At 37.9% G+C, this 72,089-nt stretch overlaps 1 protein-coding gene across 1 annotated transcript; it reads left to right on the forward strand.

The window, feature by feature from the left end:
• Positions 1-6,788: 6,788 nt before the first annotated feature.
• On the forward strand, positions 6,789-21,044 carry LOC149829746 (BTB/POZ domain-containing protein At5g48800-like). Its single transcript, XM_090015616.1, has 4 exons — positions 6,789-7,440; positions 16,829-16,895; positions 17,649-18,824; positions 20,359-21,044. The coding sequence occupies exons 1-4, from the start codon at positions 7,367-7,369 to the stop codon at positions 20,842-20,844; spliced, it is 1,803 nt and encodes a 600-aa protein (XP_089871742.1). The 5' UTR covers positions 6,789-7,366; the 3' UTR covers positions 20,845-21,044.
• The last annotated feature ends 51,045 nt before the right edge of the window (positions 21,045-72,089 follow it).

A 72,089-nucleotide genomic window follows, 5' to 3' on the forward strand; every position in this document is an offset into this window, starting at 1 on the left:
TAAATGATTGTTTAATATTGGCATTAAGAATAGTTAGATGACTTAGTGTATTCACGTCACCAAAGTGACTGAATACACATATGTCGTCAAAGAATTTCAACACTATCATATAGTTTAAGCCAATATTAACATTGTACTTAGATTCATGAAATGACAAATGATCCAAAGATAGTTTTATCATGTTCAGAATTTAAGTAGGGTGAAATAAGGTAAATGTGTCGAGATACATCACACATGTGTATACAAAGGTACCTTATATTAATGGTCTAACTTCACAAGAACCTTAGTTTTACCAAATATGGTAGGTAGGCGAAGTTGTTTCGCATGTCAGAGCTCTTACCAAAGTAGGACTCTGATCACCACCTTCACTCGTCTGGAAATAAGCATATTAAGGGTCTTTATTCTTTTGCTTTTTTTCATTAAAGTTTTAGTCTCGTATGAATGCTTCTTAATACATGTCTTTTGTTGTATAGTTTCTAGTCCTGTAATTTTAGATGGCTCTAGCTGTATACCTTTTTTAGATGAATCAAATTTTAGTGATTGAAAAGAGACTGTACTTTTTACATTAGGGTATATGGATCTGGATCTGACTCTAAGGATAGAAGAACATGTTGATCTAACTGATCAAAGCACTATTGATCAAAAGACTGCTTTTGAGAAGTGGGAGCACTCGAATAGACTTAGCACGTTGCTTTTGCAATCTAAGGTGGCTAAGAATATTCGTAGTGTTATACCACAATGCAGGACAGTTAGAGAGTTTTTAAATGCTATTGAAGCACAATTTGTGAGTTCAAACAAGGCTAGAGTCAGTACCCTGATGTCTAAGCTCATATTTGTGAAATATACTGAAAAGGAAAACATTCGCCAGTACATTTTAGAAATGAAGAACATAGTGTCTCAGCTAAATGACATGAAACTCACTATCTCTGATTCTTTCCTAATGCATTTAGTTCTAGTGTCCCTACCCTTGGAGTTCAGACCTTTCAAAATCTCTTACAACACACATAATGATGAATGGACGTTCAATGAACTTATGTCCAAGTGTGTTGAAGAAGAAGAGAGGTTAAAAGGGGAGAAGATGCAGAGTGCACATATGACTTCTCATGCACCAAAGGTAGGATCAAGGAAGAATGCATTTAAAAGAAATACTAGGAAGAAGCCAACAGGGGATAAAACATCCTAATGTAAGCAATCCGACTCTGATCCCATAAAGTGTTTTTTTTGCAAGAAAAGGGGACATAAGATGATAGATTGCATAAAGTACAAAAAGTAGTTAGAAAAGATAGGTAATTTGTCATTTGTTTCTCATGAATGTAATTTATTATAAATTTCTGAAAATAGCTGGTGGATTGATTCTGGTGCTACTGTTCATATTTCTAACTGTCTATAGTTGTTTCTGAGCAGAAGGGAACCAACAATGCATGAGAAGAACATCTATTCAAGAAACAAGATGCGTTCACATGTGAAGGGTGTTGAAACCTGCATGATTACTCTAGATACATGCGTAGTTTTGGATCTTCGTGATGTTTTTTATATTCCATCATATAGTAGAAACTTAATTTCAATTTCAAAATTGGATAAATTTGGATATTGTTTTAAGTTTGAAAATTCTAAATTATTCATTCATAGAAATTCAATTAAAATTGGTTCTGCATCAGTTTATGATGGTTTGTATAGATTGAACGTGAAGATTCAAACTCAGGAGTCTCTGACTTCTAAATACGTATTGGTTGAAAATAAACATAGCTTGATAAATTAATGATAAATCTTACATGCTTTGGCATCGAAGGTTGGGTCATATCTCTGAAAAGAGAATAAAGAGACTCATAAATGAAGGGATCTTGAAATCTCTAGATTTTACCGAGAATGACCCATGTGTTGATTTCATAAAGGCTAAGCATACAAACACATATAAAGAGGGTGTCAAACGCAGTAGTGAGATATTAGATATAGTTCACACAGATGTATGTGGACCATTTTCTCCCTGTTACACAGGCAAAAAATATTTTGTCACATTTATTGATGATTATTCTCAATATATGTATCTCTACTTGATCTTTGAAAAATATGATATTTTTCAGATGTTCAAGAAATTTAAGAAAGAAGTAGAGAAACAAACCGATAAAGTTATTAAAATAGTCAGGTTTGATAGAGGTGGCAAATATTATGGTAGGTTTACTGAGATGGGGCAAAGGGAAGGTCTATTAGCACGATTTCTCAAAGAAAAAGGCATTGTGCCTCAATATACTATGCCTGGTAGTGCCTATCAGAATGGTGTAGCTGGAAAGAGAAATTGAATGCTTAAAGAAATGGTTAGTGCTATGTTGAATTATTCAACACTTCCCATTAAGTTATGGGGTAAAGCCTTAAGGACAACTGTGCATATTTTAAATAAGGTACCTACAAAATTTGTCCCTAAAACTTCTTACGAGTTATGGATAGGTAGGAAATCATCTTTGTCTTATATGCACATATGAAGATATCATGCATAGGCTAAGTTGTATAACCTCCACATTAAAGCCTTTGATCCAAGAACAACCAGTAGATATTTTATTAGTTATCCAGAAAGATCAAAAGGGTACATATTTTATTGTCCATCTCACTCACCACAGATTGTTGAAACAAATAAGGCAAATTTCTTAGAAGATGGTTTAGTAGAATTAAGTGCACTTCAAAACCTTGGTTTTGAGGAAGTATAGGATCCAATTTCATCACATGTTAAGGAAAACACTGAAAGATACCGCATTTTTATTTCTAATGATGATGTGGTTGATCATTCGGTTGTTGATGCATAAATCCAAAGTGAACCTATTGTGGACAATGCGAAAGAGCACGAACAGAATGATCAGGTTCAATCTGAACTTGAAGAACGACCTGTTTAGAGATCCACAAAGATTAGGAGATCTGTCATACATCCAGATTATATGGTGTACCTTCAAGCGCCTGGTGATTTCATATATATGGATGATGACCCGTTAACTTTTATGAAAGCTGTGGAAAGTAAATAATCTACACACTGGATAGAAGTCATGAAAAAAGAGTTAGACTCTATGGCTAAAAATCAAGTGTGAGATCTTTTCGAGTTACCTAAGGGAGTAAATCTCGTAGGGTATTAATGGGTCTTTAAGACCAAGAAGGACTCCAAAGGTAACATAGAGAGACATAAAACAAGATTGGTTGCTAAAGAATTCATCCAGATGGAGGGCATTGACTACAATGGGACATTTTCTCCTATCTCAACTAAAGAGTCAATGAGGATAATTTTGGTCCTTGTAACTCATTATGACTTTAAGCTACACTAGATGGATGTAAAAACAATATTTCTCAACGGGGATCTGAATGAAAAGGTATATATGGATCAACCTTTTGGTTTCTTTGAAAATGGTCGTCTGGTTTGTAAGCTCAATAAATCAATATATGGACTTAAACAGGCCTCCCAACAGTGGTATATTAAATTTTTCCAAGTCATTGTGACTTTCGAGTTTACAGAAAACATTATTGATCAATGTATATACCTTAAGAAAAGTGGAAGTAAGTTCATTATATTGATGTTGTATGTGGATGACATTTTACTTGCAACCAACGATATAAAGTTGCTTTCAGAGACAAAACAGTTTTTTGCATCACATTTTGATATGAAAGATATGGGTGAGGTTGCTTATGTTCTTGGCATTGAGATCTGTCAAGACAGAGCAAAAGATTTTCTAGGCCTCTCTCAAAGATTCTATATAGATAGGGTGTTAAAGCGATATGGGATGGAGAATTGTTCTCCTATTTCAACACCCATATCAAAATGTGACAAGTTGAGCCAAAGGATTGTTCACAGGATGATATTGACAAAGCACAGATGAATGCTTATCCATATGCATCAGTTGTTGGTAGCTTTTTAATCAGATATTTCTTTTGCAGTAGGGGTGCTTGGCAGATTTCAGTCTAACCCAGGTTTACCCCATTCGAAGGCTGCCAAGAAAGTCTTTTGGTACTTGCAAGGGACAAAAGACTATATGTTGACGTATCATAAAGTTGATCACCTCGAGGTCATTGACTACTCAGATGTGGACTTAGGAGGATGCCTTGATAGTAGAAAGTCTACTACTGGGTACGTCTTCTTACTTGCTGGGGGGCGCGATCTCTTGGAGGAGTGAAAAACAGACGACCACTGTTGCCTACACCATGGAGGCAGAATTCATAGCATTATACGAGACTGCCTCGTAGGCTATATGGTTAAAGAACTTCATATCATAGTTAAAGGTAGTTGATTCCATTGGAAAGTCATTGAAGGTCTGCTGTGATAATGAAGATGAGGTGTCCTTTTCGAACAACAATAAAAGTAATACGTCATATAAGCATATAAAATTGAAGTATTGTGTTGTTAAAGAAATGACGGAGAATTATTTAGTGCATATTGTTAATATTGGTGCCAAAGAGATGATCACTGATCGCTGATCCTCTTACTAAAGGGCTAGCACCAGGATTATATTTCGAACATGTAATGAGGATGGGCTTGTTAAACTCTTTTTTATGTATGCATATAAATAAAGTGATCACTTTCAGTTCTTGATTCTCATTATTTTTGTTGTTAATCTCATAAGGATTAGAGATTCAACTAAGGACCTATAAACTAGAATAAAAAGGCCATTCTATTCATCAATTTATTCCCATAAGGTTTTCTGGTTAAAGGGTTTATTGTCGGATCAAGTGGGAGAATGTTGGATTAACCACCACGATTTACGTGGTGGTTATCTACAATGTGGATTCATTCCTACATCTAAGATGATCTCTTCCGATAAACTAGCATAAGATCAAGGGCGAACGGTTACGCAAACTGTTTCCACCCTATGCACTATATAAGGGTGTCATGAGCAACCCTTTCATAAAAGCATCATCTATCAAAAAAATGTGTGTGTGCAAACTAAAGCGAGAAGAGGTTGACTCACCGGTAGTATTCGAAAGCCTGCGCTTGTGGTGGCTGCAACTCGGTTGAGCAGACAAATCTCCTTGGCTTGATCGATCATCAGAATCCAATTCGTCTTCCTCTACTCCAGCGACCTTCGATTCCCAGCAACAGCAGCCTATCAATGGCTGCCTCAGGTACGCAGCACTTCTCCTATGCTTTTGTTGTTTATATAACTGCCTTTGTGTTTGCCGTGTGTCATTATTTTTTTTGTCACAGTACAGGGTCACCGGCATTAACAAGGGAGACGATCCCGGACGACCCCAACCCAAGAGGAGGTTGATTAGGAGCAGCAGCACGCTAAAAGTGTACAATGGCATTGCACTTGATCCTACCTGAGAGGGACGTGTACGTGTTTGCCTATCCACCTTTCTCTCATTCATTTGTAGTATTCACTAGTACAATTCATGACAGCTAATTAATCAAAATTATTAGATCAAATAATTGTTATAAATCTATGAAAGATACTGACCACTTTCAAATATATTCTCACAAGGATACTGCTGACAACTCCAGCTTCCTCTCACCAACGGAGGCTGGGCTTGTCTGGTAGGATTAGCTTAGTGCAGGTCACCTTGTGTTGGGACGTTGCAGGTTCAAAACCCAATGGTATATTTGTACAACTGGTAGGATCTGCCTAACCACAGTTTGCTTTTCAAAAAAAAAAACTCCAACCACATCTCCGTTATCATCTCTTCTCCCATCACCCCTCTCATCTCCTACCAACACCGGCTCCCAAGCATAGCCTTATTAATTAACACTTGCACTGTGTTGACCGCGCTCACTTCCCAACATGAATAGTGTGTTACTCTACTAGTTTATACCACAAATGTTGCTGATGTTTTTAAAGTATCATGTTTTTTCTTTATATTAATGTGATAAAAGCAATTTCTGTAATTTTTATATTATAATTTGTGATGAGTTTAATCACATTTAATATCCTATAAGATTCAATTTCAAAAACCATAAAAAATTTGATGGTTCACACAATTCATGAAAGCAAAGATGGCTTTAAAATTAGCTGAAAAATGATGTCGGAGTCAACTTTAACACATGAAAATAGTAAATAGGATATGATAGCCATGATGCAAAACAACGAAAATTACTTTTTGCTTTTAGACATAATTTATGTTAATCAAGAGTTTACAACTAGGGGTGTCAACGGGCCTAGTTTACCCGAACCCGACTCAAGTCAAACCCTATAAGGTCCTAGTATGGTGATAAATAAGAAGACCCGATTAACACTTGGGTCCAAACTCGAAGGTCCGATTAATACATGGACCCAGATATAGTTTGTGAAATCTTATACTAGACCCAGACCTGACCCGAGTTTCGATTAAGACCCGCAATTTTTCAATGTAAAAATGATAAAAGATATGGTTTGGGCGGGTTTGGTTGATGTAGTTCTTATTGGGTTCGAATACGGTTTTTCTTATAGTAGATCCAATTAAACCTGCTTCCGAGATACCATATCCAAAAATCTGGTGCAAGTATGGTTCCACCTCAAACCAAACCCGACCCCTTGACACCCCTAGTTACCACCCCCACAGTTTTTTTTTTTAGAGAAACATACAATGACTGTATTGATACAGATTGAAAAAACGAGGCAGCAGATTTGGTGTGATGAGCAATCACACTTAAAAGCAAAAAACACAACTAAAAACAGAGGAAAAAAGACCAGAAAAACAGAGTACCACAGAATTTTCAATGTAATAATAAGATTTTTTTTATTCGTCAAGATTTGGTAGGTTGTTGATTTATTATGTCCTTAAATAACATGCTTAAATATCACCATCGAATGATTCAAAATCCTTTTTCCATTAAGCAAACCATTGTACTATAACTAAACAAAAAAAAGAATTATGAAAAAGGTGACTTCCACTCAATATTTATGTACCTTAGTGTTACCTCCATCAAAATATCAGGAAAAAACTAGTAGTTGTAACCAGATGCCAAAATCCTACTTTTACTAGAAAATATCATTCTTGTCTATGACTAAGAAACTAAGGCCACTTTGTGGTAATTCCTCCCAAAATCAACTGCCCCCACTTACCATCCCATACTCTTCCTTTTTTTTATTTCATCCCAACCGTTAATGTAGTGGTCCAGTGAACTCCCGGGAATTTCTGAGGCTTGTCTTTTTGGTGGGCATTTGAAGTTCCACTATTCTCCTGCTTTTGCTAGTGATTCCTTGTAACTCATCATCATCTGCTGCTGCCTTCTTTTGTGCTCGACCCCCACAGACATGACCCACTATTTCCATCACTTGACACCACCGCCACCCTCTTCCTTGATCTCCTCCCTTGGCCTGCACACCAACCATTCGACCATTTGCCTCAACCAACTCTTGGTTCAGCACCCCAACTCTGTTTGGCTTTTGAGAGATCTGGGTCTCTCTGTTTATCACCCCAAATGGATTACGACTGGTCTCTGTCGAAATTCCTCACTCAGCAAGCCCTTTCCAGCCAGTCTGGAGGAAATAAATGGTATCATACTGAATTTTGATCCTTGTTTGTGGGTTTGATGGTTGATTGTATGATTTTTGAGATTTGTAAAAAGTTTATGAAAGTTGGTCTCTGATAGTTGGTATCACTATTTGCCAGAATAACTTGTAGGAAAAACCAATTGCTGACTTGCAAGAGTTCTTTATTTTATGTCAGAGTGGTGATGCTCTCGAAGATGGCTTTTCTTAGTACATCTTCTGTCTGCTTTTCTGGTTGAAAATTTAATTGTGATGTAGCTTAGCTTGCTTATACAGCTTCCTCTACTTAGGCTTCTTGCATCCTCACTTCATGAATGAGTTCTGAGGTGAGGAGAGATTATTAAAGAATTTCCAGCTGATAATTAAAAGATAAAAATAATATCTAATGTGATAATAATTTTGAAGGAGGCGGTTACTGAATGTAATGCAGAAGACCTGTTGTTTTTTGAGAAATTTTTTGGGCATTTTGAAATGCTTATCTGTGCCGTACTGAAAATTTTGAGGGGATTCTTTTAGATGTGATCCTTATTAAAGCACCACACCTAAGTAATCATTCATATTTCACAGTATTTGACTTATATCTTGTGAGATCCGCTTCATTTTTTCATTACCAGAAAAATCCTTCCTACTTCTTTAGGAATTTCTGATGTCTTCTGAATAATCACTCTGATTGCTTTAGCCTATCCCATGTGTTGACCTCTAGACACTATCCATCCAAATTTGAGTCTTAGATGTGGTTGTCGCATATAGGGGAACCTCTAGACACTATCCATCCATTTGTTACTCTTTTTTTTTTTGGATTTAAATCATGGACGTAGCTTTTTTCCCATGATAATACCAACTTCTATGTGGTCATTGGAATTCCTATGACAGTCTTGAACATTGGATTCTTTTGTTTAAAAGGGAGTCAATTTTTGTTATATGAATTGAAAATTTAGCATATCAATGATTTTGGGCAATGGGATAGTGGTATCAAGTTCAGAAAACTCAGTCTAAGGGTGCTTTTCACACTGAAGACTAAAGCAATGCTTAAAGTGTTCACTATAGAAGATTTGGGGCATTTTCTTGAGATCATTGTGATATTTCATCGAAGAATATGTGATTGATTTTGTAATGAGGACTTGAATGTTAGTGCATCAGCTTATTGATACACCTATGTAGCAATACTGTAAACTTTGTGAAGACAAAGAAAGATATGAAAAATCTTATATCAAAACCATTAAGCCTATGTTATGAATGTCTTAAGACAACACTTGCATGCTCCAACTATCGTTCATATGAAAGCCATGTTTACTTGAGGAGAAGTCAAGTAAAGGAAGTTCAAGTTTTAAACTTGCATTGTTGCAGATTGGGAATACCCATTTCAATGATCGAAGACCTATTGTGGATTTATTAGAGGAAATCTAGTTTTTTAAATAAGGCAAAAATGTAGTATTGAGTTCAAGTTTCAAAAACGGAGCATAGATCAATGGCACTTGAGGCTTATGAAGAGCTATAGCTTTCAATGAATTAGGTGTTAAAGTATCACTAACAGTTGCTCTTTATTATGATAATCATGCAAGCCATATATGCTGTCGCTAGTATTGAATTTATGAGCACATATAACACATTCATATTGACTGCCATTTTGTTCATGAGAAAGTTGACAAGGGTATATTCAAGCCGTCATGTTCAGACTTGAATTTAATTTTCTAATATTCTTAAAAAAACAGTTAATAGATCGTAGTATATGGATCTCTTGAGAATGATGGAGGTGATGCCATCTTTTTCCCACAATGATATTTTGTCCTTTTTCAGTTGGCAGCTGTATAGTGGGGTTGATGTGCATATTTTACTTTTTAAGGGTGTTACAAAAGGTTAAAAACCAAAGGTCAGAGAGCAAATTTTGTTGCAAGAGAACACAAAGTGAATATACTTCTACTAAATCTTTGCACATACATGCTCAGGTTTAAATATAAAGTATGGCTTTATTATAGCATTAGAGCATTTTAGTGAATTTCTACAATGTGTTTAGGGATGGCAATGGACCGGGGAAGGGCGGGGGAAAAGGTCTCCATCCCCCCCCATCTCAAAATCTGAACCTCCATCCCCGCACGGGGATAGATTTTAACCTCCACCCCCGCCTCCATCCCTGTTTCATGTCCTCTATCCCCCTTCCAAAAGGGGGCGAGGCGGGGCCCCATTTCCCCTCGGTTTAGTGTCATCCCTTAGAAGGATTGGGGATGGGGCAGGGCAAGGCGGGGATCAAGACGGGGATGGGGCGGGGCGGGGGAAAGCATAAGTCCATCCCCGCACGGGGATGGATTTTAACCTTCATCCCCGCCTCCATCCCCGTTTCATGCCCTTCATCCCTGGTCCAAACAGGGCGAGGCGGGGCTCCGCTTTCCCCCGGTCCACTGCCATCCCTAGATGTGTTCATTGATGAAGAGGGGTGGCCATCGGGCCAGCCTGGCCTAGCCCGTTTAGGGCCCAATAAGAGCCCGATAGGCCCGATCCACATCTTGTCATGAGCCTGGCCTGACCCGATTATAATTGGGCTCGGACTGAACTCAGAATGGGATTGTTGGGCCCCATGTATTTTACACATGGGACCAGCCTGAATGGAGCCCGATTATTTAACCGGGCTAGGCCCACTCCGAGTTCATTCGGGCCTGGACTGCATTTTGCAACCTAAGCCCAACCCGTTACGGACCAGGTACCCGACAGCCCGTTGGGTAGCCAGCCCGATGATCACCCTTGCTGATGAATGGTCATCCTTTATATAATGATATGGATTGACCTTTCTGTCCAAAGCTTACTGCTTCTCTTCTTCAATATTCTTTATTCTTTGGTTAATCATTGTTCCATTCAGATAGTCACATTTGCAAAATGCAAATCAAGATTTTCTAATTTCTTTTATTTGGATATGGATCCTTAGTGTTTCTTCTCAAAAGGGTGTATAATTGGCTTTGTGATTGGTCAAAGATGAATTTCAAGAAAATGCAAATACATCCTTAAATGAATGCCTTTTTTTTCTACCATGTGTGCCCTTTTAGAGACATTCTTTTGTTGAATAGACCTGCCATTCAAATCAAAGGGAAACAGGTTCTTTGTGACATGTTTACCATCTGCTATGTCTATTATTGATTTTAAATTTGGTCTTCTTTCTGCTCGTTTGTCTCTTTTGGCAAAGCCCTAAATTTGGAGTGTTTGGTAAATTTTCCTCTTGTTACTACTACCAGGTTTTTTTGTTGGATTTTTTTTTTCTAATGTGAGCGCCTGATCAAGGTTGCTATTTACAAGCCAATTTCCTTGACAACCATGGCTTAGATTTTCCATCTTGTTTTTCTAAATCATATCGTAGATGCCTTTTTTCTAATTTTCTAACTTTTTTTCTGAGCGACTGTTGATTCAAACTGGGACAAGGTTCATCTAATTGGAAGTTGACAAAATTAATCTGTATCTTCCTATGTCTTTCCTTGATGAAGTCCTAATGGTAATCTTATATCATATACATGTAGGCATTGTGGTCACTTTCAATTGTATATGTGGGAGATTTGCTCTCAGAGCGGAGATTCTTTTCTCTTATAAATTGTGTTCATGTTATCATCTAGTGGATGCAAAAATCAATGTATAGTTAGAAAAGAAAGATACAAATGGTGGACAAAACCCATATCAGTTAATCTTGTGATAGTTGTGTATTCAATAATAATTGCTCACTCCTTATAACAAGGTTTTCCATCCTTAGCAAGTGCTCCAAAATTGTTACAGTTTTGTCTTCACATATCTTTTAAGTCATGATTTACTGTTTTCTATTCATGGAACAACCCTCTAAGATTTGTGATCATGCAGAAGTTACTCAGCTTAGCAATAAAACAAATGCTATGTCAAGTCTTGCTCAATAGCAGTATAATTGCAGAAAGCCTAGTAAGCCTATGGATTAGGACCTGTTCCACTTCTAATCTTATGATGAATAATTTCATCTTCTTTTCATTTTCTCTTTTCTCTTTGGTGATGTCATGTATATGTATGAATGTCACACACAACTATAACTAAATAAAATCAACAAAGGGAAAAGTGCAGAAACACTCAATTCGATTACTGGGGAGTGAGGTTCAGATTGCTGAGAAAAAAATCCTACAGCCAAAATCTAGTTCTACTGTCCTATTAAACATTAAGAGACTGAATGGTGTGTGATTTTCCAGGAAACTGCATTCTTTAATCTCAACTCTGTCCCCTACGTAAAAACCAAAATCAAGTGACTACAAATGCCTTAACAGATAGACATAATGTGAAAGACCACCTTTTACAATTTAGTTATGGTAGAAGTGTTTGTGAAGATAATATTCTCTTATTGAGGGTTATAAATTAACACTATTCCATGTGGATCATATATGATGTCATTCTCAGAGTAATGACCGTCCCTTTGGGATGACAATCAGTCTCTTGCATCTTAGACCCATAATTCAGTAGCAGTTCTTTCAGTACATTTCCTTAAGATATCGTGATGTTAAATTATGCTCCCACTGAAACATGACCATGTCCTCAGCTCAATTCTACCCTCAGTGCTCACTTATTTCATGCATTCTTGATGTACAAAGCCCCAAGAATCTTGTCTTAGTTCACTAATACTAAAGCTCCTCATGATGCATGTACGTGTGAGCATTTTGTGCAAATGGGAACTTTATATGTGTGTGTGTTGCTAATGTAACGACCCCAACTCATACCTCTTAAAAATGCAGATTTTTTTTTAAACCAATTACGAAAATATTTTCAGAGACCCGGAGCCTTTACAGTTCCACTCACAGTTGGATAACCAAACAAACCACCAAGAATCTTACATTTATCATTTACACCATAACGATCCAAATTTTATTAAGAAATAATGGTCTCGAGACAATTACATAAGTCAGAGTGCATGAACAATTTAATGTAAAGCAAAAGTAAAGGAAAGTTGAGCTACGTTGTCCATCTATGAAACTGTCTAGCAAACGTGTAGCACTTGTAGCTCTCACAAAAACAAGTCACTTCACTGATCCCCTACGGTTGCGAAAAACTATAAAACTAGGGGTGTCAGAACTTCGAGAAATTCTATGTATATATTTTAGAGGAAACAGATAAGATTCATGCAATATTTTAGAAGAATTGCATTTATAACAAATTCATATTTTAAGCAAACATTTATGTAACAGGGAACAAGTGTTAAACAAGAGGAGAATAAGTATTCATGCAATAAAGAGCATACATCATGCAATCACACATATATCGTAACTAAGAGAAAAGTAAATATACATGATCTAATGTTTAGCAGAAATATGCATGATTTCTATGCATATGCATGAATAAATTATTATCTTTTATTAGGGTATTCTTTCATATGCATGTCCCTATTAAATGCACACAATTTAAGTTTCTCTTTTTAATTATTGTTGCTCGCGGATATACCAAACAAGTAGAATTTTCAGAGGTCAAGTAGGGTTCTCATGGTAACTTAGCACACAAGTTGTATTTTATTACTAGGTTCCAAACTTAGTCCTTGACCGAATCACCCTCGGAACATTAGACCTTCACATTTAATGTCGGGACACTAAGGACCTCCATATCTAATAGTGTCACTTTCTTGCTATACCAAAACAACAGTTGTGTCTACGCACCACCCCCAAGTAAAGTGACGGACTCTCCCTAAAACCGTGGTCAGGAGAAAGAATCTCAATATCGTGTTCAAGGATAATCAAATAGTGCACACGAAGTTTTTGTATCCTTATGGTCACCCAAAACCAAAACTCTAAGATTCTCATTCTTCTGATGGGAGATCTCAGAACGTATATTACATTGTTCTTATATTTTTATTTTATTATTATTAATCCATTTCTTTAATTTGCAATTCAGCATGCAAAAAAAGGCAAAAGCCCGCATATTCCCTTGCAAGAACCATCACAAGACCACCGCTCGCGGAAAAGCATAGAACAGTGCAATACAATGCAAACTATTTATATGATTTTTGTGATGCATTTACAATAAATAAAGATGAGCAAAATTAAAGCTGGAGGCCCACGATAATTCATTCCGATCATCGATGCATCATATGCAAAAATTATAACGATATGCAATATATACAATGATGTTAACATGTTTCCAAATGCACAATCATTCATACCAATTTGATAATGTGCATGAGCCACCATAATCATATGCATGTGTTCACCATCCATGTGCAAGTGTTTAAGTGTGGTCATTTTTGCATATGCTTTTATGCAATTCATATACTTATGACAAGTGCACGCATTCACTTAATGCACATATTCATGTCAATGCATTCTTCTACCTGTGGACATTCATGCAACTATATACATGTAAACCCACATAATTTCATGTATACTCAAACATTGGAAACCAACTTCATAATAACATTATACTTATATCATATCCCATCAAGGCAAGTGAAAAATCACATTCACAATATAAATGAGATTCAAAGTGCATATTTACGACATAAGTTGAAAGTCTTATGACGATGCCAAACCCATTCACTCTAGGTTTGCACATGCATTGATAACAACCTGGAAGTAACATAATACTAAACCATGTCATGTCAAGCTAGAACATGTGAATAAGGCATTTCCATTTTCGGCATGTGCTCAACTCAAAATGCACACACTCAGTTAAAATCTAAAAAAAATTAGATACATCACAAGGTATATATATATATATATATATATATAAACATATATATATATATATACTCTTCCTTTTTTTTTCTAGGAAATAAGTTGCATCCCCAGCCGTGCCCCACTCGGTTGGGACCTGTAGGCCCAAGGCAGGGAGCGGGTGGCCAACAGGATCCGGCCTGCTCCAGTGATATAATTTTTTTTTTTTTAACATACCCAGGCCATCACCCAGTCGGCTGGGCCTGACAGGGTACTGAAAGGCCCAGGATGAGACTGTGCACCTCATTCATTCATCATGATGAAATCAGTATAAAGGTACAGGTGACAAAGGATATAAAAATATCCAAGAAATAGAATAGATTGTAATACATGTTTTAAAAGCATGTCCAGGAAATTTTCTACATAGATCATCACCATGAAAAGAACATTTGATCTTAATAACATAAAATCCTTTTTCTTTCCAGCATGAAGTCCATTGTAAAAGCAAAAATACTTTCATGTTAACAACTATGCCAGCATCTCATAATTGGAGTCCAGATGAATGAGACCAGTGATCCAAATTTGTTTGGTAATTCCATTCCCTTGAGCTTGCCCAGGATGAGGGCATAAGCAGTCAGTAACAAAATAATGTGCAAAGAAACAGTCATGTAAGGTTTTCACACATACTTGGTGTAGCACTACTATGGGAACAACCACCATGAAATTATGTATGTTCTTCGAGATCAACAATAAAAGCAAGAATTTGTTCAACAGTTAAGATGATCCACCATCATACTGTAAGGTGATGAAAAGTGTCATATGTCCACCTAACATAGCAACTTTATTATGAGATGAACAACCATAAAATGTCAGATACCAAAATTAGCCAGGTCATTGTTCACAATATTTTTTTTTGGGGATAATCCAAAGGAAAGCCCCTTGTTTTTTTTTTTGAAACACCCAGCCCAACCTACCCAGCTGACAGGGCTGATTGCCCAGCCAGCAGTAGAGGGGCTGGGCTTTTAGAAAACCCAGATTTTTAGAAAACCCTGTACACTTATAAATATAGATTCAAATCAGGCATTAATATGCACTCAAGCAAGACTGCATTATAAATGTAGCAGACAGATTATTTTTTTTCTATTTCACATAACCATTAGTGTAAACAGGAATTTTCTTTTAACGAAACAGATTGCATTGCTTTTCGTTTCTTTTCAAAACTACACACCCAAGATATGGACCAGATCTGCTCACGTTAAACACATGGCAGATCGGTCCAACTCCATGTATCAATAGCACATTAAGGTATTTAGATATGTATATATATACATATATGTAAAAACGCATTTGTGAATACACGCATATGCAGTTTTATTTTTGAAATAGATTTTGAAAAAGGGAAAAACTTTAGCGTCAACTATGGATCTTAGAGTGAATATCAATATTTACTCTTTTCTCACTAGATTTCACTAAAATATTCCATGAAAAACGAATTTGTACTCTTTTTCTCATTCGAAATCAAAAGAGGAACCTGTACCTTTGTGTGAATCGAGAAGAATTAAAATCAACGGTAAAAAATATCAGACGGTTGGAGAAGAGGGCTCCTCTTTATTCTTCTTCCTCCTTCCTCTCTTTTCCTCTATTTTCGTCCCTTCCTCTCTTTCTCTCTCTTCTCCCTCTCTTCTCTTTTCTTTCTTTCCTTTCCCTTCTTTTTTTTATATAAAAAGAGTGAGAGGGGGTGACGTCCCCCCCCCCCCCCCCCCCCCCTCTTCTCCAGCCCTCTCTAAAAGGGCTGGAGGAGAGTTTTCTAAATGTGAAACTCTCTCTCTCTAGTTTCCAAAAATTTAGAAATTTCCATGACTTTTTTAAAACTTTCCAATTCTTTTAAAACTCTCTCTTAATACTTCTTAGGTAAGTAGGAGGACTCTTTTAAGAAGTCTTACTCAGCCCTAAACCAAATTTTTGGAATTAATAAATTTTAATTTAATAATTAATTATTTAATAATTAATTAAATAAAATTCGATAATGTGATTTTCGGGCCAACTGGAACTCGAATTCAAGAAAGTAAAATATCATTACACTCAGAATTTTGAGACGCATCCAACGACATATTACACAAATATCAAATTCCAAATTTCACCTAAAAATAACCCGAATTTCGCTCAAATTTTGCTTGAATTTAAAATTCAAAAATAAAACTCTTTATCGCGCTTCGATGGGCTCGTCATGACCTTATCGATGGAACCTGGGCCAAGCCCTGACCCAAAGACATAGTTTAAAAATCGAGCCTCAAACGTTTTCTCTCCCAGACAGCCAAATTTTTGACAAAATTTAAAAATGACTAAGTATAGAAATGTGTGATATTACAGCTAGGACCAAGACAATCAGGAAACATAAGTCCATTTTAGCTTTCAGGGAAGAATTTTCACGTATGCATGAAAATTGAACATTGTGGATTATGATGTAAGAAGTGCATATAAACCTCCAAAATGTTGCAACTGTGTACATGGTTTATACGCTGCATACATGGATAGACTCTTTCTAACTGTTTGATTTATCTTTTGTTTCCTTTTATGGATGAGTGTCTTAACCACACTAGATTTGCTATTTCTTGGTTGTTTACTTTTAGTGGAATTAAACTTCTGAAACCATTTTTTCACTTTAATGTGATCCTTTTTCTAGCTGAGTCTGCATATGTGGCACATAAAATGATTATAAAACTCCATTTTATTTGGTTAACATTATTATCCGGACATTTTTTACAGGATATTTCCTGATATGCCAAGTGATATCACTGTTGAAGTGAATGGAGGAAGCTTTGCCTTGCACAAGGTAAATGTCTTGATTTTTAAATTTTGTTATTTGTACTGATTTGTATGGTGTATATTGGTGTATGTTTTTTCCTTTGAGTGAAGTATGTATTACCACTTGACTGCATTTCTGCCAAATCCCAATCATTCGAAGTATATAAATAATTTAATTCACAAAGCATACAATTCAGGATAGTGACACCACTAATAAACAAATGTTAAAAACATTCTAATTACCACTACCTCAGTTAACCATTAAGCGGATACAGTTAACAGTGAAAAAACATGTATATGGTTGAACACAAATTTTTCAAGCATTATGTATGCCAGGGAAAAAAATGATAAATCAAGTTTACAAAAATTTATGAGAACTCTTTGGCATCAAATTTGATTGAGAAGTTGTCATTTCAAACTAATATGCTTTAACTTGATGAAGACATATTGCATTAAGTTGCCTTAGTTTATAATTTTAAAATATGTATAAAGTGATTATGATGATTTGAGTGTAAATCTGCTCCATCTCAGCCATAGTCCAGCATGTTCCTGTGTTCTAGCTTTAATAGCGTGTTATGCACTTACTATCATATCTAAAGATATCCATTTACGCTATAACTTCTGGATCCTAATTTTCACCATATCCAATATCATTATGCACTCATAATCTGTTACATCCACCAATCCCTTTTTCTTCTTTATTTCTTTTTTTGTTCTGTTTCCCTTTTGGTTTCTGTTGAATTTTTCAGTTTATCTGATGATGCTTCTTTGGAAATTGGAGTTCCCTCTTGTCTCTCGAAGTGGCAGATTCAGAAAGTTAGCTGCAGAGCTCAAGGATTCTGATATTTTGAGGCTGGAGTTGCTTAATTTACCAGGAGGAACTGAATCTTTTGAGTTGGCAGCAAAATTTTGCTACAGTATTAACTTTGAGATCACACCATCCAATGTAGCACAACTATGTTGTGTGTCTGAGTACCTTGAAATGACTGAAGAGTACGCTATGGAAAATCTTGCATCTCGTGCAGAAGCTTACATGGATGGAGTGGTTTGCAAAAGCCTCGAGAAGTCTGTTGAAGTTTTACGACAATGTGATTACCTGCTTCCACTAGCTGAGGAGTTGAGAATTGTCAGCAAATGCACTGATGCAATAGCATCCATAGCATGCACAGAACAGATAGCTTCTAGCTTCTCCAGATTAGAGTATAGCAGCTCTGGGCGGCTGCATACTAATAAACAGGCTAAAAATGGTTCCAGAGATTGGTGGATTGAAGATCTTTCTGTACTATGTCTTGACATGTATCAGAAAGTTATATTGGCAATGCGGTATCGAGGTCTTCATCCTGACAGTATTGGTGCATCTCTTGTGAACTATGCTCAGAAAGTGTTGACTAAAAAGACTAACTTTTGGAATGCATGCAACCAACCAAAGATTGATTTTATGGGTTCAATTGAATCTAAACAGATAATATTAGTGGAGACAATCACAAGTCTGCTACCTGTGGAGAAACAAGCTGTTCCAATAAGCTTTCTTTTTGGGCTTCTGCGAACTGCAGTCATGTTAGAATGCTCAATCGCTTGCAGGCTCGACCTTGAGAGGAGGATTGCATCACAACTGGATATGGTCACTCTAGATGATCTCCTTATCCCATTGTTTAGGCATGCTGGAGATACAATGTTTGATGTTGACACTGTGCATAGGATTGTGGTGAATTTTTTGCAGCAAGATAACAGTGATGATGATTTGGATGATGGCGCTTTTTGTGGATCTGATGGGCCACATTCTCCCTCTCAAACTGCAGTTTTCAAAGTATCAAAGCTAGTGGACAGTTACCTTGCAGAGATTGCTCCAGATGCAAACCTCAAGCTTCTCAAATTCATGGCAATTGCCGAGGCTTTACCATCACATACACGTTTAGTAGATGATGGACTGTATCGAGCCATTGATATCTACCTTAAAGTAAAATCTGTTTGTTACCCTTTCCCTTTTCTTCATGAAATGAATTAAAAACTGTCTTATAATAGTTTATAAGTTTTCCATCTTAGTTATGTCTAGTGATATATATTAAGCATGGTACTTGTCTATGAAGCCATATTTAAGAAATCTGAACATGTAAAAATTACCATTTGTGTTGTAACACGAGTGCTCTGCAAAAACAACAATGGCCATGTTTTTTGTCTTATAAGTGGTCGGAAACACAACAATGACCATGTTTCTTCTGTTTTATTCATGCATGCATATTGGTTACGCCTTGGTATCTTGCCATGAAAAAATATACTAGTCCACATTCCCACTTCCAACTATGAAAAACTTCTATTATATTTTTAAATGACTGATGAATATGAAAAAATATAAATAGTCCACATGCATGCATATTGGTTATGCCTTATTTGTATGCCATGCGATACAAAAAATGATTTTTGCCTTAATGGGTAGTGTTATTGCTTTTTATCAAAAAGTGATTAAAGTTGTTCTGACAATGTAGCTTTGCACTTAACATGTTTACCTTTATTTCTGTTCTTTGTATCAGAAAAGGATGGCCTACCTTTTATACTTTTTTCAGTCCTTTTTATTAGAAAAAGATGACCTAACCTAATGGGGAGGCCTTGTACCCTCCTTGTATGAGGTGGTGGGTTCAAGTTCTGCCCCTTAAAAATTTAAATTTTTTTTTTTAATATAGTCAAGCTCGGCTCGAGCTCGGAATCGAGCCGAGCCTGGACAGTGTTGTTCAAGCTCGACTCTAAGCTTGAGCCGAGTTCGAGCATATGTATTTCTGGCCCAAGCTCGGCTCAAGCTCGGCTCGAGCTCGGCTCAAGCTCGGCTCATGTGCAACCCCCTATGTCCAACTCTTCAGACATAGCCTTCTGCCACTCAGGCTGCAACATAGCTTCAACATAGGATTTTGGCTCATGATAGGACTAAATCATAGCTAAGAAAAACTATACTAGACCACATTCCCACTTCCAACTATGAAAAACTTCTATTATACTTTTAAATGACTGGCGAATATGCTTGTTTACCTTATAGTTTTTTTATCATCCCACTGTTTTGGAAGGTGATCTTTCTTCCTAAGTTGGTTTTCAATCTATGTAACATGGACACTTCTAAAAGGGCAACACACCAGTGTCACACTCATGTCGGTGTGAGCACGACACTTAGACATGGCTTCTGCAGTGTCAGGTGTGGTCAACTACACAGGGGTACATTTCTGTCCCTGGACTCCGTTGTCCCTAACCAAGTCCAGTTTTATTATCTATATTATACACACACACACACACACACACACATATATATATATATATATATATATATATATATATATATATATATATATATATCCACACCCCCGCATATATATCCACACCCCCGCACCCATTTTTTTTGAAACTGGCGTATCACACCCTTCACGCCCATACCCACACATGCACTTTTGTGACAGTTTTCAATCTGCAGTACTATCTATACAGTAGCAAACTCATGTTTCCTGCTGCAGGTTCACCCAGCATTGTCTGACTTGGAGCGGAAAAAACTCTGTAAACTGATTGATTTCAAGAAGTTATCACCTGAAGCAGGTGCACATGCAGCACAGAATGAGCGCCTTCCTGTGCAATCAGTTGTTCAAGTCCTTTACTTTGAGCAGTTAAAGTTCCACAATGCCTTATATGCTGCTCACCCAGATGAAGACCAGAGTATGTTGTATCAGTCTCGACAAATTAGTGGCAGTTTCTTTGGTGTTGCAATGTCTCCTCGTGATAACTATGCATCATTAAGACGAGAAAACCAGGAGCTAAAACTAGAGCTTGCACGTATGAGAATGAGACTAAATGACTTAGAAAGGGAACATGCTTGCATGAGACAAGACCTCGCGAGATCAAGCCCTAACAAGTTTTTAAGCTCTTTATCGTGGAAGTTTGGCAAATTAAGCCCATTTGGAAACAGTAGCTCGACTAGATCAACATCACCTTCGAAGCACTCATAACAAACTGAACTTATTCCCTCTTGTAGAATAGGAAGAAACTCCTCTTAATTCTAGTAAGTTTTATTTTTTCTTTCTTACCTGTGGTTGAAACACCATGTACCAGTCTTTTTCCGCTTTTACAGGAGCGTTATGGACTTCATCTGGCATCTCATCTAATGTACGTAGTCTTGTATATATACATGAAAATCTTTTTCCAGCAATATGCAGACTTTGTTTTGCTCTGAATGATGTTGCTACAAACGATTGCAACTTTGTTTTTCACCATTTTCAGCTCACAAATTTTTAAACACTTTGCAGTTCCTTTTACTGATTTGAATCATCAAAAGTATTTCGATTAATTTTCAAAAGATGATTTTTCCAGCTAGTGCTTTCAACTGAAAATTCAAGTTATATGAATTTTCTTATATATTGCATTTCATGATAAAGCATCATCATGGTATTTTAGAGTTTTTAGTGTTAGGTGTAAGAAAGAAGGGAGAGAAATTCAAAGAAGAAATGGGTTGTTTAGAGATAGAGGTCTTGATGAGGTGGAATAGTCCCATATTGCTTTTGCTTGAGTTTTCTGAGGGCTTTATAAGCAACTAGTGAACTCATACACTTGTTCCTGAGAACAAGGGAGTGGGATGACCACCACACACACACGCGCGCGCGCGCGCCCGCCCGCCGTGTCGTGTCGTGCTGTGCCAAGCCGGGTCGGGTCAGTTCGGGTAATTGGCACTTTAGGGCCATATCCAATCAAGACAAGTATCTTTTTACCCAAAGTTTCTTTGAATTCGGTAACGGGTTATGGGAATGGATAACGGGTCACGACTCCTCGTATTTCGTGCCCGTTATGACGCTTCGGATTCCGTAACGGGTCTCGATCTTTCGAAGACCGTTAACGGATCACGTCTCCTCAGAATCCGTAACGGGTCCTTCCACGTTTCATAACCGTTCGTGGGTTATAAAAGCGTGGTGAGGGCTGGGGTTAGGAAGAGACTGATAGATCGAATTTCTGGAGCTCTGCGATTTCCCATTTTCCCTGTCTCTCTCTTTCCTGTGAGTTATCTCGAAAGGGGTTGTTCTGCAACCTTGGTTCGAAGAGGCTGTTTTCGAAGGACGATCCGTCGAAGTGCACCGTTCGGTTCGTCGTGGCTATTGTATCCTGGGGGATGGACGCCAGACCCTGATTTGCACAGTATGTGGGGGCGAATCTTCTCTAAGGGGAGTACTTTCGTACGCCTTAGCCTAATACATAAACTAAACATGTTCCTGTTGTTTTCTTTATGTTCTATGCATCTGTTTAATCTTATGCTGTCGTCTGGATTTTGGTCTGATGCGGAAAATGCCATGCTTGCTCCCTGTTACTGTTTCGGTCGCCTGTTAATCATGTTATTTACACTGTTCTATTTCTTGTTTTATATCATGATGACGATTGTGAAACTGTGTGATCTGAAAAATGATCCAACATTCTTAGAGAAGATTCTAAGCATGTCGTCGTCTTCTGCGTTTGTACCAAAAGTGGACATGTCCGGTATGCCAGAAAAGTTTGCCGGACAGAACTTCAAGCGTTGGCAGCAACGCATGAAGATCTGGTTCACTACGATAGGGCTGTTGAATGTTCTGGAAGTCGACTGCCCTTCGGTGTCTGATACGAACCCTGACCCTGCTGCAGTCACTGCGGCTGTAGAGTGGAAAGAAAAGGACAGTATATGCCGTGGTTGCATACTGTTGGCTCTGTCCAACACATTGTTCGATGTGTACTGTTCTTCGTCTACCACTGCTAAGGGTTTATGGGATCAACTTGACAAGAAGTACAATACCGAAGACCAAGGTCTTGAAAAGTACTCCATTGCCAAGTTTCTGAAATATCAGATGGTAGAAGGCAAGTCGGTCACTGAGCAGGCACACGAGTTTCTGCTACTGCTCCATAGTTTGGCTGAGTCTGAAATGAAACTTCCTGAGAAGTTTCAGGTTATGACCATCATAGAGAAATTTTCTAAGTCTTGGGTAGACTTCGGTATGTCTCTCAAGCACCGTAGAGGGAAAATTTCTCTAGATGATCTTATGGTAGCCATTGCCATTGAAGAGGAGCATAGGAGCCAGAAACAGATCGTAATGTCAACTGAACCGCCTAAGGTGAACATGATGACCGGAGCTTTTAAGGGCAAAGGACAAAAATCGAAATCTGCAATGAAAAACCAGTTTAAACCTAAGGCCAAAATCCAGAAAAAGGCAAAGAACAAACCTTGCTGGAACTGTGGGCAGGTTGGGCACTGGGCTAAGGAATGTCCTTCCAAGAAAGTCAAAGCTCATGGGACCACAGAAGGAATGCCTCAAGTCAACATGGTGACTGAGGTCGTTGGGACCAGTACTGGGTATGTTTCTGTTAACCCACAAATCTATCACGTTTATGAGCCAACTGAGTGGTTGGTTGACACTGGGGCTAATGTGCACGTCTGTGCTGATAAGTCTGTCTTTGTATCATACCAGGCTGCTGCAGGCAGATCCGTGACTATGGGCAATTCAACGGCTGCAAAGGTGTCAGGGCTTGGATGCGTGGATCTGAAGTTTCCTTCAGGACATGTTCTATCTTTACACAGAGTGCACCATGTGCCTGTAGTTAGAAGGAACATTCTAAGTGGTTCATGTCTTGTTAGAGAGGGTTATGAATTTAACTTTAAATGTAATAAAGTTGTTATTTTACATTCTGAAACTTTTATTGGCAAGGGGTATTTAGATGATGGTTTATTCAAACTTCGTGTTGAACATGTTTGCAGTGATAAATTAGAAAATGATGTTTCTTTTGACTCATTGTCCAATGTTGCTTATAACATAGAATCATCTGACTTATGGCATAATAGATTAGGTCATGTGAATTTCAACTCTGTGAAACGCATGATGAACTTGAAAATGATTCCTGAACATTCCATTGATAAAACTAAAAAATGTGAAATTTGTGTGCAAGCAAAACAATGTAGGAAATCATTCCATACGATTGTTAGAGATTCTGAAATATTGGATCTGGTGCATACAGATATCTGTGAGTTTAATGGAGTGTTAACTAGAAATCATAAAAAGTATTTTATCACTTTTATAGATGATAGCACTAAATACTGTTATGTGTATCTGCTAAAATCAAAAGATGAAGCTTTTGATAAGTTTCTTAACTTTAAGAATGAAGCAGAAACACAAACTGGTAGAAAACTTAAAAGATTGAGGTCTGATAGAGGAGGAGAATATACCTCTAATAAACTCGATGAATATTGCAAATCTGTTGGAATAGTTCATGAGTTTACTGCTCCATATTCTCCTCAATCCAATGGGATTGCAGAAAGAAAGAATAGAACCCTAACTGACATGATAAATACTCTACTTGGGAGTTCTGGATTACCTAACTATATGTGGGGGGATGCTCTGAATACGGCTTGTCATATTCTGAATAGAGTACCTCAGAAGCATAAGGATAGTAGCCCTTTCGAACTCTGGAGAAATAGGAAAGCTAGCTTAAAATACCTTAAAGTGTGGGGGTGTCTTGCTAAGGTACTTGTCCCAGAGCACAATAGGAAGAAGCGGTCCTAAAACAGTAGATGCTGTCTTTTTGGGTTATGTAGAGAACAACTATGCCTACAAGTTCTTAGTAATTAAGTCTGAGATATCTGGCATAGATGTTAACTCTATTGTAGAGCTTCGAGAAGCTACATTCTTTGAGGATGTATTTCCCATGAAAGTTGGTGTACCTCAGAATCTGTCTTCTTTAGATATACCTTCAACTTCTGGTTCCATTCCCGAACATGTGGAAAGGATGACAGATGTGGGGGTAGAACCATCTCGTTCCCATCCTAGACCCAATGAGTCTGAGGAAGTGGTTGAACCTAGAAGGAGCAAGAGACCAAGGATTACCAAGGATTTGGGAAGTGACTTTATCACTTACCTTATCGAAGATGATCCTCCCACTTTTCGAGATGCAATGGCTTCACCTGAAGCAAAGCATTGGAAAGATGCCATCAAGAGTGAAATGGACTCCATTATCTCTAATGGTACTTGGGAACTGGTTGACCTCCCTCGTGGTAGTTCCACAATTGGGTGCAAATGGATCTTTAAGAAGAAGTTGAAACCAGATGGATCCATTGACAAGTACAAGGCAAGACTGGTTGCCAAGGGGTTCAAACAAAAGGAGGGAATAGACTATTTCGATACCTATTCTCCGATTACCCGGATGACCACTATTAGAGTGCTTATTGCACTGGCTTCCATTTATGATCTCTCGGTCCATCAAATGGACGTGAAGACCGCTTTCTTGCATGGCGATCTTGAAGAAGAGATCTATATGGATCAACCTGAGGGTTATGTGGCTCCTGGTAATGAAGATAAAGTTTGTAGACTTGTTAAATCATTATATGGACTAAAACAAGCCCCTAAACAATGGCATGAGAAGTTTGATAATATTATATTATCATTTGGCTTTGTTGTCAATGAATCTGATAAGTGTGTTTATTGTAAAGTTAAAAGTGATGGTTGTATTATTTTATGCCTATATGTAGATGATATTCTACTGTTTGGTTCCAATATGGGAATTGTTAATGAGACAAAGTCGTTTCTTAGTAGTAAGTTTGATATGAAGAATATGGGTGTTGCAAGCGTGATCTTAGGCTTAAAGCTGACTCGTTCAGCTGAAGGGTTAACCATTTCTCAATCTCACTTTGTCGAGAAAGTACTTGTGAAATTTGGTTATAACCAAGGGAGATCTGTAGCAACTCCATATGACCCTTCTATCCCTCTTCATAAGAATACGACTGGTGTTCCTGTGTCTCAATTGAGGTATTCTCAGATTATTGGAAGTTTGATGTATCTTGCAAATTGCACGAGACCGGATATTTCGTTCTCCGTGAAAAAATTAAGTAGATACACAAGTTGTCCAAATCGCACTCATTGGAAGGCATTGGACAGGGTACTTAGATACCTGAAAGGAACTATTTCCTTGAGTTTGCATTACAAGAGATTCCCTGCGGCTCTTGAGGGATATAGTGATGCAAGCTGGATAGCCATGAACTCTGGCAGTTATGGCGTGACAGGGTATGTATTTACCTTGGGTGGCGGCGCAGTCGCCTGGAGATCAGTAAAGCAGACCATCTTGTCTCGGTCTACTTTTGAGGCTGAACTTTGTGCTTTAGATGTTACAGGATTGGAAGCTGAATGGTTAAAGGGACTTCTTGAGGAACTTCCTTTAATGTGCAAGCCAATTCCTGCGATATCTGTGCATTGTGACAATATGGCCACAATTGCAAAGATTAAAAGCACAAAATATAACCAAAAGCAGAGGAGACACATCCAAGTCAGAATAAAATTTGTAAGGGAACTGGTGTCTCAGTTAGTGGTTGCTGTGGACTATGTTGGATCCAAAGAGAACACAGCTGATTCATTAACGAAAGGACTAGATAAGTCTTTAGTCCTAAAATCCAGAGAGGGGATGGGACTGAAACCCATCAATAGTTCATCTGCAGTAGCAACCCAACCTATCTGAGTGGAGATCCCACAAAGTAGGTTCAATGTGGTAATAACAAGCTGTAGGGTGAACTGGATAGCACCTTATTAAATATGATACATTGTATCTGTGTCTGTTCCCCTGTTTACTCTGGAAAGGTGTTGTAGCTGCAAGTTAAGGAAGAGTTAAAACTCTGAATGGGTTCAAAGCCTTCTAGGCGAGATGTTAGCAGTGCATCTTTGGAGAAGCCCACCTATGTGAGTGTGACTGTGTGGCCGCAGTTCAAGGAATTGGGTTATTCCTGAAGTCACTCATGAAACAGGATTCGGGCGCATGGCCATTAACGCGCCGCCTCTAAAGATTACAACCAGAACCTTTATCGTGTTGTTGCTAATGGACACTCCTACACCAAAGGTTCAAGTTCAAGACTTCAGTTCACTTCGTTCCTGTGGGGGTAAAGTTAGTCAACTAAGGTAGTGGTTCAAACCGGAAGGTACCATTGCTGAAAGCATGATATATCTTGTTGCAGAATGTCTCTTTTTGCACCTTGGTTTCCTCCCGTTTCATTCTTTGAATTTGTGGGGGAATGTTAGGTGTAAGAAAGAAAAGAGAGAAATTCAAAGAAGAAATGGGTTGTTTAGAGATAGAGGTCTTGATGAGGTGGAATAGTCTCATATTGCTTTTGCTTGAGTTTTCTGAGGGCTTTATAAGCAACAAGTGAACTCATACACTTGTTCTTGAGAACAAGGGAGTGGGATGACCACCACACACACACGCGCGCGCGCCCACCCGCCGTGTCGTGTTGTGTCGTGCCGTGCCGTGCCGTGCCGAGCCGAGCCGGGTCGGGTCGGGTCGGGTCGGGTTCGGGTAATTGGCCCTTTAGGGCCATATCCAATCAAAACAAGTATCTTTTTATCCAAAGTTTCTTTGAATTCGGTAACGGGTTATGGGAATGGATAACGGGTCACGACTCCTCGTATTTCGTGCCCGTTATGACGCTTCGGATTCCGTAACGGGTCTCGATCTTTCGAAGACCGTTAACGGATCACGTCTCCTCAGAATCCGTAACGGGTCCTTCCACGTTTCATAACCGTTCGTGGGTTATAAAAGCGTGGTGAGGGTTGGGGTTAGGAAGAGACTGATAGATCGAATTTCTGGAGCTCTGCGATTTCCCATTTTCCCTGTCTCTCTCTTTCCTGTGAGTTATCCCGAAAGGGGTTGTTCTGCAACCTTGGTTCGAAGAGGCTGTTTTCGAAGGACGATCCGTCGGAGTGCACCGTTCGGTTCATCGTGGCTATTGTATCCTGGGGGAAGGACGCCAGGCCCTGATTTGCATAGTATGTGGGGGTGAATCTTCTCTAAGGGGAGTACTTTCGTACGCCTTAGCCTAGTACATAAACTAAACATGTTCCTGTTGTTTTCTTTATGTTCTATGCATCTGTTTAATCTTATGCTGTCGTCTGGATTTTGGTCTGATGCGGAAAATGCCATGCTTGCTCCCTGTTACTGTTTCGGTCGCCTGTTAATCATGTTATTTACACTGTTCTATTTCTTGTTTTATATCATGATGACGATTGTGAAACTGTGTGATCTGAAAAATGATCCAACATTTAGGAGCCAAACAATCTTGTTTATATCTACTACAAGTCATAGGCAGCAATCTCTAAATATATAGAATATTTCAATTGGTTTCCAATGCCTGAAAGGCCACGGTCCGGTTAGTGGGGCTTATTCCAGCAAAACTCCAAGTTCTAATCTAAAGCAGTGTTTGCAAAAGTTACAATCAGGAACCTGCAAAATCCAGTAGTTCATGTCTCTCCAGAGACCGATAGGTTTTTTTTATCGTACCACTGTTTTGCAAGATGCTTTCCCTCTATATGAATGCTAATATATGTTTGTTACTAAAATAAACACCCACTGGTTTTCCATACATGTTACCAGCAGATAATGGCCATGTCTTGATTAGCTGCTTGCACAGGGTGTTCATTTGGCTTCTACCTGGGAGCCTACCCAACACAATCTAACTGAACCCTGACAAATAGTAACACCTTTTATATGGCTTTAGGGGTACCTTTGAATGAATTTTTCTTCTTTGAAATGACATTAGTTTGCACCATGTTTCAGCCACAAATTTTTTTTGAAATGTATGACCGTGCTAAATGTTTTATTGGGACATTTAAGATATGTCTGGATTAATGTAGAAAATCTTGCGGACTTATCAATTTCCACACTAAGTTGTGTGCATGTGTGTGTATCTTGTGTTGAATACTAGCTGTAACGTTTCAAAATTTTAACCCAAAAATCATGAGAAATGTTTTTTTATACTTTTAAAATAGTTTGAAAATCACTGGAGAAATTATTTGTTAAAAGATCGGTTAAAGAGATTGGGCGGGTTACAGATCTATCAAACCGTATACTGAATTAAATTGAATTTATTAATCACATAAATAATTTAATTCAGTCTCGTAAGTTTAAAATAACATTAGAGTTAAATTTAATGTTCATCCAAAAATTCTCGCAAAAGAAAAAAGATTGGCTCTTGACCTGTCATCATATCTGATATCACTAGGCTTTTTCATTCAGTACCGACATATTTTTGGAGTCAAACTCATCAAGCCTCTAGTAGAATATACCAATCTAACACATGTAAACCAAAACTAGTATACATGAACATATTTCAATAAATTCACACATTAATTCAGTCAAGTATTCATTTCAGGTATGTATCATATCACAGTTACATAACAAGAATAACATTCAGAAATAATTAACTATCTTAAGTAAATAATACATGCACTTACCAATGAAGAACTGATAGCCTTTTCATGCATGAGTGACTTTAGTTGTCTTTATTTAAGTTTTTTTTTATGTGAAGCATGTCATGGCTTTATAAATGCACATACGCTTAGGGTTTCACTTCTTAGTCTTGTGGACACCAATACAGGCTTAACTTGGATCATGACCACGGTTCAGGGGGGATAATTTTAAACAAGTTGTAACTTAATACTATCCGAACACCTTTCACCAGTCCTAGGTAAAGGACGACCTAGTCGAGAGAGAGCTTTCAACACCTCTGACCTAATGCATAAGACTTCACTTAAAAGTTCATTGTCTGCCACCCTGGGGCTATTGTGAAAGCTTTCCCTATCTCCATGGTTGGGGAGGAAGAACCTTGCGTACTAAAAAAACTTGGTTCTATGGAGTCTGAAGTACCACTCACTATTTCATTGTAAGCCTCTATAGAATTAATGTTTTACATAAGTTTTTTTAATACATTAATCTTATTGTTTTCATGCACACACAAAACGAAATCTATCTATAAGATTCATGCCTCCAATTTTGGGCACTTTTATGCATGATTCAATGCTTGAATTATTTTCATGCATGTTATTTGTAACCCATTCACTTTCACTTATACATTCATTCATAGGCATTGAATATCATTCATATCATGCATCTACACGATGTTACATACCACACACACTTTAATGCATATGTATTGAAATTTAGTGCAAACATTTATTCAGCGATAGCAATTCATCCAATGTCATACTCAATAAACTTTAAAACAAACATTTACACAACATTACCTGTTACAAATGCATACTAATTTATCACTCAAAACCACACATAAATATTCAGAGGTTCATACTTTTCACAACCTAATCGGCCCGTGTTTGATTCGGGACCCAATTAGGCGAATAGACAATACTTCATTTCCTATAAGCCACTAAATTGAATTATAAAATTGACTTGTTTAACCCTGTAACAAGGCTGCTTATTTTTCTCGCACACGCAAAGTCATTGGCGGTGCTCACCACGTGACTATGCTATGGCCGATACAAGTCTCGAATAAAGTTGCCAAGGATTTTACAAAACCATTATTTATTTTATTATATATTATTTTTCCTTTTAAAGAAACCAAGGCAAAACAAAAAAAACTGATTGGACCTAGTTCCAATGGGAACTAGTCTATCCCTTGGTGGATTGGACCCAGGTCCGATCCATTTTCAGATCAGTCTAGAAATCCGGCCACCCGGTTATTTCTTCGTAAAATATAGAAAATACTTATTTTTTTTCTTCGTTGGGACATTTGTCACAATACTGGACAGACCCACTGGTTTAGCATTTTTTTTTCTGTTTTCGGTCTGTAACTGACATCAGATGATGGACAGACCCAGCCCAAATAGGGATGGGTCTATTTGGGACTGGGTCTGGTCCACTCAGTGGCTAGGTTCTGGTCTGATCCATAAATGGATCCGACCCAAGGATCTGCGAACCTCATTTTTTTTTTACGTGTATACTTTTCTACAAGTTGCAGCCTTATTGTGATAACGTGAGAGGGAGCATCTACAAGTTGTACATTAAACATGAAGCCCACAGTCCAATGCAATTTTACAGACTTTGTCTAGAATTGGATCGAGCTAGCTAATAAGAGTCAAGGATAGATATGGTCAGATCCAGGTTGATCCGTCTCTCATCAATATTGGAGTTGTTGGTTTCCTCCCTGCATTTATTGGAATACAAGAACATGACCTCACTTGTGTCAACTGTTGAACGTGAGCTAGCCCTCCTTGAGAAGCTTGGGAGTGGCAATTCACATTTATCAATATATATACCCATACCCGATCCGTCATGCAACAGGTGGGTTAATTTTTTTTTTAAAGAAAACTTGTTCGATTTTTTTTTTGGAGACCGAGCAGACTCAGTCCCAACGGGGACTGGTCTGACCCATATCACCTTCAAACTTTGGACCTGATCCATAGCGAGATCAGTACCACAGATTAGGGATGGCAGTGGACCGGGGGAAAGCTGGGCCCCACCCCGCCTCGCCCCGTTTGGACCAGGGATGAAGGGTATGAAACGGGGATGAAGGTGGGGATGAAGGTTAAAATCCATCCCCATTCGGGGATGGAGGTGGGGATGGGCGTACCCTTTTCCCCGCCCCACCCCGTCCCCGCCATGCACGATCCCCACCTCATCCCCACCCCTGCCACTTTTCACCGCCCCGCCTCATCCCCGTTTGAACCGGGGATGGAGGACATGAAACGGGGATGAAGGTGGGGGTGGAGGTTAAAATCCATCCCCGCCGGGGATGGAGGTTCTAATCTTGAGGCGGGGCGGGGGTGGAGACCTTGTCCCCCGCCTCGCCCCGCCCCACTGCCATCCCTACCACAGATCCATATGTTCATGGTTTTTTTTTTGGCATATGAAACTATAAAAAACCCAAAGAGGAGCAAAATCTATAAATGCAAAAAGCCAAGAGAAGAGCCAAATAAATATGTGCATTCATACATACATCCCAAGTTTCATAAAATATTAGTGACAAAATAAAATAAAAGATCCATAAAAGATTAAAGAGACACAAAGTATCTCCCTGGTCGTTTAAATGCTTAAAATCATCGGTTCCATTGAAAATAGAAAGGTTAAATAGACCAGTTACTAGAAAATATTACAACTCTTATCAAGAGAAAAGCAAGAGATGAAAACTTGATAATAACATGCAAATTTCAGATCCATCAATTTAATCGGACATCATGCACTCCTTTACGTTGCATATCTGAAGGGTATTTTAGCTGCATATTCTCTAAAGTAACATTAATTGCTTTTTTTTTTTGAAATTTAATTTTTCTTTTTATATTCATTGAATTATGCTGGGCATTGATGATTTCAAATTTAAATTTTTTTGACATTCATGAATTTTCCATGTTGCATTATCGAGCTTGCTTAACACCACTCCCATGGTGCACTAATAGCAATTTTCTAACTAAGGGCACTCAAGAATTTTGAGTTTTCCGCCTGACTAAATTATACTTTTTTTTTCAAAAATGAAAATCATTCATCAGTTCCATTGCAGTCAGGGACTTATACTAGTTCGGTTATACTTATACGTGCATGACTGATCCACGTATGGATTAGTCCATGCAATCGGTTTCGCAACTGATTTCGATGCTCATCCAGTCTGAACCAATATAAATCCTAGCTTAGACTAGAGTCAAAATACGAGTTCAAATTAATTTGCATCAGAAGTATGATCGTGCATGCGAGTCTTAATCTACGGGTATTGGATTAGAACCCTTACCTCGAAAAAGCCAAAAAAGAGATCAGGACCGCAAACATCGAGCTATGTATGTTGAGCCGAATGTCTCCTCCTTTGAACCTATCCTCCAGAAGCTGTGTAAAAGACGAGAGGATGGAAGAATAGAGGATGGAAAAGAGAGAGAATAGGAGAGAGAGAATCAATAAAGGAGAACATGAACCCCTTCTCTACATATAGATAAAAAAATTCTCAAAACAAGGTTTGAGAACTTTCCTTTACTGATTTTTTTTTTTCAGCCCAAACCTTTCAAAACCCTTTAGTTTTGGTTTCTTATTTAAAACACATATACATCTATCTAGTTATTAATTTTATACCTTATAAAATACCTAGGTACGATATATGATATATACCTATTCTTATTATTTTTTTGGCTGGCCTCTTAAAGAGGTTCCAGCCATGTAAATGAGGCCCTCTAGGGTGGGATGTCCTATGGTGGTTTCTTGCCTAAAATTTTGACTTAGAAGAAATCTAAGTCTAACACTACAAGATAAGTTTTCCGGAATTGTCAAATGAAAAACTTTTGAATTTTATAAGCTTGGTTTTAAGAAAAACATTCTTAATAAAATTTTCAGATCTTAGTTTCTTTCCTTACTATTATTATTTTTTGGAAAGGTAGGAGATACCTTGGGTTGGGCCCACATAGGAGGGCGTCCTGCCCATGGACTCCTATACCCTTATTAAGTTTGGTTGAATCTTTAATTTCATTCTATAAAAATTAATTTACATTAATTCTCTTCTAATATAAGTTCCTCTTTTGGATTTCAAATCCAATTAGGATCCAAACCCAATTAAGAAACTCTGGATCTAACTTATGAACATAACCAACTCCATTATTCAAACCCAAATCCTACAACTAAATTATCTTTAAATTCTAAGTGAAATTCAAGTCAGTTTTAACTTCGAATCCAATGAATTCTCAAACTATAATCAAATAATAATTTAACATGTAATTTAAATTCTACGTTCACATTAAATATTAAAAATATATATTTTATTATTTAATTGATTCTATAAAAATTGCAGTTGTTACACCAGTCAAACTGAATAAGATGCAAACTAAAAATTTTAGAATTTGAAAATAGTGTTTGGAAACATAAAAGGACAAGTCAATAATGTACTAAAGTTGAATATATATATATATATATATATATATATATATATATATATATATATATATATATATATATATATATATATATATATATATATATATATACAAAGAAAGCCTAACCTGCGTTGAAGGCCAAAATCGATAAGAAAGAAACCAATAGACTAACAAGATCGATAGCTCATCAACATGTGAAGCTTGATGAGGGATATCCGAAGAGGCAGTAGAGTCCTCATCTACCTCGCCATAAGAAAGGACAATGATTGGAGTCTCCTCACATGGTTTTACCTGTTGGCCTGGAGTTAGGGGCCAACACATCAAGCTCGTCCTCATGGATAGAGGATTCTTTCGAGATGTGGATCTTGTTGGAACCTTTTTCTGAAATGGAAATAAAAATGAAAATGGAGGGCACATCGGTGAATCAGCCAGAAACAAGGTATGTTCCTCCCTCTAATCCAGTCACTTCTCGGGAGGAGAAAGCTGGTCCAGCCAATCAGATGCCCCCCTCACCCCCCCCCCCCCCCCCCAAGTGGTGCCCTACTCGTACTCTATATGTGACGGGCAATCAAAGCAAAGGCTGGGTGCACTTGTTTGAAAGGTTTGACCAAACCCCAACGCTAGGCCCCCTCATCAATGGACATTCACTAAGTCTCCCGCATCCAATTTTTTTCATTGATTCATCAAGCTTGGTCTGTGTCTCCTAAACAATCATAGTATATATGAAGCAAAATGATTTCACAGTTTGAGGTTGGAATGAGATCAGGTGTTTTCACGTCTCACCATAGTGCCCGAGTAACTCGTGAGGTCACTGAAATAGTATGTGTCCCTTTAATCAACATATTGGAACAAGGCGAAACAAGAAGCTTCAAGATTACATTTGATTTAGGGCAACGAGGGACTGAAGGGCTCGGAGTGAACTTGCCTAGACTTTGCTTTGGGTGCACCATGCCCGCAGGGCGCTGTTGTTGTCCTTAGAAAAAAAAAGGCTTAGCCATGTACAAACGATTTTCGAAGACCAAACAAGGTGCCACACATATAACAAACACTTTCAAACACTCATCCTATCAAAAGTGTCGTGGGTGGAGATCATAATTAAGTGACTCCCAAGGCAACTACAACTGCGAAAGTAAGAGAGACACTACTAAAGCATGTAAAGCCCTCTTGAATTTCCGAAGTTGGTGGTTTGGAAGAAGACCTGGAAGGTAAGTCCAAACTTTCAACATACGAGTAGTATAATTTAAGCTTGACAAACTCAAGAGGATTGAACCTCAGATTCTTAGATTGTGAGACATGTGGTATATGTATCGGAGGTGCATAACCCTGTTGGACATGGAGGAAAAGAGGTATGAGGTTTTTTGTTATTGCAGTTAGGGTAAAACAGAAAAAATGTAGTTAAATGGCTAAATCGAGTAGATGTAGTTTGGACTGTTAAGGGGCTCTAGGGTTACCTAGGAATGTGTGTAAGGATCTGAGATATATTTTAAACATAAATAAAGGTTGCTGACAGTAAAAAATTATCGGTTAAGAGAATTTAGATGTTTTGGGTACCCAAGAGGATGTGATTTTGGGTTTTGAGGTCTAAAAAATCAATGAAAGTTATTCTAAGGCTAAGAAAGGGTTGTAGAGGTACCTTGGCAGTCTGTAGCAGGTTAGGATGAAGTTTTCTATATTCTAGAACTTGAACACATGATTTGCAATGCGAAGATGCCACTAGGCTCGTTGGGATAGCAAAAACACACCATCTAAAAAATTGGGAGAGCTCAGGCTCTTGAAGGGGGGCTAGTTATCCAACCCTAGGTGATATGGTCTGCTCAGAACCAGAGTAGTCATGAGAGAGGAGAGAGAGTAGAGAGAGAAATGAGAAAGAGAGAAGAGAGAGAGTGACAACTGGAGAGAGTTATAGGAACTTCAATTCATAAAGGAGAACCCCCGACCTCTATTTTTAGATGGAAGGCCTGAGATAGAGTCCTTACTCAATCACCTAATCCTATGACATAAAAATTTTAATAAAAAAAAAAGAATGAAAAAGATTCTAGAGTCTTTCATCTGACATGACTCATCTAATTAAGAGTCCTAATTAATTAAGAGAGAGCAATTAATTAGAGACTCCTTAATAAAGCATGAGAGACTTCTAGAAAGGGGGACATCCCACCCTCTTCCTCTGAGGTGGCACCCCCTTGTGGGTCCCGTCGGAAAAGCCTTCTTCGTTATGGCATGAACATATGTTAGGCACCTATTCCTTTTTAATCGTCATATATTAATTGACTTTTCCTCGTGTGGAAAGGACACATCAGCTACCATGTCATCCTTCTAAGCCCCAGACGGCCCTCACTACCTATAGGAAAAGGTACGTGGATCTTAGAGCTTAGGTTTGCACCATCTTCTAAAATTCAAGTCGTAACAAGCCACATGTTATGTGTTATAACATGTGCTTTACAGATCACGCTCCATCTTTCTTCTCCAAAAAGGAAGACGGCTGTTGTGTTTGGTTCGAAAGAAAGGAGGCATGGTTTTTAGTGGTCGAGCCCTCTCTCACGTGAAGCAGGTTATATGTCCCCCCCCCCCCCCCCCAAACAGGGCAGTTAGCTACATCTCATGTTCAGGGGTCCAAAGAGCACCACGTATGTAAGCATGTGTGTCTCGTATCCCCATGTTTGTTAGCATTAATTAGCATTGGAGTTTGATGTGATTGCAAAGACTTAAGTACCCTCTCCTCCATTGGTGCCAAAAAAATGACGATTCTTGAAAAGGAGTGGTTGTAAAGACTTAAGTGCCCCGAAGATGATTATTTAAGACCCAGTCTCTGCACTGCAGGATTATCTGAGAAAGAAATCTCCCCTGGAGGAGGCAATAAACATCAACCCTCTCACTCTCTCTCTCCCTTCTATTTCTGCTTCTATGCACATCCAACAGAAGAGCTTACATTGCTCCATCAAGCACCGGCTGACCTGCACATTGACTGTTGTGGAGCCTGATTCAGAGTTTTTACCCTTACAGGAGGAGGGTTTGGGGGCTCATTCTAGCGTGGGTAGCATCATTCAACTAAATGAGTTGTAGATCTTGATTAAGAGTTTTTACCTTTACAAGAAAGGGGTCTGGGGGCTCCTCCCAACGTGGGTAGCATCATTCAACTTGAAGAGTTGTGGAGTTTGATTCAAAGTTTTTACCCTTACAGAAAAGGGGGGTCTGAGGGCTCCTCCCAGCGTGGGTAGCATCATTCAACTTGAAGAGTTGTGGAGTCTGATTCAGAGTTTTTACCCTTACAGAAGGGAGGATTGAAGGCTCCTCCCAGCGTGGGTAGCATCATTCAACTTGATGAGTTGTGGAGCCTGATTTAGAGTTTTTGCTCTTACAGGAGGGGAGTCCGGGGGCTCCCCCCCAGCGCGGGTCCCGGGTGTCGTGGTCAAAAAATGCACAAGGTGTCGTGGTGAGAAAAACATATGTTTGTTCCAAGCAAAGTTGGAAGAAATCAGTGGAAAATTCAGCATGGAGCATGCCAGAATCAAGATGTGGATGTCAAGCGAGAATGGTGTTGTGCAACTCAAATAACACAAAATAATAAGGGTCTGGTTTTTAGTTAAAATGGGGAATGAAATGACAATAGAAATTGCTTAAAATTTACAGAAATAAACTAGACTCAATAACGAAGACACCATTTTTTACGGATTTAGAATATGACCTCTGGTTAAGAAGATATGACCCTGACAAGTTGATCCTAATTCGAATAGCGATTTACAGCGATTTGCAGACTGAATAACACTATAAATCGCTATAGCGATTTGCGGAAGACACTACAAATCGCTATAGTGAGATTCAAAACACTATAAATCGCTATAGCGATTTGCAGAAGACACTACAAATCGCTATAGTGAGATCCAAAAACACTATAAATCGCTATAGTGATTTGCGAAAGACACTACAAATCGTTGTTGAAAAGCCGGATAACACTATAAATCGTTGTGGGGCTCGTTGGAGACCCGAAAATACTACAAATCATTGTAGGAAAGCCGGATAACACTATAAATTGTTGTGGGCCCCCCCGAGCCCCCCGCCAGGGCCGGCCTCCCCTGGACCCCCACCCGCTGACCGCGCAACAGGATCCGCGCCGGGGGGGAGCACTCGGACCCCCCTCCTGTAAGGGCAAAAACTCTAAATCAGGATCCACAACGAATTAAGTTGAACGATGCTACCCACGCTGGGAGGAGCTCTCAAACCCTTCTCCTGTAAGGGCAAAAACTCTGAATCAGACTCCACAACTCTTCAAGTTGAACGATGCTACAGTCAGTGTGCAGGTCAGTCGGTGTTTGATGGAGCAATATAGGATCGTTTGTTGGATGTGCACAGAAGTGGAGAGAGAAGGGAGAGAGAGTGAGAGGGTTGATGTTCATGGCCTTCTCCAGAGAGAACTATTTGCCTCCCTTGATTTCTTCTCTAGAGAGAGAGAGAGGGTTTTACAGTGTTTTACGGAGAAAGAAGAAGAAGACTTTGAAGAGTCAACGTCATCCTCAAATTTCTGGATGGAAGACATGTTTGTCCTTTTTTTGAACGGAGAAAGAAGAAGAAGACTTTGAAGAGTCAACATCATCCTCGACTTTCTGGATGGAGGACATGTTTGTCCTTTTTTTGAACGGAGAAAGAAGAAGAAGACTTTGAAGAGTCAACATCATCCTCAACTTTCTAGATTGAGAACATGTTTGTCATTTTTTTGAACGGAGAAAGAAGAAGACTTTGAAGAGTCAACATCATCCTCAACTTTCTGGATGAAGGACATGTTTGTCCTTTTTTTGAACTGTTTGTTTTTTCTTTTTTGAATGAAGGGTATTTTTGTCATTTTCTCAAACCATCACTTTATGAGAAAAATAGCAAGAAAGGGTACTTAAGTCTTTGCAACAACACCAGAGTCCGATGCAAAGTTATGTCAACATACACGGGAATACGAGCCCCATGTGCTTGTATACATGGTGCTCATTCAAAGCCCCGAACACAGACATGGGATTCAGTGAATCATCCGGGGGGAACATACACCACCCTCTCTCTCTCACGAGAAGGATACCTAGTTAGCGGTTCTTTCAGGCAGAAATTAGGCCATAGGGGATTTCCCATCATCACCAGTAAGGACAATATCTTCCACATACATTATAAGAAGAGTTGTGCCTTCGGCCCTTCATTTGATGAACACAGAGTTGTCTACATGGCACCACCTTAACCCAATCTCAAACATAGCCCTACAAAATCTGGCAAACCATGCTCTACGGAATACCAACCCAATTAATCTTGTTCGCTCCTCCCCATTGATTGTATACGAAATGACTTTAGCCCCTATTAGTCAAGCTCGTCACCTACAAGATAAGGTGGTAAATTCTCTTCTTTCTTTGATAGGATTTTGTTAGCAGGCTGAGGAAGATGTTTCCTGGACAATATTTCGCTTGTTCTCCTCTTGTATGCCACCTGCGCAAAGCAATCTATGGTCTGAAGCAAAAGTTTGTTGGGGTCAGAGACTACTTTGAAGGATCCCACATGGGAAAGTAGATTCTTTCTAGATAGAGTTATTTATTAATCCGACGGTTTGATGTGGCTTCTGGGAATAACCATTTAAATACTAAAGGCACTATTGAAAAGCTCCGGAAAGAGACAATTGTCCACTCTGAACTTAAGTATCTATAGACGCAGTTCAAACTTTCAGAGGCATGCCATAGGAAGTGAGTTTTGTTCCTGCAACTGTTCGAGTTGGTTGGTGGTTAAGTACAAGAAAGGCCAACAAGGTTGCAGATTTTTGAACCCCCTGCCGCCTCTCAAATCTCTTTCAAGTCATGACCAGAGCCCCACAATGCTGAATAGACATAAAAAAAAGCTACCAAAAAAAGGCAAGGTGCACCTTAGCTTGCATTTTTTTAGATATATTATTGATAAAGAAAGATTCTCTATTAGAAATCAAGTGCATACATGGGAAGGGGGCACCACTACTACTTTCTTCATTGAGGGGGGTGGGGGAGGCCATGCACAATGACAGTCAAATCCATTGATTTCTCTGAAACGTAGTCGAGTGACTCAAGTTGTGAAGCCCCAACATTTGTATGGTAGGAAAGCCGATACCGAAAATGATGAAAGTTATAAACCGCTCATGTGTCATGATCCGCCCCACCCAAAAAGTTGGAGGTAGCACCATACCTCTTCCATCTCAATGCTCGGGCATCCATCCAATGCATTCTTTTTTATGGGTACATGAAACACAAACCCAGTCTCATGGAAACTCTAGTACAAACATCCTATAACTACATCAACTACTTGAAGTGAACAGCCGCTTTTTTGCTTGAAATGACAAAGGGCAAGTTATATATATATATATATATATATATATATATATATATATATATATATATATATATATATATATATAGAGAGAGAGAGAGAGAGAGAGAGAGAGAGAGAGAGAGAGAGAGCATGTTTTAAAGATACGGCTAGTAAGCAGTGAAAATAAAAGATCTTTTGGTGAATCTAACACAAGTTCAAACATCATGGATTTATCATCCAACAACATGGTGGATCTGATGAACAGTCACATACCGCTAGTAGGATTATTAGTAGGACAATGAAGTGACAAAAGCACTATAGTAAAAGTTATAGTGATGGCAGTACAATATAGGCCCAAAAGAAAACCCTTAACTGGCATGATTATACCTTACATTTCATATGATGCAACGTACATTAAGGGTGCATTCTAATATCCTGACTCTCAAAATAAAAGCACGATATGAAAACCAAGGTTTTCAGATTGAGAATAAGTAAATAATCTATAACTCCTTAACACACCTAGAACTGGGAAAACTCTCAACCTAAACATCCCATTCCTATGGCATCCTTTAATAAAAAAAATTCACTCCATCTCATCCCTGTGAAGCTTCCACATGTTCTCCTTACAAGCACGTCACACCAGATTCTTCACATTGCCAATGGATAGGTATGTTTCTGAATGACAAACCTAGTTTCTCGAGGCCCAGATCTTCTAAATAAGAAATATGAAATATTTGCTCCCAACATCTTGCCAACCATTTTCCTCTTGAACTTGCGGGAGAACCACCACCCCAACTCTCCCACCATTGAACTGCTTGGGCTCCTCCGGCACTTGAATTTGGTCACGATGAAACACCAAGTAGCGGTAGATGCAAGGCAAAGGAAAATTAAGTGTTCGATTGTTTCTTCTGCTTTCCTGCAAAGACAACATCGACTAGTTAAGGTAATGCAGTGACTAGAAGGATCGCTCATGAACCCCGTAGATTGATACCAAAACTAAAGAAACTACGATCTATTGTTTGAAATCGCAAAGAACAATAAAATAGAGCAACAAATAGGGTTTTTCTCAATCTCTGAACTACTCTCTTGTCTCAAAAGAATAAATAAATAGGCTTTCTTTTGCAATAAAACTGGATTTGGATCGAGAGAAAGTATGGGGATCCAGATCACATAATGGATGGTATACATAAGCCCATTTAACCATGCCGGGTTCGGGTCCAATTCAGGAGGTGAAGGACTAGACGTTCGCTTCCTCTACCACTTCGTCAACCTACTGGACCTACGCATAAAACACTCACCATGACTAGGCTCTATGTCGGTAGAAGGATCCATTTTGGGAACCAAATTGATAGGCTTATGATTCAAATCCAAAACTGTAGAATCATGGTCATCAGTATCGTGGGTCCGCTCTACGTCATTCTCTCCTGATTGGAAAGAATTCAACTTCAATGAATCAATTGGATCACGGTAGGAAAACATATCAAAAATATTAAAGATTGGTGGGATATGTCAATCATCATGCAGCTCAAGTAGATATGCATTGTTCACTAATTTTTAGAAGATTCTAAAAGGACCATACCTACATGGACTAAATTTCTCGTATGTCCCTAAAGGATACTATTAAGATCATAAGTAAACCATGATTAAATCATCTACCTCAAAACTAACATGGTGTGGACCTTTATCCACATGGGCTTTGTATTGAGCATAGAGCTTCACTTTAATCTGGCAGTGAATCTCCTGCATGTAGTCCATAATGTTTATTGGGGAATGCCGATAAACAATTTGAAAGGGTGACCTCCCAGTGGACCGATTCACTATATTATTATAGGCAAACTCAACCTATGGTAGAACAAGATCCTAGGTTTTAAGATGATCCCCTATTTAACTCTGAAGCAAATTGTTCAGAGCGTGATTAACAACCTCAGTCTGCCCATTCGTCTGATGATGATATGCACTACTAAATTGGAGTTTAGTTTTTAATAAGATCCAAAGTGACCTACAAAAGTGACCAAAAAAACTAGTGTCATAATCTGAGGTGATAGTGCAAGGAAGTCCATGATAATGAGTCACTTTCTTAAAATAATAATATGCAACCAAAGAAGCATCGATGGTCCATTTACATGGGATGAAAACCTCCATTTTGGAAAAATGGCAAGTGACAACAAGAATTGAATCAAAACCTCTCACAGTCATAGGTAACCCAAGAACAAAATCCATAGACACATAATCCCATGACCTATCAGGGATAGGAAGAGGAGTATACAAACTTGTGTTTTGCATGTGTCCTTTCGCTAATTGACAAACATGATAAGACTGAAAAAACCTAATGACATCTTGCCTCATTTTTAGACAGAAATATCTCTCTTCTAGAATGGCAAAAGTTTTATCTTGATCGAGATGTTCAACTAGACCGCCCCCATGTAATTCAGAAATTAGGTACAATCGAAGGGATGAGTTAAGAATACAGAGCTTGTTCTCTCAAAATAAATGGCCATCATATAGAGAAAATTGAGAATCACATAGGTATGTCCCTAAAATTTGTATCACTAAGGTACAACTCCTTACAATTCTCAAAACCAACAACCTAAAAAGACATGGTAAGGAGGGTAGTCTTATGACTAAGTGCATCGGCTACTCAATTAAGAGTTTTCACTTGATGTCTAATAGTGAAAGTGATTTGTATGTTATTTTAAAAGTAAGTTGGGTTTAGGCAGACCCCCACCAGTTACACAACATACCATTGGGTTTTGAACTTGCAATGTCCCAACACATGGTGTCATGCACTAATGGCTCCTACCAAACAAGTGGAGCCCCCATTGATGTGAAAGTGAACTCTTGCAAGTAGCTAACCCACAACATGTTTAGCACTCATCTTTCTCTTACTCAGCATAAAACTCCAAATCATATATGAAATATTTGCACTTAACGGTTGCCAGCTTTTTAATAAAGAAAGTGACATGATGACAATTTTAACTAAGAACAATAGCTATTCCCATGCGAGAGGTGTCACATTCGACCTCAAATACCTTAGAAAAATCAGAAAGAGCCAAGATGGGAGCATGTGTCATTTTATCATTTATAGACTCAAAAGCCTTCTCAGTTGTAGGTGCCCATTGAAATATAATACTCTTAAGGCATTCCGTAATAGGTGTCATAATGGTACTGAAATTTTGAGTGAACCTATAATAGAAGGTTACCAACTCATGAAAATTGTGGATTAATCCAATTGATTTAAGAGTTGGCACAAAATAATATTTATGAAAGTACTAGGTGCATTCGATAAACTAAAGGGCATAACCATCCATTCATAGAGTCCATCTCGTGTTTTGAAAGTTGTTTTTTGTTTATCTCCTCCACAAATGTGAATTTGATGATAACCACTTTTTAAATCTATCTTAAAGAAGACTCTAGAGCCTACCATCATATCCAACATATCATCTAGTTGAGAGATAGGAATACAATATTTAACAGCAATCATGTTTATTGCTCAATTATCAATGCACATACCCTTGGACGCATCCTTCTTTGGGTTAAGAAGGGTTATCACAATACAAGAGCTTACACTCTCTCGAATGAAGCCTTTGCATGACAGTTCCTCAAGTTGTCATTGTAATTCCATATTTTCTACTGGATTCATTTGATATGCCGAAAAATTGGATAAACTGGCACCATTAATGATATCAATAGCATGTTGAATTGACCTCATTGGAGGAGTCCATCAAGTAGATCATCTGGCATGATGTCTTAAAACTCCTAAATAAGAGGTGCAATATCATGAGGCATACTAAGAATGACACTGTAGACCTCTTTTGCAAGCATAACAATAGCCCTCATCATGGCAAGCCACTAGAAACTCTCTATAAGACAAACCAATCAGCCCCATGGACATAACTGTCTTACCCATTTTGGGAAACCTAGTTTTCTTGATAGGTATAAGATAGATCTTCTTGTCATGAAACTTGAATGAATATGTATTTTTGTAACGAATATGAATGGTTTTTCCTTTGAGCTGTCGAGGGTGGCCGAACAAGATATGACATTGGTGCAATTTTGCAAATGGTTATTTTTTAAAACAAGAACTGCACACCAAATAATAAATTTAAAACCAATCCTTGCACTCGTGTAGAATGGCAAGTTGGATCATCTCCTCAGGGAACAGGAAATAAGGTATACTATTTCACTTAAAAACCTCACTTTATTAATATTTAAAAAAAAAATAAAAAAATTACACTACCTCTGTAATTACAATGCAATTAAAGTAAACACAATTAAAATAAAAGCAAATCCTAAACTAAGCTTGGGACTTTCTCTCTTTGGGCTCAATTAAAGAGGCAATGATAGATATCCTCCTCTCCAAGGGAGCAACCTCTAAGAGAAACTACCTGCAAAACAAAATAACATAACTATACTTATACTAACAAGACTATTATCAAAATAACAAAAATCCCATGGGACTAACAATTAAAAAATCACACAAATTAAATCTAACTAAAATTGAGAACAACTGAAAGCAAATCAACAACTAATCAAATAATCAATGATAAATCTATCTAATTTAATACTACTAAAAAACTAAAACAAAAATAATAAGATTATACTAACGGTCAACATAAAAAGATTGTGCTAACAGTCACCACTAAAAAGAAAACTAAATAAAAACACCTCTATTTTTCTTGACGAAAATCAATGCACATACATACGTACCAGACCAAACTAACACTAATATATTGAATAACACGAAGCAACACCCAAAAACAATAAAAAAACTAAACTATTCTACCCAAATTGCAAATAAAGAAAATTGACTTTGGTAGGACCTGTAATCTTTGGGCAGATGATGGGCAAGGTCAAAACAAATTAGAATCTCCTCAATTTCGGCATAGCCCTAGCCAATATCCTCTAGTTATGTGTCCACTTTATCCCTGAACAAAACTCTACAAAAAATCATATGAAATGATGCACTAAAATACAAAATTCACTTTACAAATTTCTATTTCTAACAATAATTCAATTAAAAACTAAGCAATTCAATCTAATTTAATACTAATAAGAATGTAAACTATACTAGAATCAATTCTAAACTAAAAAATAATCACTAACATGATGATGCAATATTGAAAATTAATTAAAAATACAAGAAAAACTAAACTGCATGCTAAATAATCTACCGCTAACTCAAGCAAACACTCAGCTAAAATTGACTAATTTAATCCTAAAAATGTGGATGAAAACAGAATCTGACGCAAAATAGCAAGACAAAAATAAATTTTAATCTAACTACTATTGAACTAAAATTAATAAACGATTGAAATGAACTAGGACACCTATACTGATTGACGCTATTCAAGTAAATCTAGTTTATCTAATTCTAATTAATCTAATCTAAATAACATTTCTAAAATACAAGAAAATAATTTAATTAACAAATTGATTTAACAAATCAACAATAAACTATATGTCTAATCGAATTAAATTTATTATATACCTAACTACAAGCAGTGGTGAGAAGACTTACCTCAAGGGTTGTCCGACGAATTTTAGGAAGACGAGAGCGGTCCACCTTCCTTGAAAACACGTACCCACATTTTTTTTCTTGTTACACATTGATATCCTCTTGCTGCACATGTCTTAGAGCCGAATCTATGAAGGGAGAGATCGATGGAGAAGAAAAGATGGCTAACAGTTGCTAGATGCAATTCTCGGTTGCCGGTCAATGAAGGTAATTGACGTTTTCACGCCAAATCCAATTTGAAGCTCCAAAAGAGTGTACCTACAACGATTAGACACAAAATACAGCGAGATGAAAAAAAGAAAATATGAAGAACACGAAGATTTACAAGAGAATTACAGAGAAAAATGAAAAACAAAAAAAAAAACAAAAAGAGAAACACGTGAAGAAGAGAAAGAAGAAAACGTGAAGAAGAAGATGGGAGAAGAAAAGCATAACTTTCAAGGCTGTTGGATGAGTTTTAGGGTTGTTGTAGCTTTTTTTTTATATGAAAATTTTACCCTATTTTCTAAAACAGCCTTTAGTTCAAGCTATTTTTAAGAACCATCTTCAACTTATTAAATTTTGCAATTTACCTCTAGGCACTATCTTTGAGGGTGAATCAGACTTTTCTCACCTTGGATCTTTGATTCTTGGATGAGTTTGAGTATGGATCTGATTCAAGGTCCATAGTGAAGGCTTTGGGTCAGATCTAGATCCAAATCTCCTCGAAAATTGATCCACTATCTTGAAATAACTCTATCTCTCTTATTTTAACTCGATTTCAAGTAAAATTCGAACCGAAGCCGCTTTGCACCTTAAACATCACAAACATGGATACTTATGCCATAAAACCACATATAAATGAATGAATGTGTGATAGAATGATATGCATTTCATGCATTATCAGACATGCATCCATATGTGCCACATCATTCCACACTTCGTCCTTGTAATGTTTCCCCATCGTAAGTTTCACAAAACACTTGTGAGTGATTGAAACCTTGTTTCTCTTTTTAAACCACACCATCTTATATGGCTAGGGATGCTTTTGTTTTTCAAATTAAGCATTTTGCTCACTTCTAAGGACACCATGTTCTCATAAGCCCCACTATCAATAATAATGTCACACACATGACCTTCACATTTACAACAGGTATGAAAATTTTTGTTTTGTAACCACTTGTTTTTCACAAACGCTAGTGGGGTCGCCAAAGTGTGATGAACAGAGAAGAGGTTTCTTACAGCATCACCATTAAATTCAACAACTTCTTTATTCAAATCACTACCACTATCGTACTCATTCACATCCTCTGAGACGATAAGATCATAATTGACATCATTCATATCCTGATTCGCTAAGTGTGTACTCTTGGTAAGCATAGGAGATTGAGTTGTTGAATGTCTCACATCCTGATACTAAAAACAATGAGTCACTTGCTCACCCAAGTGGGATTGTAATCTAGTGTTGTAAAGGAACCCTAAACCCTCAACTTGAGGTTTGAATTTATGGCCTACCTTGGGTTCTCCAGTCTTAGAGGAGGTCGCTCGCCTGGCTGAAGAACAGGCCTTAGGTCACAAAGAAGAGCCCCTTTGGACAAATATAACTTGTTTCTTCTTTTTAAAGTATCCTCCATATTCATTGCATAACTACTTGTCTGATTTAGAGTTTCTACTATCACACAATTAAATGCATCAAACAAATTAGTGTAGTGATCATTGATATACCTAGTGATTTGTTGCTTCTCGGTCTCTGCAACATGAACCAATAAGGTCAGCCGATGGAACTCATGTGTATTCTTGAATGAATTTGGAGCACTATTGAAGGTCCAAGTACTGCTTGTAGACCTATTCTATATGGTTAGAAAGCACAAATTTGGCTTGCATAAGCCATTGCATTTCTTCTCAAATTTGAACTCGTCCCAGACCCTAGTTCTCTCAGGCTTTCTGCAAGTCAACCCATCATATTTGGGCCAAACTCCTTAACTACATAGCTATTAGTGGAACTCTGTGATACTTTGGCACATAGTAATACTCGAAGAATAATTGCACCATATAGGCCCAATCAAAGAAGGCCTAGGCCTTGCACTGTCCCTGAAACTCTGGAAGCTCCAATTTGGTGCCATGCGTGTTGACACACTCTGCCTCACTATCCTAATGATAATCAACTCATCCATGTGGGTGCTCATTCCAAAATGCCTCATTGTCCAGGTCATCAAACTCTATTATTGGATCACCTCGTGCCATGTGTTGAGGGTGATTTAAATCCTAAATGTAAGCTGGTAGGGCCTCTAGTTGCATCTTCTCTCTATGATATGGTACCAATGGAGGTGCTAAAGGTTGCCCGGCTCAGCCTCCAGGAAGGTTCAGTCGTGGATCTGGAAGCCTCTATGAATCTGGGGTTATCGTAGGTCCACTACTAGGGACTGGTTTCATATATGTCAGCCTAGGTGGGTCAATAATTGAGGGAATGTGATGGGCTTGTTATGGGTGTGGTTGGGTTTGGGCTTGGTACATGTATATATTTAGGTTCTGGTTTGTTGGTCTGGATATTGGGTTCAGTTAAAATCTGATTGGATCATGACCGGTGATCAAGACTCCCACCAGCCATCACTCATCGACAGGTGGAAGCCCACCAACAACCGACTACCTAACTATCATTCCACTCATATCCAATAAGGTGTAGTCAGTGGCGGTTCAGCCACCACCATCGACTGATTTCATCTGGTTTTTCAGTGTTCAAGGCATGCTCTCACCCACAATGGTGGGCAGCAGGCCGCAGGCAATGGTGGTACCATGGGGAAATGACAACGATGGTGGGTGATTGGTCAACGACAAAACAGATGCTAGGGCTTCTGCAATGGGGTCTTTATGGGGTGTGACTGCATCACCAGTGGTGCCATTCAGATTAGCGATGCTCCCCTAGATGGAATCAGCCCATATTGCAGTCGAGTTTTTTCCAGATAGATGGGCGGTTTCGATCACCAAGGGCCTCCCAACCCTAGGTAGACTGTCGAGTAATTTAGTATGAGGCATAACTTAAACAAGATCTTTGCTTTCTTCTTCACTAGGCACCACGATGTTTTGATTATTTGGTGGGTTATGAATATTGGTGATTCTTTGATCGAACTCTGACAAATCTTTCATCCATCTTTCAATTTATATCTCCCAATTGTGTCATCATTTGAGAGAAGACTTCTTGCATGCACTCAAGGTGATTTTTTATCTCACTCATATTTTTCCCATCTGAACAAGCGCCTTATGTATTTCTTGTTGATCAGCCTAGAGACACTCCAAACATGCTTGATGCTCTTCTATGGATCTTTCTTTGATCTTTGCAAGAGGGAGATAATCAAGAAAACAATCAAAGCTCTTATACCAAAATCTAATGCAGTGATCAAAATGATCGATACCAAAACCTAAGAAACTATGATCTATGAAATCATAAAAAACAATAAAGTATAATAAAGGAAAGCAATAAATAGAGTTTTTCTCAATCTTTAAACTACTCCCCTATCTCAAAAGAATAAATAAATAGGCATTCTTTGTGATGGGACTGGATCTGGATTGAGAGGACGTATAGTGATCTGAATCACATAATGGATGCTATGCATAGACCCGTTTAACCATGTCGGGTTCGGGTCCAACTAGGGAGGTAAAGGACTAAACGCTCGCTTCCTCTTATCCTCCATCGACCTACTAGACTCATACACAAGACACTCATCCTGACTAGGCTCCTCATCCATAGAAGGATCTATTTTTTGGAATCAAATTAGTCGACTTATGGCTCAGATCTAAAACTATAGAATCAAGGTCACTAATGTAGCGGGTCAGCTCTGCCCCATAAGACGATCCCAAATCTCTTCAATCATTGTTTGTGTTAACAATTTGCCTTCACACATCAAAAATAGGGTCCAAATTGCTAATAGAAGTTTGTTGTGTATCCATATTAGGGAACACCATCGAATGGACATGCTTTTAGATCTCACCTCCTGCCATCTGAGCTTGCTAGTGATTGTCATTGTCATGCTCCTTGCAACGAAGAACATCACGATTGTAGCCAGTGGCGGAGCCAGGGGTGGGCATGGGTGGGCGGTCACCCACCCTGGAATTTAAAACCGAGTTGACTCGTGACTCGAGAAACTGAGTCGACTCGAGACTCGAGAAACTGGGTCAACTCGGGACCCGGGTTCTCGATGAATCTAGAGCCTGCGTCTTAAAGACGCAGGCCAAAAGGGGCGAGGGGTAAAACCCTCGCCACTTTTCCTCTCTCCTCTGTGCTCTGCCCCTCCTTTCCGGCGTTCCCCATTCGCTGGCTCTCCTCCTCTGTGCTCTGCAGCCACCGGCAACTGTGTCGTCGGCCTCCCTTCGGTGAACCCCATTCACCGGTGCCCCTCCTCCTTTGCCATATTCCTTTCGTCGGCGACCATTGCTAGCCGTCGGCCGTCGCACTGTCACAGGTAACCTCCCTACCCCCTCACTCGGCCACTGGCGACTCGGCCTTGATGTTTTTCCGGCAGGGGGCAGACCGGCAGAGACCGCTGCCTCCTTGATGTTTCCCAGCAGGGGGCGCCGGCACCCCCCCCCCCCCCCCTCTTCCCTCTTATGTTTTCCGAGCCCCTTGCCTCCTTGATGTTTCCCAGCAGGGGGCTTCGCCCTCTGCCTTCTTGTGTTTCTCAGCGGGGGGAGAGCCCCTCCCCCCTTCCCTTCTCTATGTTGTTTGGTTGAAGAATAGCATTATAATTGTGATTAACCTTACCATGAATATCCTATATTTAGTGCTTAGCAATTTAATTTTGTAAATTAATGTAGAAAATATATGCTATGAATAACTTCCAGTAATCTTTTTCTTCACAGAAATTTATCTTTGCAACTGATTTCAGTACCAGTGAATGCGCTATATGATGATCATATGAATGTGTTATTTCTATCTGTATTGATTTTCACTAATTTCATCTGTATCGGGCATTGCCATGTTCACATTTTTCAGATGCAGGATCAATTATAATAACTATTCTGATTGCAAAATGAATTTGAAATTGAAACTGAACTTTAAACATGACATACTATTTTCTATATTATGAATAACTTAAAAGAACTAAAAACTCTTGTACATATTGAAGCAGAATTTGAGCATATTCTACATGTCATGCTTAACTATTCAAGCAAGTTATTTGCGTATCTGTAATGTTACTGGTACTAGAATTGCATTTTATATGCTAAACTAAGTGATCTTAATCTTACAAAGTCATGAGCTGTGTTGTTTGTAGGTGGATTGAAAAAATTCTCTAGAAAATTACTGGGTATAAGTTAAATAATTGGATCAGGATTCAACCAAAAGATAGCCAAATGTTGATTAATGAGTAAGAATATATGGGGCAGCCCTGTTTTAGGAATTGCCTTGCACCATTACATTCCAAGACATTTTTATGATCTGCTATTTATTCCAACTTCTACTTTAGATGAATGTTTTGGATCCTAATTCTTACTTCCAGGAATCATTTATAATTAGTTAAACTAAAAAACAAAGACAGTTGCCTTTGCATCCACTACTGATAGTTCTTGTACTACATCATCAATTCTAGAAACTCCTCCACCTATATTGAGGATCATTTTTTCATATGATCCTACTACTTTGTTATTTTTTGTAATTTGTCTCTCTTCATACCTTCGGGAAGGGCTCGCATAGGCAGAGTGGGTGAAGCCCCCTGGGCCTGGCCCTGCCTTGTGGTTGTTTGCCGGCAGGGGGTTCTATCCCTTGCCTCTTTTTTCCTGGCAGGGGAGCGCCCCCTGCCTCTGCTGGTGGGCTTTGCCCCCTGTCCGGCAAGGGCTTTGCTTCCACTGCCTCCTCTGATTGCCAACAGGGGGCTTCACCCCCTGCCTTGTTATTATTCTTGTTCTTGTTGTCATTTCATTTTTCTCGATCCTTTTTTTGCAATGAGATTTGGCTCATATAACATTGTCATATTTTTTTTCATTGCATAGGAATTGATAAGTTTATAATGAAAAGATCAATCTTTGATAAATCTTCTCTAACTCGAGAAGGAGAACCAAGTCAAAAAATAATCAAAATAGAAATTGATGAATCAGAGTTACCTGCAGACCCTGCACTTTGTCCTTCTATTTCTAGTTATCATCCTAATATCCAAGATAATGTTCGTAGAGCATATACGATCTGAGGTCCTTGTCAACCTCGAGATTGTACGTTTCAACTAAACCACAAAAAATGAAGGTTCATTCCAGCTTGGTATGATGAGTATAAGGATTGGTTGGAATATAGTACAAGTAAGCATAAAACATATTGTTTGCAATGTTATCTTTTTAGGCAAAAAAGCACAGAGAAGATTAGTGTAAAGGCATTCATATCTGAAGGATTTGATAACTGAAAAGACAAGAAGAGGTTTGATAAACATGTTGGAAGCTCTGGCAGTTTTCACAATTCAGCACGAATGAAGTGTCAAATTTGATGCAACAAAAACAACATATTGATACTATACTTTATCAACAAAGTGTTCGACAGAAAGATGAATATAGACTTCACCTTTGGGCAACTGTTAATGCAATCAGATACTTGTTAAGTCAAGGATTGGCATTTCAAGGGCATGATGAAGCTGAAGAATCTCTTAATAGAGGAAATTTTATTAAGTTGTTGTAGATATTTGCAAAGATCAATGATGACATAAATAAAGTTGTATTGAAAAGTGCTCCAGAAAATAACAAATTGATATCTCCTGATATACAAAAGGATATTGTCAAGGCTGCTTCTATACAAACTACAAATGCTATTATCATGGAACTTGAAGATATTTTTTTTTTCTATTTTACTTGATGATTCTCGTGATGTATCAACTAAAGAACAAATGGCTATTGTTTTACTATTTGTTAATGAAAAAGGTCGAGTGGTTGAGCGATTGCTTACTCATGTGTATGTTCTTGAAACAAGTTATATGTCACTCAAACATGCAATTGAAGAAGCATTTTGTAAGAATAAATTAAGCAAATCAAGTTTGTGTGGACAGGGTTATGATGGAGCAAGTGATATGAAAGGGGAGTTTAATAGATTGAAAAGTCTTATATTACATGAAAATCCATCTGCATATTATATTCATTGTTTTGCACATCAAGTTCAATTGGCATTAGTTGGTGTTGCTAAAAAAAATTCATTGCTTGATGTGTTTTTCAATATATTAGGCAGGTTGTCAACTTTTTCTCCATTTCATGCAAGAGATCTGAGCTTATTCAAGAAGCAGAATTTATGCGAATTGCTGAAGCACTTGCATTGGGTGAACTTGAAACAGGACGAGGATTAAATTAAGAAATAAGTTTCAAACGACCTGGTGATACTCGGTGGGGTTCTCATTACGATGCTTTGGTTAATTTACTCAGTATATATTCTTCTGTTATTCAAGTGTTAGATTTCATTGCAGAAGATACATATTCAGGAAAAAGTTCAGATGCAAATATTTTATATCATCAGTTGCAAGATTTTGAATTTGTTTTTTGCTTATATTTAATGTGTAAAGTTTTGAGAATAACTGATGATCTTTCACAAGCACTTCAGCGAAAAGATCAAGACATTGTGAATGCTATGAGTTTAGTCACAATATCAAAACAGTGCCTTCAAGGTCTGAGAGACAATGGATGAGACTCTCTCATAAACAAAGTGTCCATATTTTGTAAGAGATTTGATATTCTGATTCTTGATCTAGGGGACTCATATACACTTCAAGGACGACCAAAACGTAAGGTTGAAAAGATCACCACATTGCATCATTATCGTATTGATGTGTTTTATGCTATTATTGATTTGCAACTTCAAGAGTTGAATGATCGTTTCACTGAAGTAAATACAGAGGTCCTCCTTTCAATGGCATGCTTGAGTCCAAAGATTTTTTTTTTCTTTTGATAAAGATAAATTGATTCATCTTGTTGAGCTTTACCTTAAGGACTTTTCTAGAGTAAACATAATTAGACTTGAAAATCAATTTGATATATATATATATATATATATATATATATATATATATATATATATATATATATATATATATATATATTGCAGAAATGTGAAACAGTGATCAGTTTTCAAGTTTAAAATCTTTAGCAGAGCTAGCAGAGATGATGGTAGCAACTCAAAAGCACATTGTATTTTCTCATGTGTATCTATTGATTAAGTTGGCATTAACTTTGACCGTTGCAACAACAAGTGTTGAAAGAGCATTTTCAGCTATGAACAATATCAAAAGTCGTCTACGTAATAGAATGGGAGATGAATGGATCAATGATGCTTTGGTTACTTACATAGAGAAGGAGACATTTGATACCATTAGTGATGATGCAATTATGAATTGTTTTCAAAATATGAAAAATAGAAGATGCCAATTGTAAAATTTTCATGAATTTAGTTGTTTGTATTTCTTAAGCGAACAATGTTTATTTTAGTTTAAAAGTACAATTTAAGGTTTTATCTTATTATGTTCATAAATTTAGTTGTTTGTGTTTGTAACAATTGTTATTTTAACTCAAAGGCTTATTTAAGTTTTATCTCTCCACAAACGATTGTTCCTCCAGCAAAAAAAATCCGGCTCCATCACTGGTCCAAATAAATGGATCGTCCTTCAAGACCATAGCATTGTCCCCGAGACCCGAAGCCTGCCCACCCAACGAAAAACTTCTGGCTCTACCACTGGTTGCAGCCCAACTCCACTAGTTCTGTCTTGCACAGGCTTGGGATACAGTGGATCCTAGTTAATGTTGAATCGCTAGCAGTTAAGACTCGACTCAAAGTAAGCTTCATTTGGTATTTAAATGGCCCATCCTTCTTTGTTCAAAATTGAGCCTTGGTTCCATCTCCCAAGCTCAAAAAAACTTGTTAATGAACTACCAACTCTCCCTATTTGATAGTCCTTCAAGCCCAAGAGTGTGAGTGCATATCAAGACCCCGTCAATGCTTGCTCTATATGGATAAATGACATCCCAAATACCATGGAGGAACTATTTTTTCAGCCATTTATTTTGAAAACCATTGATGACGTTCATCTAGGGCATCAATAATTGGAAAAAAAATGTGAGGGTGTGTTGGATTAAACATATCCATCTCGTAAAGGATAGGTTATGTGATTTCTAGCTTTGCAACTTACTTCCAACCTTACCAACGAGGGCTCTGAGTGGTTGGTAGGAGCAGTCAGTGCACGTCTCCTTGTGGTGAGATGTTGTAAGTTCAAAACCCAATGGTATAGTTGAATAACTGGTGGAGTCTGCCTAACCCTAGCTTGCCTTTCAAAAAAAAATTTGCTTTCAACCTTAGCCACAATGTTCTGACATATGCTGCTTCCAAGCTTCTCATGGAACAATGAGAGCACTAAGTACTTGAGCAGGAACTCCCTCATTTGCCACCCCAACAACTTACAAAGTCTACTTGCCCTCTTATCATTTATATTCATATGAATATAAATGGATTTACCTAGGTTACCAACGTGCCTCTCAAATTTAGCCAACGCCTTGGAAATGCAAAGCACTGACCTATTGGAGGCTTTACTAATAGATCTGGTGATTTTGAAATTTAGGTAGTGGATGTCACCTGATTCCACTGCCACTTTCATACGCCTTGTGAGTCACTTCATGATCACCAAAAACAAATAAGGGTACATAGAGTCGAATTCTCCTCAAGCTTTTGAACTCATTTCCAGGAGACCCATTCACCATAACCGAGAAAGAAGCTATAGTAACACACAACATAATATGATACACTCACCATGGATGAAAACCCAATAGAATAAGTGCATGCTTCAGGAATTCCCAATCGACCCCAGCATATTCTTTCAAAAGATCTAATTTCAAACACATAGTCAGGGATTGATGTCTATGCATAGAATCCACTAACTCATGCACCAACAAAATGCTTTTTTGGGTGTAATGACCCTGGAGGAAAGCCCCTTGGTTAAGCGAGACGACCCTTGTCAAGATGGGCCTCATATGGTTGAATATGACCTTAGATATGATCTTGTATAAGAAATTGCATAGTACTATGGATATGAAGTATTCGAAGTATTGTCCTTTTCTTGGACAATATTGATGTTGAAACTTGACCCACATTTTATAAAGATAACATGGATTCATGCCCACATCTTACCATAAAATACTAATAATACCTTATTGTAAGGCTTCCAATATCTGGGTTCACAAACAGCAGGTTAGCGTCAATACATTAAATTATTAACTCATTTAATCATGTTATCCTATGCTTGGATTAATACTTCTTGCTCACTATTGGCAACAGTGAAAAGCACACTTTCTTATGTAACGGACGGCATGCCAGCTTCCTAGTTGCTTCTCATTCGTCTTATGTTTGTTTCTTACTTTGTCCTACTTGTTCCATACTATTTTCTATTTGTAACACTCGCTTCCACACTTCTGCTTTGCACGTTGCCTTTGGTAACTATGATCAAGGTTGTGGGTACAGACTTGCATCCCCATTTACAACTAAAGCAAACATACACATGATACCAAACATTATGTAGGGTTTTTTTTTAAAGAAGGGGTAATGTATTAATCATAATAAGCAGTACATATCAGCATGATTGAATTAAAGATTACATAAAAAGTAGGAACAATGATGGGGTGACGAGATATCACATCCCGAAGACAAGGTTTTCCAAATCATGATGGGGGCACGAATGTGGCCCTGCAGACAAAGACTAGCCAAGTTTATACCTCGCCTCTTAAGCTTAACTTTTGTATTGTTGGCATCATGTAGAACTAGCCAGCACATGAACGAAGCACGATGAGGAAGCCTCGCGCCCTAGAGGGCATGCCTAGGGAGCCAAGCGGAGGAAGGGGGTCTAAGGAAAACATACTGTGTTCATCGCAAAATTTTTCCGCTCGTAATATTCTCTCCCTTCCTTCTCTTTTCCTTTTCTAATCTCTATTTTCCTCCTTTTTGAAGGGAGAGAAAATAAAAGAAAGAAAAAGAATAGAGAAGAGAAGAGAAAGAAAAGAAGAGAGAAGAGAAATTCTTTTGCGGGGTCTCACTTGACCTTAATTTTGAAAATACTTTGAGAAAATAACTCGCCTCCGTTTTTGAATTATTTGCGGGAAAACTGGGAGACGGGATCCGCTCGTCGGTACGAGGTTCGACCGTTCCTGGCGCCTTTACCAGGGGTAATCGAACCAAGGGTCGAATTTATGCCTTTTGCTTTGCTAAGAAATTATCTAAGTCTAGATGCACAAAGAATCATGCCTGTACAGTGCAAAGATGTATGCTCTTTTCGAAAAATGATTTGAAAAATTCCCAAGTATTTCTGAGATGAATCTGATGATAGTAGTGAAGAAATGGTTTCTAACTTGGAACTTAAGATTTAAAGTTCTAAGTTTTTGGAAATAATCAAGAGCTTGGGAAAAATAAATCTGGATTTGGAAAGAAATGATTTTGAAGTTTGAGAAAAAAGAAGAAGAAAGGATTTTTCAAAGTCATAAATGGACTTTGAATCAGAATAGAGATGGGAATGGAATTGAATTCTAACTTTGAAGTTTGAAATCAGAAGGAAAGATAGAATTGGGATTGATTTGAATGTTTTGGAATTCAAGATGGAATTTGAATCTGAAATTCTGAATGAAATTGGGTTTAAGAATTGGAGATCTGAGATTGAAGTGGATACTGAAACCTAGAAAATGGATTTTGGATCTGAAATCTGAGATCCAAGATGAGAGTGGGACTCTGAACCCTAAAATGGAATTGGATCTGAAGTCTGAGATCCAAAGTAGAATTGGGTTCTGGATCCTAGAAGGGATTTGGATTTGGATCTGAAGTCTGAGATCCAAAGTGAAGTTGGAGTCTGGATCCTAAAAATGGAATTGGATCTGAAGTCTGAGATCCAAACTAGAGTGATACCTGGAAATCTGGATCCAAGGTGGGATTAGGATCTAACTTTGGATTCAAATAGAATTTCAAGATTGATTTGAGGATGAATTTCAAAGTCAAATTGGATTTTGATTTTGAAACTTGAATTTGGAATTTAGAAAATGAATCAAAGTTAAATTGAACTTTGAATTTGGTTTCAAAATCAAAGTTTGGACTTTGAAGAAGAGATAGAATTGATGAGTTTGAAGTAGAAATTGAAGAGAAGATGTTCAAAATCACTTGGGTTTTTGAAAAGAATTTTGAAAATATAATGCAATTCTATCTTGAATGATGAATGAATTTAAAGAATTTTGAAAATTGGTTTTTGAAAAGCTATTTCATTCTTTAAATGAATTAAGAATGAGATTGAAGATATAATATATCCCCGACTATGGTCATTGGATATATTATATAATAACCACATTAAAATGAAAAATAAAATACATTTTTGGTGCTTTTTATAGAATTTAAAATGAAATTAACTCTCAATATACCCTGACTATGGCCATTGGTATATATATTGAATTAATTTTAAATTAAATTCTGATAAAAGAGGAAAATATTTGCAGAAGATATGATGATTTTTGAAAGGGATCCAGTGTAGATCCAGTGTTATTTTATAAACGATAAAAATCCTAAGTTTTGTTTACATCCTGACTATGGCCATTGATGTAAATCATCAACTTAGGATTAATTACCTCTTATGAAATGATGCACGTGCCATTCGTGTTCCCATTTGTGAAGATTTGAGAAATAAAGGCAAAAATGCATGAAAATAAGCAATTTTATGATATTTACAATGCTCATTCATTCTATCTAAAACAGGAAATGTAAATTCTCATTTAAGCCTAACTATTACAATACATGAAATCGAATTTACAACTCCCAATAATGATGTCTCCCACATATTCCCTGCAAAACAACTGGGTTAACATGAAAATAGAAAGAAAAATGGCATATATCTTATGGATATCTAAAAATGTTCATATATCAAGACATGAATGATGGAAAGATGATATATATGCTTGTACATATGTATATATACATGCATATGTTATATATATAGGTATATATATATACATATATATATAGATATATATGTCATGAGAGAGATAATGAGCTAATGGACTGTAGGCAATGGGGCTGGATGAAGGTGGTGGTAATGTGAGGGAAAGGATATGCTATAACCCTTCATATCAGGGTGCAGCGCCTGTATGAAGGCATAATGGAAAATGCAATGTTTGATGATAACCACAATGCTAAAAGGAAATGAATTTCTGTAAACAAGCCTAAGTTAGACCCTCCTGGATGATGCTTTTCATCCAGCAAATCTTGGCAATCAGCAATCATATATCCCCTTGGCCTTACCGATGCATCTATAACCTTCTACGGGATAGATGTATAGGACAAACTTCAAACAAACTTTCTTATTTGCAGACCACTTGAAATTGGAACTCAAAGGTTCTGGGGTAAATACAAAATCTGGATGAGCCCTTTGATTTAGCTGCTACAGATAACTCCCAAATGTAATCTTATTGATCAGTGACCTCTTGAGGCTCAAGACAAATATTAGAATCAAGACCGATTAGATTTCTTTTATTTCCGACAAACGAGAATTCTCCACAATATAAAAAAACAAGTGGAAAATCTCCTGTTCAAGTTGCACTGTATATAGTTACCATCATGAAATGCCAAAAGAATTTGTAAATATTAGTAAATCAACTTTCAGATCAAGAGGCCCTACAATAAAATACACATGATAGCAAAGCAACACTTTGTAGTCAGAAGCAATCAGAACTAGCTTTAGACACCAAAGCATCAATTCCAGTGCACTAACATGATATGTATATATTTATAAGAATCTTCCTATTTTTAGTGGCATCCACATAGAATTCAGCGACATTGAGCTAAGGACATCAAGGCAAACCCTTTGAAACATGACTTAGAAGATACTTCAAGCACATGAAAGAATTTCCAGCAACATATTGAAAACAATATATGAGATCAGTTAATTACACCATAACACAGGAGATACAGTCCTCAAAAGAAATGCTCAAGTATTTGAAAAAGTCCATGAAAGGCTGCAGAAAGCTTTTTTTTTTCTTTTTAAATAATTGCATACCATTGTTGTTCTCCAACTTTGAAATTTTTAACTGCTGAATCTGTCTCTGTATCTTCACTGTTATCCTCTTTCAATAGCCGTTGAGGATGTCTTGGTTTGCAACCAACAATACGAGATAAATAAGTTTTGCAATGCTAGGTGGCTGCCATGATGTTGAGATGACGGTGGGCGCAGACTAAAAATGTGATACCATGCGCGCAATGGAAGACATGAGCATAGTGGGATGTGACAATAACCTATGAATGGTTGGAGTGTTAAACTCAAAATGCTACTGTATGTAAGTGATACACAGGCTCATAACACTACAGGATAAAAAAAAATGGAAAAGGGGATGTAAGAAAGCTTTTACAATCTGTTCCCCCAATGACTTGACCAAACCTGGCAGTCCGTGGGACTAAGCAACAATTAAGCCATTATAACTATGGCTATCAACCAGTGAACTTCATCTGCGAGAATGCTCAAATTTTGTGTAAAGAGATCTGATACAGCTCCTCAATCTGTTACAAATAGCACGCAAATTACCATGTTTATTAGAGATACTGCAATTTTTTGTAGCTGTGAGCTATAGATGTAACTGGGCTACATTCCCCAACCAGCAATCTGCTGACTTTGGCAAGGAAATTTTACAACAGAAGACTGAGTTGTAGTCTTTTGGAACCACTTGTATTGGCATTATGGCAGACATTTTGTAGGAGCGGATTTATCAGACTAGCTGGCTTTTAGCATTCTCCTTAGGCTTGTATACTTCATGGAGCCTTTCACTTTCTGGGCATTCACCCAGCATAAGTTACATGCAGTAGGTATGCTCTGCTCCATTACTACTACTGTTTGTAAACAGCAAACGCCTCTTTGCTACCAGCATCATCACAAAAATTACAAACCTCTGCGTCATTCTTCATTAACTCGGATTTGAAATGTTCCCTCCCCAAATGGAGGTGATGATAACCGCAGTATTCCTTTCTTTTCAGAGACATTGGTTAGGACTAGTGGCCATCAGATTAAACTTGCAGACATGAGCAACAGATTCCCCTTTTTAACAATATAAGAGAGTGGCATAGGAAATTTCATAAACCTCATTATACTCAAACATAGAAACCCTTAACAGACCTGGAGTTTCTATCACGACATATATATATATATATATATACATTTTGAGACGTCATTGCTTCTTTCACAAGTTATGCTTCTTAGTATACAAGTTATTTTACCAATAGGTGACCTCATGCAGCTGAACCAGAGCATCAATGCCCCCTTATGCAGAGACAAATCCAAGGAGAAAAAGAAGACAGTCTATCCAAATAACAAAGCAATGACAGAGATCAGATGATCATGTCACTCGAGATTTACAAATAACTCCAAATTCCACATTCTCTGGCCAGCTTGTTGTCACCCAGTGTGGACATCAAAATGTAGATGTTTCTCATTCCCTGCAATAAATCCTCAATATCAATACACCAACAAGTCAACAACATATCCCACACAAAAAAAAAAAACCTTGAAATTTTCAAGAAGATCGAAAGCAAAATGCTATCTTAAAAAAAAATCAAATTCTATGGAACCATTCTTGTAACTTAAAAGATGATCATGTAACATAAAGATTTACAAAATGAACCCAAATTACATGTTGTTGGTTTGTCACCCAGCGTAAACATCAAAAGCACATACTTCTTGGCCCCTGCAACGGATCATGAATATCAATACCCAAACAGGAAGCCACCAGAAAAACCTTGAAATTTGCAAAAGAAGGTGAAGAAAAAAAAAAAAAAGGTACAAGGAATAGAAAGAAAAACCATACCTGTAATTCCACTTTCAGCTGTCATAAGTCAATTTACAGCGGTATTGTCAAACAGTCTTCAACCATATCGGTGGGGAATTTGGTGAAAAGATCTACCTGTGGAGTTCAGCTAATTGACCAAAAATTTAACATGATTTCTAGCTAATAACTCCCTTGTAGGTTTAAGCTTCTTCCAGCGTATTCAACCAGATAACCCCCACCAGCATATCAGTTTTAAACAATGCAGCCAGATCGCTTATCAAATGAATTTTTTTTTATTTACACTTTGCAGTGATTCATGGGCTTGATCTGGTGAGGAAGAATATTGCAAAGGCCTGAATGTTATAAGGATCAACTAATGATCTTAATTCTTTAAAAGCCAGGCCAATCCTCGCTGCTACATGAGCCGGTGGAACGAGCCCGAAGAATATGAGCAGAAAGGGGGTACATGGCAGGGTACACCCACCATTGATGATGCTATGTTTATGAAAATATCGAATATACTGCTATCAACTAAAAACAGGTAATCACTTAGGAATGAAATGCAGAATCACTGGGTCTAACGTATGATGACACAAACAAACATTTGAAACAAGAAAATCAGAGACAAGTTGTAATGAAGGGGAGGATCAAATACACGCCAACACCAAAGGTCAGTCATAAATCAAGGATTAATCAAATGAAAAAGATGATGCAAGGGGATCAAAACAATGGAAGGCTAAAAAAAAAAGAGAATTATATAAACATAGGAAATCAAACAGAACCAGGAAAACCCAAATGTAAACAGATGATCGAAGAAAAGAGAGGTTAAACTGTAAACAGGGAGTTGATAATCGAGAAAGGCAAGGAGAGAAGAGAGAAGAAGAAGAAAAAAAAAGGGGGGGAGAAATCAAACTAAAAAAAAAAGGAGAACTAATCAGTGCATTCCAATGTAAATCGTGATCTATGCGAAATACAAAGAGACATCAAGATGTAAATAGAGGAAATAAAATAGCAAAAACAAAGGGAAATGTTGGAACATGATTGTTCCATTTTGCTATAGCCTTTGGTGGATCGGTCCTGCTATATGCAGGTCGATTCCCCACCTTTTGGCCTTAAAAATGTAAATAAAAAAAGATAAATGAAGAAGAACGAATCAGAAAATCCTGGGAAATGAAAGGAACGAGATATTTATAGGAAAATAAGAAAAGAAAGCGAGGTAGTTACTTACCTGTAATTGCAGAGTTTTGGACGAAAGAAGAGTTCGGCTGCAGGATTTCGTTCAGACTCAATGAAGAGGAAGGCTGGAGCTGATTGGATACGGAGATGATCAACGAAGAAGGGAAAAGGGAAGGAGATTGGTTTGTAGAAGAGGGAGAGTAGGTTGATCGTTCAGAAGCCGATCGTTGATGCTCTGAGATGGAAACTCCTTGCTTTGGCCAACTCCGAGGAATCAAGAGGGGGCGGCTGAGAGCTTTGCTGTGGGATTTAACGAAGAGGGAGACATAGTCTTGCTGCCAGGATGATCGGCTTCAGCCAAATGAGTGAAAAAACCAGAGAAATCAGAAGAGAAAGAAGAAGAGGAAAAGGGGAGAAAGAAAAAAAAAACAGAGGAAAAATAAGTGTCGAGATGGAGGGGTGAAAGGCGATGATCCAGAGAGTCCCATGCGTGATTCCTTTAAAGGAGGAGAAGGATGGTTCGAGAGAGATAGGTTAGTTGGAGATGAGTGGCTCAGATGGGAGGTGAGAGTGGAGGAGCGATGCCATGAAGGGGAAAGAGGTGAGAGTCAGGGGGGCGGCTTCCTTTCGCCCCTTCTTCGCTTACGAAGGGTTTTAAAACCCTAAAAGAGGATTTTGCAAATGACCCCCTCTGATTTTTGAGTTTTTACAAAAAGGGACTCCCAAGATTTTTAGCAAAATTTGATTTTTTTAAAGTTTAAACTCATTCGTTTCTCTCGAAATTTTTCCATTTTTTTTTTTGGTTTTCTATGTTATTTTTCCATTTTTTTGTATTTTTAGAATAAAATCCTAAAATTTGTGGGAAAACAAAGATTAAAACTATTTTTTTCGTGTTTTTGCAAAAATATTTACAAAGAGGACTTTTTCTGAGAATTTAAAAGCTATTTTGAGAAAATTTCTTCAGAAATGGGTTTGGATCCGAGTTTTGAAAAAATATGGATTTAAAAGTTCTGTATTCGGATCCGAAATTAATTTTGAATATACCAATATGGGATTTAATTCAGAAAATCTGAAGAATGACTGAAATTTAGCTTTGAAATTGCTTTGATTTTCTCAGAAAATGGAGTCAGGGGCAAAAGGGTCATTTTTGCCAATCTTTTGAAAAAAATTGGGGTGTTCACACATACATAGAGGAGGTGGAAAAAGTCCATTTAAAAGTTTAAGAAAAAATTTAATACATGATGAAATTTTAGAAATGCTTATATATATATATATATACATACAAAACCTTAGAATGAATACATATAGTCGTATGAGTAGAGAATACTTTTGAACCCATTTCATTTTAGATATTTTGGAAGAGAAGTGATTTTTAAGAAAAAACTTGAGTTTTTTGAGAATTTAGAAAGATATTTTCAAAATCTAAGTGTAATTCCACAAAAAAGAGCGAAATGAATAAATAATGAAACTTAGTGGGGCCCTTCATGAATAGTGCCTTGGAGGGGCACTATTGAAAGGTGTTTCAAGAAAATTCAAAAGACATAAGCTCATACAGGCATTTTTAGGTTATAGAGGGTATTTACGAGACTGCCACTACCTAGAAGGGCGTGAAGCTTTAGTGAATGAACTACAACCCTCTATTTTCTAGATTAAGTCTCAACCGTTAGATTAAAGCCCTAAACTTATATAACCCTAAGAAGGAGAGAGAGCGAGCTCATTTTTTTCTCTTCTCAGTTTTTTTCTCCCTTCTCTCTCTCTCTCCCCAAACCGTGCAGCTCTCTCACCTTGGCCGACTGTGCCTTCTTCCTTCTCCTCTCTTTCTTGTTAATGTGTAGGGTTGGGTACCACGTAGGACTCCTCCCTACACGCCCAAGCAAGAGGAGATCCTCTCCACCGTTCTGGTAGAATCGCAAGGTGAGGTTCATTTCTAGCTTCCATTTCTTGTTGAAAAATATTTCAAGCACTAGCATGAAGTCGTGCATCTCCATTGCATTCCTTGCATGCATGGGGGCTAGGCGGATTAGAACATCTACTGGTTGTAATTTCCATGTTTTGTGTTTGCAATGCACATCGAATGAGCACACATGCACAAGATTCTTGGTGCTTCTTGATTTCCTTTTTTTTCTGACCCACGCCATGGTTGAGTGCCTCACGACCTCTCTATGGATGTGAGAGTCTCCCACTTTGAAACAATGGTCATGGGAAGTGGCTGGAATGCTCCCTTGCTGTGTTGAGAGCAAGGGAGGCAAAGCCGACACACCCCAACCCGTTGAAACGCATGTCAAATTTTCCCTTTCGCTTCCATTTCTTTTAAACCTTTTTTTCTTCTCATTTCTTTAGTCGGTGAAGCCCAACCATGTTGTAGAGAAACTGCCCATTTTTGGGTTGGTCTGCAGCAAGATAGTTGTCAAGCTTCCCCTCTCCAGTGCCCTGGAGTCTAGATGTATCCAGACCAGCATCACTCTGCATATGAGTGTCCTTCTCGTCAAGGTTGCATCATGTTGTAGCTGGTTTATTTCTAGACCAAATCGGGTTGCTCCATGCCTCAACCACGCCTTTCGACAACAAGGCATGGTCAGTCTGGGTCAGTCCATATTTATCCCTGCTTGGTCCATTCGGGACCTCCTATCCCTTTTTGTTTTCTTTGGACTTGGCGGTCGTGTCACATCCTACAACACGGGTGTGTGGTTCTTTACACAAGGAAGGCAGCATCCCTGTTGCAGGCCATACCAGACTAGCCGATTTTTTTTCCTGGTGCATTGTGTGTTGGAGGTACCAAATCTGGTCGGGCAGCCATGGGTGTTATTGTCACAACACAACTAGTGTTGTGACTAGCAATTGGCAGCCTTGCCCCGTAGGTGTTGCAGAACGGTCACACCTAATTAGCTATTCCAGAACCCACTCTAGTATGTAAGTTATCCTGTCTAACCCGTAAAGTCGACCCGTGAATGTGTGAAGTTCATTTGTGTTGGCGAAAGACTGGCTGGTGCATCGGCATGTCTCCACAAGCTACCGCATTTCCGCACATCTTGGTTGTAGGTTTATTTTCATCTGCATTGAGTAGAAGGGACCTCCAGCTGAACCCTGTAGCTAGGTTCTTTGTGCACACTGCATGACCGGCTACAGCTCATTTTAGGCCGGTTTGAGCGCTATCCTCTTGGCCTTTTAGCCTTGGTCCTAGAGTTGGGCCAATGTTGCAAACACAGGCCACAATTGTGGGGGAGCTTGAATGATCGTGACAGCACTTCACGCTGGAATTCTGCAGCACGGGCCACCATCATAGAAATTTATGTTAGGAATTTAGTATTTTTGCATAGTTTCACACATTAGACAGCACCACCTTGCTATTATTTTCCCCGGTAGTGTGTGCTGGTGCAGCACCCGATTGCTGCATTTTTCCTGCAGTAGCAAGGATTGTGAACAACCTTTTGTTCATTGTATGGCAACCACCTTTTGGGCAGCGTTCAATGATTGATAATTTTGTGGAACCGCGCTCTTTGGCAGCGTGCTTTAGGTTGCAGCAAACCAGCAATTTTTTGGTTTATGGCAGCACCTTGCATGCTACAAAATTTTCTGCGGATTTGGCGCTCTTTGGTAGCACATTCTTGGCTCCAATTCTCTGCTTGGCAGGGAACACATTGCAACACCCCGTTACCGCAATGTTGCGCATGTGTATCACCCTTGGAAGTACTTTTCATACTATAAATTCTTGCAATTCTGAAATACTTGATGCATGGTTGGCACCACCATGTGTGCCACAATTCTTGGCAGTTTAATACTTCATGTCAGCACTTTAATTGCTGCAAACACCCTGTCATTCAAGCATGTCTAACAGTTTTCCTCCCGCTGCGTTTGACAACATATTCTAAAAATGTTGGGCATCATGTATCTTGCTGCAATTCATCCCGCGTATTCAATGTGTGTGGCAGCAGCATGTGCGCTGTGTGTTCCTACGCGTTGGACGCTTCTGGCAGCATTCTTCTTGTTGCATTCTCACGTACAATTGACGTAACAGTGGCAATACTTCGTGCTACGATTTTTTCTGCACGAAAAGCACTTATGGCACCTCTTTAGTTGCTGCTTTTTCTTTGTGCACCTAGTTCTTGCATGGGCAGCATTTTGGCTATTGTTGTAGATATAAAAAATGTGCTTTCTGGGCAGCACATAGCCGTTGCAAGTTTGCTTCATGCTTGGCTCTTTGGACAGCACTTGTGTTGTTGCTAGTGCAGCAGTAAAACATAGTTGGACAGCATATAGCAGTTGTCAAATTCCCTCTACACGCAACACCTTTTAGCCAAACTTGTGTTTTGTCGAAGTGGCCTAATCCGAATTCAATAAAGTTTTGTTACAACATGTTTGTCTATGACGCGCGCTCATGACACGGCTGCGAATTTCCTATTATGTGCATGATATTCAAGTGTTGCAAATTTCTATAGCATGCCTTATGAGTTACACCGTGTCACATGCACTTCTTGCACAAGCATGACACGGATGCATATTGGCTATAGAAGCATGCGTAATATGATCATGCCACTCAAAAATGATATAGTGTGAGCATTTGAAGTACGAAAATATATGGCAGCATGCTTAATGATGTTAACAAATGCACACGCACTTGGGCACATCATGCCACTGAACTAAAATATGAAGCATGCTTTATAAATCAAGTGTCTTAAAGTTGTTGTTGTTTTATAACATGCAATGTAAGTTCAAATACATTCACGTGCATTTTTCTTGTCTCTTGAAGCATGTTATATATTGACACTTGATTTGTCCCAAATATGCAAAAAGGGGACTTGGGGCACATTATAGGGGTTTATTTGTCTTTTGAGACTTGTGTGAATGTTGTAAACTCCATGGCGAGTTATGTGTGAGCAATGGACCCACCTCGTGAGTCAAGCTCACTTGTTTTAGAATGTTATACACCCCTAAAATGATGTTGATATCGCATTTACCAATGAAGTGCTCATCTTAGCTTTGTTGTGTTAGAGCATGAGATGTACAAGTGTGACCTCATCATGTTGTTTGTGTTGCTTTGCGAAGAACATGAGGTCAGATGGTCCTAAGTACCTAGGTAGGAGGGAAGACTGCTAAATAAGCTTAATTATGATAATTGTTCGGTTGCCCATTCACAAAAAATGGTTCACCTTGGAGAGTGTGGATTGAAATTTGTTACCTATGCGAGGTTCCTTCCGGTACCCGAAGGAGTAATCAAGGCAAAACAATTAAACTAACTTGCTAATTGTTGACTCATGAGTTTGATGTTTCTGGCATAGTTCATTTCTAAAGTATTTAATTGCTTACTTGTTTAATTGATTAAGTGTATTGATGATGGTTTTAAAAGAATGTTAAATATTTGATGTTATAGTTCCTTGGTCAGCTATGACTTTATATGTTCATTACATGATACTTATTTGCTTATTTTCATTGTCTAAAGCATTCTAGTACTTGATATTGCCGCTAATTGCTTAATTTTAATCTCGCTATTAAATCAGTATTTATCTTATCTATTGTCTTCATACTTGCTCATAGTTGCAATTGCTTAATTATTGTAAAAGAATGATGTTTATAATTGCAGCATGCTAGCATTGCATATGTTTTTCATAAAATGGCAAGCTATGGATTTTATCTCACCAGCTCGCAAGAGTACTGACCCCGTTTTATGAGGATACAGGTGATTGACAGGTTGTGCGATGGAGCTCGATGTGCTGCGAGGATTGGATCCTACATTTCTAAACTTCTCTTGATTCTGGCAGTTATTTGGGGGAATGACAAATCTTTTTGTGAGACATTTTGTAAAGAAATGAATTGTACCTCTTTCTGTCTCATTTTGTAAACCAATGGCAGTGTGTTGTTTCTACTTGTTGATTCACCCTGTAACCGCTCAGAATTTTCAATTGTTTTTCTCTTATGGTTTTCCGCTTGTTTAATGGTTTCAAAAAAAACTCTAAAAATTTAAGGATTTTCCAAGTTGGGATTTAGGGGCATTACACTCTTCCTCTCTTCGCTTTCCACTCCTCTTCCCCATGACGAAGCTCGGCCAATGGAGCACAATCGTTGGTGGATGCCCTTTCCCTCCTCTCTTCCTCTTTTCCTACCAACGAAGCACGACTAGAGGATCCCGGTAGTGGACTACGGCTTGAGGAGCCAGATAAGAGCTGATTCTATACACCCAAGTATACCTCTCTCTCTCCATGAAACCCCAACCCCCTCCCTCTCTCTCTTTCTCTGTGAAGACCCTTATCCAGATGCCCTTCTTATTTGGTTTCCTAATTTTTTCACTCTAGCATTAGACCAACAAACCACTTTAGCTATTATGTGTAGTCTCTATCATCTTTTGTGTGCCTAAAGATACCTACAATATGGATGGAGACAATTATGCATTATTACACAGCGACCCGTTTGGGAATAGGGATCAGGGCAAAGTTACAAAATTGGTAACTGATGAATTCAATTTTATAAGGGTTGATATAGCTGGATTAATCGTAGATGTGTAATTTGTTCTTCCTTACATATGCATAAAAAAGAAATGCTTTTTGGAAATGAGCTGCTCAGATTTTGCAGTTTTTTGTTGATTCTTGTTTATTAGATGAGGCTTAATTGTGTGTCCATTTTGCAAATCTCTCTCTATCTGGTGATGGTTGGATGGCTCCATTTATTAGTCTACACAATTGTCTTGGGAGCTATAAGTTTGGTAGTGATGATGATCATATGGTTGGAGCCGCATTTATGGGAAGAAAAGAGTAGGCTAACTAAGGCGAGTAAGGAAATTATGTTCTCTTTCACTTGCTTTTGTATTCGTAGTGACTTGTGTAGATTTCTTATGTAGGTATGTTTTTTTGAGTGAAAGTATTTGGTTTGATGTGATGGTGTTATCAATTTGTTTTCTTGGCATGCGATGGTGACGATGAGAAGAAAAGGGGAGAACAATGGTCTTTGAAGATTAAAAAAAAGAGGGATTTTGAGTCAATCAAGGCAAGTAAAGAAATTGTGTTCTCCATTTTTTTGTTTGCTTTCGTATTGATAGTGGTTCATCTAGATTCGATTTGTTGTCACATTTTTTGAGTAAAAGAGATTCATTTTTTGCTTACTAAATGCAGTGTATATATATATATATATTGGTTGTATTATCAATTTGAATTCTTGGCATGATGTTTTGGGTGCAAGTTTTATTAATCAATTTAGTTAGTATGGCTTTTAAAGTGGTTGGTGAACAAGGATCGTTAGGTGAATATTCATTTTCTACCTAAATGTTTAATCATTTGATTGGGTTTTTATCTCAACCATATGTTCTTACAGTTTTAAATAAGTTGTAGGTCTAGTTCAGTTTTTGCCAGTTTTGATGCAACATGTATGATCCTGTGACAAATTTTTTTGTAGATTGCAAGGTGAGTGCATTTTTGTTTAGACACTAATTGAGGTGAAACTTTAGTTAAGATATTTTGGCCATATAACAATTGTTTTTATGTCTTCCCCCATTGTGCTTATACTCATATAGGGGAAGTTGATTCATTCTTTCTATAGCACAATGTCAATGTGAGGTGTTTGATTGGTCACAGCTTCTAGCATTCATGCTTTCTTTACATATTTGTTTCTAATCATCTATGATATGTCAATGGCTTCTACACACTATATTCAATTGATTCTTATTCTTAATTCTTTCTTTTTTCAGAGCATTGTAACAAAGATTTGAGAGTAAATTCAATCAAGATCAATCTTCTTGAGTGGTTGGTGTTCTTGGAGACTCAAAGACTGCAAGTATTACGAAAAGGAAAGACAAGGAGGTAAGCTTTAAAGCTGAAAATTGAACACATTTCTGTTTTTGTTTCGTTCTTAACACTTCATGCTTTTGATTATTCTCTTTCTTAGAGATGGCATCTGAAAAAAAATAAGGGTAGAAGCATCATTGCAACAGCTTGCAAAGCTAAAAACTGGGGCAAAACTTCCCATTACATGTGAACATGGTGTATCGGCCGATAAGAATAGAGAGAAGCTAAATGCCAGGGTATGTCATTGCTCAAAATTCCCATTAGATATCTCAAATTTCAAAGATATGCCTTGTACCCCAGTTTTAGATGTCTACAATGAGTTAGCGGTAATATATGTATATTAAATGAGATTCATTCGTAGTAATATTTGATGATGATGCTAATTTATTATCAAACTAGTTCTTGTAGGTCAATTGTTAGTTTCCAGAGTATGAGGTGATTGAGAAATGGTTGCATGATACAATAAACAATACATCATGGCGGCATACGCACAAGGCAAAGAAAGAAGAATTCAACCATCAATCCATCAAAAGTGGTTCATAAAGTAGGGCAAACTAAGGTTAAGATACGAAGAATAGAACACAAGGATGTTGTGTCATACAAGTGCATTGTATGTAGTGAGGTTGGCCACAATAGGCAAAAGCATGAATAACAATGTAGAATTTGTTAAGAGCTTTTTAATGAATTGCTTCTTTGTATTTATCTAGTGTTTTTTAATGAATTTCTCTAATGTCTTATGTCTTCTATTTATATGTTAGGTAGAGCAGGAATATATAAACGTAAAGTGAAATATGATAAAAAGGAAAGAAAATCTTCATCGAGCTCATCTTGGAGCAAGGAACCAATTGTGGTGCCTTAGGTATAATCAAGGATGTCACAAGTTTGAAACCCACAGAAGGGTCTCTTGCCACGAGGATGAAGTTGGGTGGTCAACCAATGTGTGGTAGGATAAATTGTTGTAAGTCCAAAACAAGCCCATTTAGTTCTTATTAGATTCAAAGTATATAATCATTTGAATCCCTAGCCAATCATACCATACCAATCTTTGGTTACAACCATGAAAGGACATAATGAAACATGAATCTATATCCCCATCCATATCATGGAAATAGCATCGGCATGTAGGATCAATTGTTACCAACATTGTACAATCCATCCTACAGAGTATGAAATGAAATCAGATTCTAGTTTCATAACATATCATTGTATGCAACTTAAATATGGTATCATGTATATCAAGATTCACATTGTAAAAGAATAGGATCTTAAATAATTTGTCTCCTCAATTATGGATATAACATGAATCTTTTATGATCAAATGGGGCATGGATGTATCTCCCAACTGCCTGCATTTAAGGAATGAATGATCCAAAGTTTCCTTCTCTTTCTTGCAAAGATTGCACCTACTAGGCATTGAGATGCCTAGCTTTTTAAGCCAATCTTGAGTTAGTTGCTTATTTGCACATGCTGCATAATTATAAACAAACCATGCTGCTCTAGAGTCTTTGTTTTCGCAACATATGAATATTTTCCATGTCTTATGATTCTTAGATCTAGCCATATTTTAAATATTCTTTCTAGTTACCCATCACCAACAAATGTTTTTTTTTTAAAGAAAGAACACGAATAGATTAATCCAACAAATGTTTCTATTTAGTCTTAATCCATCAAGACTGTCTTGATAACTCTATTTTGTACGTGGCACATAAAGTAAAAAAGAAAAGCATCTTTAAAGGATCTAAGTCATGCTATTAAGGGATGAGTACATCTATGTATAGGTCCAAAACTTAGCTTGGGTGCCATTGCCCAATCTCCATCTCATTTTTGGGTAATGTTTTTCCATCTCTAGAAAATTCCTCTCTACACTAAAGTATTTTCTCTCGACTACATCAAATTAAAATGAAACAGTAAAAAGAGAAAGAAGAAATAACACATATATTAATGTGGTTCGGCTGCTAGGCCTACATCCATGATGGAATCACTTGTTATCATGCTTCATTCACATGATTCCACATGATTCTTTGTTTCCTTAGTTGTTGATATTCTACATGATTCTTTCCTATTAATAT

The sequence above is a fragment of the Nuphar pumila genome, chromosome 8 (genome assembly GCF_984573655.1).
Source record: "Nuphar pumila chromosome 8, dmNupPumi1.hap1.1, whole genome shotgun sequence".
Taxonomy (NCBI): domain Eukaryota; kingdom Viridiplantae; phylum Streptophyta; class Magnoliopsida; order Nymphaeales; family Nymphaeaceae; genus Nuphar; species Nuphar pumila.

Excerpts from the sequence above, each read along its gene's own strand:
- LOC149829746 (XM_090015616.1), top strand. The coding sequence starts at position 7,367 with ATGGATTACGACTGGTCTCTGTCGAAATTCCTCACTCAGCAAGCCCTT. Across the intron at positions 7,441-16,828 it reads CAGTCTGGAGGAAATAAATG|GATATTTCCTGATATGCCAA; the intron begins GTATCATACTGA and ends CATTTTTTACAG. Across the intron at positions 16,896-17,648 it reads GAAGCTTTGCCTTGCACAAG|TTCCCTCTTGTCTCTCGAAG; the intron begins GTAAATGTCTTG and ends TGGAAATTGGAG.